The sequence below is a fragment of the Balaenoptera ricei genome, chromosome 19 (genome assembly GCF_028023285.1).
Source record: "Balaenoptera ricei isolate mBalRic1 chromosome 19, mBalRic1.hap2, whole genome shotgun sequence".
Taxonomy (NCBI): domain Eukaryota; kingdom Metazoa; phylum Chordata; class Mammalia; order Artiodactyla; family Balaenopteridae; genus Balaenoptera; species Balaenoptera ricei.
In genome coordinates, this window is record NC_082657.1 from 24990826 (window position 1) to 25062914 (window position 72089).

Consider the following 72089-nt stretch of genomic DNA (forward strand, 5'->3'; position numbering starts at 1 on the left):
ATATGACTGTGGTTTGATTCTGGAAGCCATTGGACTGGGAATATGTCTGATGTTAGACTGTGTAATCCTGTGGCCTGGAAACATGACATCGGTTTGGATTCTGGTACCATGTTGCCTGGGAACATGAAATCGGTTTGATTGTGGAAACCTATGGTCTGGGAATATGACTGAGGTTTGATGGTGGTACCCTATGGCCTGGCAACATGACTGAGGTTTGATTCTGGATCCCTGTGGCCAGGGAACATGACTGAGGCGTGATTTTGGAAACCTGTGGACTGGGAACATGACATCTGTTTAGATTGTGGAATACTGTGCCCTGGGAAGCTGACTGAGGCTTGGTTCTGGAACCCTGTGGACTGGGAACATGACTGAGCTTTTATTCTGGAACCCTGTAGCCTTGGAACATAACTGAGGATTGATTCTGGAACCCTGTGGCCGGGGAACATGACATCAGTGGATTCTGGAACCCTGTGGCCTGGGAATATGAGAACGGTTTGATTCTGGAACCCTGTGCCTTGGGAATATGTCTGAGGTTTGATGGTGGAAACCTGTGGCCTGGCAACATGACTGAGGTTTGTTTCTGGAACCCTGTTCCCTGGGAACATGAGTGAGTTTTGCTTCTGGACACCTTTGTCCTGGGAACATGACTGTGGTTTGATTGTGGAACCATGGGTCCTGCAAAGATGACTGAGGTTTGATTCTGGATCCATGTGTCCTGGGAATATGACTGAGCTTTGATTCTGGAAATCTGTGGCCTGGGCACTTGACTGAGGTTTGATGGCAGAAACCTGTGGACTGGCAACATGACTGAGGTTTGATTGTAGAACCCTGTGCCCTGGAAACATGACTGCGACCTGATACATGAAACCCATGGCCTGGGAACTTGACATTGGTTTGATTCTGGAACCCTGTGGCCTGGAACAAGACTGAGGCGTGATTCTGGAATGCTGTGGCCTGCGAACATGACATCTGTTTAGATTGTGGAATACTGGGCCCTGGGAACCTGACTGAGGCTTGGTTCTGGAACCCTGTGGACTGGGAACATGACTGAGGTTTTATTCTGGAATCCTGTGGCCTGGGAACATGACATCAGTGGATTCTGGAACCCTGTTGCCTGGGAACTTGAGAACGGTTTGATTCTGGAACCCTGTGTCTTGGGAATATATCTGAGGTTTGATGGTGGAAACCTGTGGCCTGGCAACATGACTGAGGTTTGTTTCTGGAACCCTGTTCCCTGGGAATTTGAGTGAGTTTTGCTTCTGGACACCTTTGTCCTGGGAACATGACTGTGGTTTGATCGTGGAATCCTGTGGCCTGCGAACATGCCTGAGGTTTGATTCTGGAACCATGTGTCCTGGGAATATGACTGAGCTTTGATTCTGGAAATCTGTGGCCTGGGCACTTGACTGAGGTTTGATGGCAGAAACCTGTGGACTGGCAACATGACTGAGGTTTGATTGTAGAACCCTGTGCCCTGGAAACATGACTGTGGCCTGGTAGTGGAAACCCATGGCCTAGGAATTTGACATTGGTTTGATTCTGGAAACCTGTGGCCTGGGAACATGACTGAGGCGTGATTCTGGAAAAGTGTGGCCTGGGAATATGACTGAGGTTTGATTCTGGAAATCTGTGGCCTGGGTACTTGACTGAGGTTTGATGGCAGAAATCTGTGGACTGGCAACATGACTGAGGTTTGATTGTAGAACCCTGTGCCCTGGAAACATGACTGCGACCTGATACTTGAAACCCATGGCCTGGGAACTTGACATTGGTTTGATTCTGGAACCCTGTGGCCAGGAACAAGACTGAGGCGTGATTCTGGAATGCTGTGGCCTGCGAACATGACATCTGTTTAGATTGTGGAATACTGGGCCCTGAGAACCTGACTGAGGCTTGGTTCTGGAACCCTGTGGACTGGGAACATGACTGAGGTTTTATTCTGGAATCCTGTGGCCTGGGAACATGACATCAGTGGATTCTGGAACCCTGTTGCCTGGGAACTTGAGAACGGTTTGATTCTGGAACCCTGTGTCTTGGGAATATATCTGAGGTTTGATGGTGGTAACCTGTGGCCTGGCAACATGACTGAGGTTTGTTTCTGGAACCCTGTTCCCTGGGAACATGAGTGAGTTTTGCTTCTGGACACCTTTCTCCTGGGAACATGACTGTGGTTTGATTGTGGAATCCTGTGGCCGGCGAACATGACTGAGGTTTGATTCTGGAACCATGTGTCCAGGGAATATGACTGAGCTTTGATTCTGGAAATCTGTGGCCTGGGAACTTGACTGAGGTTTGATGGCAGAAACCTGTGGACTGGCAACATGACTGAGGTTTGATTGTAGAACCCTGTGCCCTGGAAACATGACTGCGACCTGATACTTGAAACCCATGGCCTGGGAACTTGACATTGGTTTGATTCTGGAAACTTGTGGCCAGGGAACATGACTGAGGCGAGATTCTGGAATCCTGTGCCCTGGAAACATGACTGTGGCTTGGTACTGGAAACCCATGGTTTAGGAATTTGACATTGGTTTGATTCTGGAACCCTGTGGCCTGGGAACATGACTGAGGTTTGATTCTGGAACCATGTGTCCTGGGAATATGACTGAGGTTTGATTCTGGAAATCTGTGGCCTGGGAACTTGACTGAGGTTTGATGGCAGAAACCTGTGGACTGGCAACATGACTGAGGTTTGATTGTAGAACCCTGTGCCATGGAAACATGACTGCGGCCTGGTACTGGAAACCCATGGCCTAGCAACCTGACATTGGTTTGATTCTGGAACCCTGTGGCCTGGGAACATGACTGAGGCGTGATTCTGGAAACCTGCGGCCTGGGAACATGACATCTGTTTAGATTGTGGAATACTGTGCCCTGGGAACCTGACTGAAGGCTTGGTTCTGGAATCCTGTGGACTGGGAACATGACTCAGGATTGATTCTGAGACCATGTCGCCTGGGTATATGACTGTGGTTTGATTCTGGAAGCCATTGGACTGGGAATATGTCTGATGTTAGACTGTGTAATCCTGTGGCCTGGAAACATGACATCGGTTTGGATTCTGGTACCATGTTGCCTGGGAACATGAAATCGGTTTGATTGTGGAAACCTATGGTCTGGGAATATGACTGAGGTTTGATGGTGGTACCCGATGGCCTGGCAACATGACTGAGGTTTGATTCTGGATCCCTGTGGCCAGGGAACATGACTGAGGCGTGATTTTGGAAACCTGTGGACTGGGAACCTGACATCTGTTTAGATTGTGGAATACTGTGCCCTGGGAAGCTGACTGAGGCTTGGTTCTGGAACCCTGTGCACTGGGAACATGACTGAGCTTTTATTCTGGAACCCTGTAGCCTTGGAACATAACTGAGGATTGATTCTGGAACCCTGTGGCCGGGGAACATGACATCAGTGGATTCTGGAACCCTGTGGCCTGGGAATATGAGAACGGTTTGATTCTGGAACCCTGTGCCTTGGGAATATGTCTGAGGTTTGATGGTGGAAACCTGTGGCCTGGCAACATGACTGAGGTTTGTTTCTGGAACCCTGTTCCCTGGGAACATGAGTGAGTTTTGCTTCTGGACACCTTTGTCCTGGGAACATGACTGTGGTTTGATTGTGGAACCATGGGTCCTGCAAAGATGACTGAGGTTTGATTCTGGATCCATGTGTCCTGGGAATATGACTGAGCTTTGATTCTGGAAATCTGTGGCCTGGGCACTTGACTGAGGTTTGATGGCAGAAACCTGTGGACTGGCAACATGACTGAGGTTTGATTGTAGAACCCTGTGCCCTGGAAACATGACTGCGACCTGATACATGAAACCCATGGCCTGGGAACTTGACATTGGTTTGATTCTGGAACCCTGTGGCCTGGAACAAGACTGAGGCGTGATTCTGGAATGCTGTGGCCTGCGAACATGACATCTGTTTAGATTGTGGAATACTGGGCCCTGGGAACCTGACTGAGGCTTGGTTCTGGAACCCTGTGGACTGGGAACATGACTGAGGTTTTATTCTGGAATCCTGTGGCCTGGGAACATGACATCAGTGGATTCTGGAACCCTGTGCCCGGGGAACATGACATCAGTGGATTCTGGAACCCTGTGGCCGGGGAACAGGACATCAGTGGATTCTGGAATCCTGTGGCCTGGGAACATGAGAACGGTTTGATTCTGGAACCCTGTGGCCTGGGAACATGTCTGAGGTTTCATGGTGGAAACCTGTGGCTTGTCAACATGACTGAGGTTTGTTTCTGGAACCCTGTTCCCTGGGAACATGACTGAGGTTTGATTCTGGACACCTTTGTGCTGGGAACATGACTGTGTTTTGATTGTGGAATCATGGGTTCTGCAAACATGACTGAGGTTTGATTCTGGAACCATGTGTCCTGGGAATATGACTGAGGTTTGATTCTGGAAATCTGTGGCCTGGGAACTTGACTGAGGTTTGATGGCAGAAACCTGTGGACTGGCAACATGACTGAGGTTTGATTGTAGAACCCTGTGCCCTTGAAAAATGACTGTGGCCTGGTAGTGGAAACCCATGGCCTAGGAATTTGACATTGGTTTGATTCTGGAAACCTGTGGCCTGGGAACATGACTGAGGCGTGATTCTGGAAAAGTGTGGCCTGGGAATATGACTGAGGTTTGATTCTGGAAATCTGTGGCCTGGGTACTTGACTGAGATTTGATGGCAGAAATCTGTGGACTGGCAACATTACTGAGGTTTGATTGTAGAACCCTGTGCCCTGGAAACATGACTGCGACCTGATACTTGAAACCCATGGCCTGGGAACTTGACATTGGTTTGATTCTGGAACCCTGTGGCCAGGAACAAGACTGAGGCGTGATTCTGGAATGCTGTGGCCTGCGAACATGACATCTGTTTAGATTGTGGAATACTGGGCCCTGGGAACCTGACTGAGGCTTGGTTCTGGAACCCTGTGGACTGGGAACATGACTGAGGTTTTATTCTGGAATCCTGTGGCCTGGGAACATGACATCAGTGGATTCTGGAACCCTGTTGCCTGGGAACTTGAGAACGGTTTGATTCTGGAACCCTGTGTCTTGGGAATATATCTGAGGTTTGATGGTGGAAACCTGTGGCCTGGCAACATGACTGAGGTTTGTTTCTGGAACCCTGTTCCCTGGGAACATGAGTGAGTTTTGCTTCTGCACACCTTTGTCCTGGGAACATGACTGTGGTTTGATTGTGGAATCCTGTGGCCTGCGAACATGACTGAGGTTTGATTCTGGAACCATGTGTCCTGGGAATATGACTGAGCTTTGATTCTGGAAATCTGTGGCCTGGGCACTTGACTGAGGTTTGATGGCAGAAACCTGTGGACTGGCAACATGACTGAGGTTTGATTGTAGAACCCTGTGCCATGGAAACATGACTGCGGCCTGGTACTGGAAACCCATGGCCTGGGAACTTGACATTGGTTTGATTCTGGAACCCTGTGGCCTGGGAACATGACTGAGGCGTGATTCTGGAAACCTGCGGCCTGGGAACATGACATCTGTTTAGATTGTGGAATAGTGTGCCCTGGGAACCTGACTGAAGGCTTGGTTCTGGAATCCTGTGGACTGGGAACATGACTCAGGATTGATTCTGAGACCATGTCGCCTGGGTATATGACTGTGGTTTGATTCTGGAAGCCATTGGACTGGGAATATGTCTGATGTTAGACTGTGTAATCCTGTGGCCTGGAAACATGACATCGGTTTGGATTCTGGTACCATGTTGCCTGGGAACATGAAATCGGTTTGATTGTGGAAACCTATGGTCTGGGAATATGACTGAGGTTTGATGGTGGTACCCTATGGCCTGGCAACATGACTGAGGTTTGATTCTGGATCCCTGTGGCCAGGGAACATGACTGAGGCGTGATTTTGGAAACCTGTGGACTGGGAACATGACATCTGTTTAGATTGTGGAATACTGTGCCCTGGGAACCTGACTGAGGCTTGGTTCTGGAACCCTGTGGACTGGGAACATGACTGAGCTTTTATTCTGGAACCCTGTAGCCTTGGAACATAACTGAGGATTGATTCTGGAACCCTGTGGCCGGGGAACATGACATCAGTGGATTCTGGAACCCTGTGGCCTGGGAATATGAGAACGGTTTGATTCTGGAACCCTGTGCCTTGGGAATATGTCTGAGGTTTGATGGTGGAAACCTGTGGCCTGGCAACATGACTGAGGTTTGTTTCTGGAACCCTGTTCCCTGGGAACATGAGTGAGTTTTGCTTCTGGACACCTTTGTCCTGGGAACATGACTGTGGTTTGATTGTGGAACCATGGGTCCTGCAAAGATGACTGAGGTTTGATTCTGGATCCATGTGTCCTGGGAATATGACTGAGCTTTGATTCTGGAAATCTGTGGCCTGGGCACTTGACTGAGGTTTGATGGCAGAAACCTGTGGACTGGCAACATGACTGAGGTTTGATTGTAGAACCCTGTGCCCTGGAAACATGACTGCGACCTGATACATGAAACCCATGGCCTGGGAACTTGACATTGGTTTGATTCTGGAACCCTGTGGCCTGGAACAAGACTGAGGCGTGATTCTGGAATGCTGTGGCCTGCGAACATGACATCTGTTTAGATTGTGGAATACTGGGCCCTGGGAACCTGACTGAGGCTTGGTTCTGGAACCCTGTGGACTGGGAACATGACTGAGGTTTTATTCTGGAATCCTGTGGCCTGGGAACATGACATCAGTGGATTCTGGAACCCTGTTGCCTGGGAACTTGAGAACGGTTTGATTCTGGAACCCTGTGTCTTGGGAATATATCTGAGGTTTGATGGTGGAAACCTGTGGCCTGGCAACATGACTGAGGTTTGTTTCTGGAACACTGTTCCCTGGGAATTTGAGTGAGTTTTGCTTCTGGACACCTTTGTCCTGGGAACATGACTGTGGTTTGATCGTGGAATCCTGTGGCCTGCGAACATGCCTGAGGTTTGATTCTGGAACCATGTGTCCTGGGAATATGACTGAGCTTTGATTCTGGAAATCTGTGGCCTGGGCACTTGACTGAGGTTTGATGGCAGAAACCTGTGGACTGGCAACATGACTGAGGTTTGATTGTAGAACCCTGTGCCCTGGAAACATGACTGTGGCCTGGTAGTGGAAACCCATGGCCTAGGAATTTGACATTGGTTTGATTCTGGAAACCTGTGGCCTGGGAACATGACTGAGGCGTGATTCTGGAAAAGTGTGGCCTGGGAATATGACTGAGGTTTGATTCTGGAAATCTGTGGCCTGGGTACTTGACTGAGGTTTGATGGCAGAAATCTGTGGACTGGCAACATGACTGAGGTTTGATTGTAGAACCCTGTGCCCTGGAAACATGACTGCGACCTGATACTTGAAACCCATGGCCTGGGAACTTGACATTGGTTTGATTCTGGAACCCTGTGGCCAGGAACAAGACTGAGGCGTGATTCTGGAATGCTGTGGCCTGCGAACATGACATCTGTTTAGATTGTGGAATACTGGGCCCTGAGAACCTGACTGAGGCTTGGTTCTGGAACCCTGTGGACTGGGAACATGACTGAGGTTTTATTCTGGAATCCTGTGGCCTGGGAACATGACATCAGTGGATTCTGGAACCCTGTTGCCTGGGAACTTGAGAACGGTTTGATTCTGGAACCCTGTGTCTTGGGAATATATCTGAGGTTTGATGGTGGTAACCTGTGGCCTGGCAACATGACTGAGGTTTGTTTCTGGAACCCTGTTCCCTGGGAACATGAGTGAGTTTTGCTTCTGGACACCTTTCTCCTGGGAACATGACTGTGGTTTGATTGTGGAATCCTGTGGCCGGCGAACATGACTGAGGTTTGATTCTGGAACCATGTGTCCAGGGAATATGACTGAGCTTTGATTCTGGAAATCTGTGGCCTGGGAACTTGACTGAGGTTTGATGGCAGAAACCTGTGGACTGGCAACATGACTGAGGTTTGATTGTAGAACCCTGTGCCCTGGAAACATGACTGCGACCTGATACTTGAAACCCATGGCCTGGGAACTTGACATTGGTTTGATTCTGGAAACTTGTGGCCAGGGAACATGACTGAGGCGAGATTCTGGAATCCTGTGCCCTGGAAACATGACTGTGGCTTGGTACTGGAAACCCATGGTTTAGGAATTTGACATTGGTTTGATTCTGGAACCCTGTGGCCTGGGAACATGACTGAGGTTTGATTCTGGAACCATGTGTCCTGGGAATATGACTGAGGTTTGATTCTGGAAATCTGTGGCCTGGGAACTTGACTGAGGTTTGATGGCAGAAACCTGTGGACTGGCAACATGACTGAGGTTTGATTGTAGAACCCTGTGCCATGGAAACATGACTGCGGCCTGGTACTGGAAACCCATGGCCTAGCAACCTGACATTGGTTTGATTCTGGAACCCTGTGGCCTGGGAACATGACTGAGGCGTGATTCTGGAAACCTGCGGCCTGGGAACATGACATCTGTTTAGATTGTGGAATACTGTGCCCTGGGAACCTGACTGAAGGCTTGGTTCTGGAATCCTGTGGACTGGGAACATGACTCAGGATTGATTCTGAGACCATGTCGCCTGGGTATATGACTGTGGTTTGATTCTGGAAGCCATTGGACTGGGAATATGTCTGATGTTAGACTGTGTAATCCTGTGGCCTGGAAACATGACATCGGTTTGGATTCTGGTACCATGTTGCCTGGGAACATGAAATCGGTTTGATTGTGGAAACCTATGGTCTGGGAATATGACTGAGGTTTGATGGTGGTACCCTATGGCCTGGCAACATGACTGAGGTTTGATTCTGGATCCCTGTGGCCAGGGAACATGACTGAGGCGTGATTTTGGAAACCTGTGGACTGGGAACATGACATCTGTTTAGATTGTGGAATACTGTGCCCTGGGAAGCTGACTGAGGCTTGGTTCTGGAACCCTGTGGACTGGGAACATGACTGAGCTTTTATTCTGGAACCCTGTAGCCTTGGAACATAACTGAGGATTGATTCTGGAACCCTGTGGCCGGGGAACATGACATCAGTGGATTCTGGAACCCTGTGGCCTGGGAATATGAGAACGGTTTGATTCTGGAACCCTGTGCCTTGGGAATATGTCTGAGGTTTGATGGTGGAAACCTGTGGCCTGGCAACATGACTGAGGTTTGTTTCTGGAACCCTGTTCCCTGGGAACATGAGTGAGTTTTGCTTCTGGACACCTTTGTCCTGGGAACATGACTGTGGTTTGATTGTGGAACCATGGGTCCTGCAAACATGACTGAGGTTTGATTCTGGAACCATGTGTCCTGGGAATATGACTGAGGTTTGATTCTGGAAATCTGTGGGCTGGGAACTTGACTGAGGTTTGATGGCAGAAACCTGTGGACTGGCAACATGACTGAGGTTTGATTGTAGAACCCTGTGCCCTGGAAACATGACTGCGACCTGATACTTGAAACCCATGGCCTGGGAACTTGACATTGGTTTGATTCTGGAACCCTGTGGCCTGGAACAAGACTGAGGCGTGATTCTGGAATGCTGTGGCCTGCGAACATGACATCTGTTTAGATTGTGGAATACTGGGCCCTGGGAACCTGACTGAGGCTTGGTTCTGGAACCCTGTGGACTGGGAACATGACTGAGGTTTTATTCTGGAATCCTGTGGCCTGGGAACATGACATCAGTGGATTCTGGAACCCTGTGCCCGGGGAACATGACATCAGTGGATTCTGGAACCCTGTGGCCGGGGAACAGGACATCAGTGGATTCTGGAATCCTGTGGCCTGGGAACATGAGAACGGTTTGATTCTGGAACCCTGTGGCCTGGGAACATGTCTGAGGTTTCATGGTGGAAACCTGTGGCTTGTCAACATGACTGAGGTTTGTTTCTGGAACCCTGTTCCCTGGGAACATGACTGAGGTTTGATTCTGGACACCTTTGTGCTGGGAACATGACTGTGTTTTGATTGTGGAATCATGGGTTCTGCAAACATGACTGAGGTTTGATTCTGGAACCATGTGTCCTGGGAATATGACTGAGGTTTGATTCTGGAAATCTGTGGCCTGGGAACTTGACTGAGGTTTGATGGCAGAAACCTGTGGACTGGCAACATGACTGAGGTTTGATTGTAGAACCCTGTGCCCTGGAAAAATGACTGTGGCCTGGTAGTGGAAACCCATGGCCTAGGAATTTGACATTGGTTTGATTCTGGAAACCTGTGGCCTGGGAACATGACTGAGGCGTGATTCTGGAAAAGTGTGGCCTGGGAATATGACTGAGGTTTGATTCTGGAAATCTGTGGCCTGGGTACTTGACTGAGATTTGATGGCAGAAATCTGTGGACTGGCAACATTACTGAGGTTTGATTGTAGAACCCTGTGCCCTGGAAACATGACTGCGACCTGATACTTGAAACCCATGGCCTGGGAACTTGACATTGGTTTGATTCTGGAACCCTGTGGCCAGGAACAAGACTGAGGCGTGATTCTGGAATGCTGTGGCCTGCGAACATGACATCTGTTTAGATTGTGGAATACTGGGCCCTGGGAACCTGACTGAGGCTTGGTTCTGGAACCCTGTGGACTGGGAACATGACTGAGGTTTTATTCTGGAATCCTGTGGCCTGGGAACATGACATCAGTGGATTCTGGAACCCTGTTGCCTGGGAACTTGAGAACGGTTTGATTCTGGAACCCTGTGTCTTGGGAATATATCTGAGGTTTGATGGTGGAAACCTGTGGCCTGGCAACATGACTGAGGTTTGTTTCTGGAACCCTGTTCCCTGGGAACATGAGTGAGTTTTGCTTCTGCACACCTTTGTCCTGGGAACATGACTGTGGTTTGATTGTGGAATCCTGTGGCCTGCGAACATGACTGAGGTTTGATTCTGGAACCATGTGTCCTGGGAATATGACTGAGCTTTGATTCTGGAAATCTGTGGCCTGGGCACTTGACTGAGGTTTGATGGCAGAAACCTGTGGACTGGCAACATGACTGAGGTTTGATTGTAGAACCCTGTGCCATGGAAACATGACTGCGGCCTGGTACTGGAAACCCATGGCCTGGGAACTTGACATTGGTTTGATTCTGGAACCCTGTGGCCTGGGAACATGACTGAGGCGTGATTCTGGAAACCTGCGGCCTGGGAACATGACATCTGTTTAGATTGTGGAATAGTGTGCCCTGGGAACCTGACTGAAGGCTTGGTTCTGGAATCCTGTGGACTGGGAACATGACTCAGGATTGATTCTGAGACCATGTCGCCTGGGTATATGACTGTGGTTTGATTCTGGAAGCCATTGGACTGGGAATATGTCTGATGTTAGACTGTGTAATCCTGTGGCCTGGAAACATGACATCGGTTTGGATTCTGGTACCATGTTGCCTGGGAACATGAAATCGGTTTGATTGTGGAAACCTATGGTCTGGGAATATGACTGAGGTTTGATGGTGGTACCCTATGGCCTGGCAACATGACTGAGGTTTGATTCTGGATCCCTGTGGCCAGGGAACATGACTGAGGCGTGATTTTGGAAACCTGTGGACTGGGAACATGACATCTGTTTAGATTGTGGAATACTGTGCCCTGGGAACCTGACTGAGGCTTGGTTCTGGAACCCTGTGGACTGGGAACATGACTGAGCTTTTATTCTGGAACCCTGTAGCCTTGGAACATAACTGAGGATTGATTCTGGAACCCTGTGGCCGGGGAACATGACATCAGTGGATTCTGGAACCCTGTGGCCTGGGAATATGAGAACGGTTTGATTCTGGAACCCTGTGCCTTGGGAATATGTCTGAGGTTTGATGGTGGAAACCTGTGGCCTGGCAACATGACTGAGGTTTGTTTCTGGAACCCTGTTCCCTGGGAACATGAGTGAGTTTTGCTTCTGGACACCTTTGTCCTGGGAACATGACTGTGGTTTGATTGTGGAACCATGGGTCCTGCAAAGATGACTGAGGTTTGATTCTGGATCCATGTGTCCTGGGAATATGACTGAGCTTTGATTCTGGAAATCTGTGGCCTGGGCACTTGACTGAGGTTTGATGGCAGAAACCTGTGGACTGGCAACATGACTGAGGTTTGATTGTAGAACCCTGTGCCCTGGAAACATGACTGTGGCCTGGTAGTGGAAACCCATGGCCTAGGAATTTGACATTGGTTTGATTCTGGAAACCTGTGGCCTGGGAACATGACTGAGGCGTGATTCTGGAAAAGTGTGGCCTGGGAATATGACTGAGGTTTGATTCTGGAAATCTGTGGCCTGGGTACTTGACTGAGGTTTGATGGCAGAAATCTGTGGACTGGCAACATGACTGAGGTTTGATTGTAGAACCCTGTGCCCTGGAAACATGACTGCGACCTGATACTTGAAACCCATGGCCTGGGAACTTGACATTGGTTTGATTCTGGAACCCTGTGGCCAGGAACAAGACTGAGGCGTGATTCTGGAATGCTGTGGCCTGCGAACATGACATCTGTTTAGATTGTGGAATACTGGGCCCTGAGAACCTGACTGAGGCTTGGTTCTGGAACCCTGTGGACTGGGAACATGACTGAGGTTTTATTCTGGAATCCTGTGGCCTGGGAACATGACATCAGTGGATTCTGGAACCCTGTTGCCTGGGAACTTGAGAACGGTTTGATTCTGGAACCCTGTGTCTTGGGAATATATCTGAGGTTTGATGGTGGTAACCTGTGGCCTGGCAACATGACTGAGGTTTGTTTCTGGAACCCTGTTCCCTGGGAACATGAGTGAGTTTTGCTTCTGGACACCTTTCTCCTGGGAACATGACTGTGGTTTGATTGTGGAATCCTGTGGCCGGCGAACATGACTGAGGTTTGATTCTGGAACCATGTGTCCAGGGAATATGACTGAGCTTTGATTCTGGAAATCTGTGGCCTGGGAACTTGACTGAGGTTTGATGGCAGAAACCTGTGGACTGGCAACATGACTGAGGTTTGATTGTAGAACCCTGTGCCCTGGAAACATGACTGCGACCTGATACTTGAAACCCATGGCCTGGGAACTTGACATTGGTTTGATTCTGGAAACTTGTGGCCAGGGAACATGACTGAGGCGAGATTCTGGAATCCTGTGCCCTGGAAACATGACTGTGGCTTGGTACTGGAAACCCATGGTTTAGGAATTTGACATTGGTTTGATTCTGGAACCCTGTGGCCTGGGAACATGACTGAGGTTTGATTCTGGAACCATGTGTCCTGGGAATATGACTGAGGTTTGATTCTGGAAATCTGTGGCCTGGGAACTTGACTGAGGTTTGATGGCAGAAACCTGTGGACTGGCAACATGACTGAGGTTTGATTGTAGAACCCTGTGCCATGGAAACATGACTGCGGCCTGGTACTGGAAACCCATGGCCTAGCAACCTGACATTGGTTTGATTCTGGAACCCTGTGGCCTGGGAACATGACTGAGGCGTGATTCTGGAAACCTGCGGCCTGGGAACATGACATCTGTTTAGATTGTGGAATACTGTGCCCTGGGAACCTGACTGAAGGCTTGGTTCTGGAATCCTGTGGACTGGGAACATGACTCAGGATTGATTCTGAGACCATGTCGCCTGGGTATATGACTGTGGTTTGATTCTGGAAGCCATTGGACTGGGAATATGTCTGATGTTAGACTGTGTAATCCTGTGGCCTGGAAACATGACATCGGTTTGGATTCTGGTACCATGTTGCCTGGGAACATGAAATCGGTTTGATTGTGGAAACCTATGGTCTGGGAATATGACTGAGGTTTGATGGTGGTACCCGATGGCCTGGCAACATGACTGAGGTTTGATTCTGGATCCCTGTGGCCAGGGAACATGACTGAGGCGTGATTTTGGAAACCTGTGGACTGGGAACATGACATCTGTTTAGATTGTGGAATACTGTGCCCTGGGAAGCTGACTGAGGCTTGGTTCTGGAACCCTGTGGACTGGGAACATGACTGAGCTTTTATTCTGGAACCCTGTAGCCTTGGAACATAACTGAGGATTGATTCTGGAACCCTGTGGCCGGGGAACATGACATCAGTGGATTCTGGAACCCTGTGGCCTGGGAATATGAGAACGGTTTGATTCTGGAACCCTGTGCCTTGGGAATATGTCTGAGGTTTGATGGTGGAAACCTGTGGCCTGGCAACATGACTGAGGTTTGTTTCTGGAACCCTGTTCCCTGGGAACATGAGTGAGTTTTGCTTCTGGACACCTTTGTCCTGGGAACATGACTGTGGTTTGATTGTGGAACCATGGGTCCTGCAAACATGACTGAGGTTTGATTCTGGAACCATGTGTCCTGGGAATATGACTGAGCTTTGATTCTGGAAATCTGTGGGCTGGGAACTTGACTGAGGTTTGATGGCAGAAACCTGTGGACTGGCAACATGACTGAGGTTTGATTGTAGAACCCTGTGCCCTGGAAACATGACTGCGACCTGATACTTGAAACCCATGGCCTGGGAACTTGACATTGGTTTGATTCTGGAACCCTGTGGCCTGGAACAAGACTGAGGCGTGATTCTGGAATGCTGTGGCCTGCGAACATGACATCTGTTTAGATTGTGGAATACTGGGCCCTGGGAACCTGACTGAGGCTTGGTTCTGGAACCCTGTGGACTGGGAACATGACTGAGGTTTTATTCTGGAATCCTGTGGCCTGGGAACATGACATCAGTGGATTCTGGAACCCTGTGCCCGGGGAACATGACATCAGTGGATTCTGGAACCCTGTGGCCGGGGAACAGGACATCAGTGGATTCTGGAATCCTGTGGCCTGGGAACATGAGAACGGTTTGATTCTGGAACCCTGTGGCCTGGGAACATGTCTGAGGTTTCATGGTGGAAACCTGTGGCTTGTCAACATGACTGAGGTTTGTTTCTGGAACCCTGTTCCCTGGGAACATGACTGAGGTTTGATTCTGGACACCTTTGTGCTGGGAACATGACTGTGTTTTGATTGTGGAATCATGGGTTCTGCAAACATGACTGAGGTTTGATTCTGGAACCATGTGTCCTGGGAATATGACTGAGGTTTGATTCTGGAAATCTGTGGCCTGGGAACTTGACTGAGGTTTGATGGCAGAAACCTGTGGACTGGCAACATGACTGAGGTTTGATTGTAGAACCCTGTGCCCTGGAAACATGACTGTGGCCTGGTAGTGGAAACCCATGGCCTAGGAATTTGACATTGGTTTGATTCTGGAAACCTGTGGCCTGGGAACATGACTGAGGCGTGATTCTGGAAAAGTGTGGCCTGGGAATATGACTGAGGTTTGATTCTGGAAATCTGTGGCCTGGGTACTTGACTGAGGTTTGACGGCAGAAATCTGTGGACTGGTAACATGACTGAGGTTTGAGTGTAGAACCCTGTGCCCTGGAAACATGACTGCGACCTGATACTTGCAACCCATGGCCTGGGAACTTGACATTGGTTTGATTCTGGAACCCTGTGGCCAGGAAGAAGACTGAGGCGTGATTCTGGAATGCTGTGGCCTGCGAACATGACATCTGTTTAGATTGTGGAATACTGGGCCCTGGGAACCTGACTGAGGCTTGGTTCTGGAACCCTGTGGACTGGGAACATGACTGAGGTTTTATTCTGGAATCCTGTGGCCTGGGAACATGACATCAGTGGATTCTGGAACCCTGTGGCCGGGGAACATGACATCAGTGGATTCTGGAACCCTGTGGCCGGGGCACAGGACATCAGTGGATTCTGGAACCCTGTGGCCTGGGAACATGACTGAGGTGTGATTCTGGAACCCTGTGGCCTGGGAACATGACTGAGGTTTGATTCTGGAACCATGTGTCCTGGGAATATGACTGAGGTTTGATTCTGGAAATCTGTGGCCTGGGCACTTGACTGAGGTTTGATGGCAGAAACCTGTGGACTGGCAACATGACTGAGGTTTGATTGTAGAACCCTGTGCCCTGGAAAAATGACTGTGGCCTGGTAGTGGAAACCCATGGCCTAGGAATTTGACATTGGTTTGATTCTGGAAACCTGTGGCCTGGGAACATGACTGAGGCGTGATTCTGGAAAAGTGTGGCCTGGGAATATGACTGAGGTTTGATTCTGGAAATCTGTGGCCTGGGTACTTGACTGAGATTTGATGGCAGAAATCTGTGGACTGGCAACATTACTGAGGTTTGATTGTAGAACCCTGTGCCCTGGAAACATGACTGCGACCTGATACTTGAAACCCATGGCCTGGGAACTTGACATTGGTTTGATTCTGGAACCCTGTGGCCAGGAACAAGACTGAGGCGTGATTCTGGAATGCTGTGGCCTGCGAACATGACATCTGTTTAGATTGTGGAATACTGGGCCCTGGGAACCTGACTGAGGCTTGGTTCTGGAACCCTGTGGACTGGGAACATGACTGAGGTTTTATTCTGGAATCCTGTGGCCTGGGAACATGACATCAGTGGATTCTGGAACCCTGTTGCCTGGGAACTTGAGAACGGTTTGATTCTGGAACCCTGTGTCTTGGGAATATATCTGAGGTTTGATGGTGGAAACCTGTGGCCTGGCAACATGACTGAGGTTTGTTTCTGGAACCCTGTTCCCTGGGAACATGAGTGAGTTTTGCTTCTGCACACCTTTGTCCTGGGAACATGACTGTGGTTTGATTGTGGAATCCTGTGGCCTGCGAACATGACTGAGGTTTGATTCTGGAACCATGTGTCCTGGGAATATGACTGAGCTTTGATTCTGGAAATCTGTGGCCTGGGCACTTGACTGAGGTTTGATGGCAGAAACCTGTGGACTGGCAACATGACTGAGGTTTGATTGTAGAACCCTGTGCCATGGAAACATGACTGCGGCCTGGTACTGGAAACCCATGGCCTGGGAACTTGACATTGGTTTGATTCTGGAACCCTGTGGCCTGGGAACATGACTGAGGCGTGATTCTGGAAACCTGCGGCCTGGGAACATGACATCTGTTTAGATTGTGGAATAGTGTGCCCTGGGAACCTGACTGAAGGCTTGGTTCTGGAATCCTGTGGACTGGGAACATGACTCAGGATTGATTCTGAGACCATGTCGCCTGGGTATATGACTGTGGTTTGATTCTGGAAGCCATTGGACTGGGAATATGTCTGATGTTAGACTGTGTAATCCTGTGGCCTGGAAACATGACATCGGTTTGGATTCTGGTACCATGTTGCCTGGGAACATGAAATCGGTTTGATTGTGGAAACCTATGGTCTGGGAATATGACTGAGGTTTGATGGTGGTACCCTATGGCCTGGCAACATGACTGAGGTTTGATTCTGGATCCCTGTGGCCAGGGAACATGACTGAGGCGTGATTTTGGAAACCTGTGGACTGGGAACATGACATCTGTTTAGATTGTGGAATACTGTGCCCTGGGAAGCTGACTGAGGCTTGGTTCTGGAACCCTGTGGACTGGGAACATGACTGAGCTTTTATTCTGGAACCCTGTAGCCTTGGAACATAACTGAGGATTGATTCTGGAACCCTGTGGCCGGGGAACATGACATCAGTGGATTCTGGAACCCTGTGGCCTGGGAATATGAGAACGGTTTGATTCTGGAACCCTGTGCCTTGGGAATATGTCTGAGGTTTGATGGTGGAAACCTGTGGCCTGGCAACATGACTGAGGTTTGTTTCTGGAACCCTGTTCCCTGGGAACATGAGTGAGTTTTGCTTCTGGACACCTTTGTCCTGGGAACATGACTGTGGTTTGATTGTGGAACCATGGGTCCTGCAAAGATGACTGAGGTTTGATTCTGGATCCATGTGTCCTGGGAATATGACTGAGCTTTGATTCTGGAAATCTGTGGCCTGGGCACTTGACTGAGGTTTGATGGCAGAAACCTGTGGACTGGCAACATGACTGAGGTTTGATTGTAGAACCCTGTGCCCTGGAAACATGACTGTGGCCTGGTAGTGGAAACCCATGGCCTAGGAATTTGACATTGGTTTGATTCTGGAAACCTGTGGCCTGGGAACATGACTGAGGCGTGATTCTGGAAAAGTGTGGCCTGGGAATATGACTGAGGTTTGATTCTGGAAATCTGTGGCCTGGGTACTTGACTGAGGTTTGATGGCAGAAATCTGTGGACTGGCAACATGACTGAGGTTTGATTGTAGAACCCTGTGCCCTGGAAACATGACTGCGACCTGATACTTGAAACCCATGGCCTGGGAACTTGACATTGGTTTGATTCTGGAACCCTGTGGCCAGGAACAAGACTGAGGCGTGATTCTGGAATGCTGTGGCCTGCGAACATGACATCTGTTTAGATTGTGGAATACTGGGCCCTGAGAACCTGACTGAGGCTTGGTTCTGGAACCCTGTGGACTGGGAACATGACTGAGGTTTTATTCTGGAATCCTGTGGCCTGGGAACATGACATCAGTGGATTCTGGAACCCTGTTGCCTGGGAACTTGAGAACGGTTTGATTCTGGAACCCTGTGTCTTGGGAATATATCTGAGGTTTGATGGTGGTAACCTGTGGCCTGGCAACATGACTGAGGTTTGTTTCTGGAACCCTGTTCCCTGGGAACATGAGTGAGTTTTGCTTCTGGACACCTTTCTCCTGGGAACATGACTGTGGTTTGATTGTGGAATCCTGTGGCCGGCGAACATGACTGAGGTTTGATTCTGGAACCATGTGTCCAGGGAATATGACTGAGCTTTGATTCTGGAAATCTGTGGCCTGGGAACTTGACTGAGGTTTGATGGCAGAAACCTGTGGACTGGCAACATGACTGAGGTTTGATTGTAGAACCCTGTGCCCTGGAAACATGACTGCGACCTGATACTTGAAACCCATGGCCTGGGAACTTGACATTGGTTTGATTCTGGAAACTTGTGGCCAGGGAACATGACTGAGGCGAGATTCTGGAATCCTGTGCCCTGGAAACATGACTGTGGCTTGGTACTGGAAACCCATGGTTTAGGAATTTGACATTGGTTTGATTCTGGAACCCTGTGGCCTGGGAACATGACTGAGGTTTGATTCTGGAACCATGTGTCCTGGGAATATGACTGAGGTTTGATTCTGGAAATCTGTGGCCTGGGAACTTGACTGAGGTTTGATGGCAGAAACCTGTGGACTGGCAACATGACTGAGGTTTGATTGTAGAACCCTGTGCCATGGAAACATGACTGCGGCCTGGTACTGGAAACCCATGGCCTAGCAACCTGACATTGGTTTGATTCTGGAACCCTGTGGCCTGGGAACATGACTGAGGCGTGATTCTGGAAACCTGCGGCCTGGGAACATGACATCTGTTTAGATTGTGGAATACTGTGCCCTGGGAACCTTACTGAAGGCTTGGTTCTGGAATCCTGTGGACTGGGAACATGACTCAGGATTGATTCTGAGACCATGTCGCCTGGGTATATGACTGTGGTTTGATTCTGGAAGCCATTGGACTGGGAATATGTCTGATGTTAGACTGTGTAATCCTGTGGCCTGGAAACATGACATCGGTTTGGATTCTGGTACCATGTTGCCTGGGAACATGAAATCGGTTTGATTGTGGAAACCTATGGTCTGGGAATATGACTGAGGTTTGATGGTGGTACCCGATGGCCTGGCAACATGACTGAGGTTTGATTCTGGATCCCTGTGGCCAGGGAACATGACTGAGGCGTGATTTTGGAAACCTGTGGACTGGGAACATGACATCTGTTTAGATTGTGGAATACTGTGCCCTGGGAACCTGACTGAGGCTTGGTTCTGGAACCCTGTGGACTGGGAACATGACTGAGCTTTTATTCTGGAACCCTGTAGCCTTGGAACATAACTGAGGATTGATTCTGGAACCCTGTGGCCGGGGAACATGACATCAGTGGATTCTGGAACCCTGTGGCCTGGGAATATGAGAACGGTTTGATTCTGGAACCCTGTGCCTTGGGAATATGTCTGAGGTTTGATGGTGGAAACCTGTGGCCTGGCAACATGACTGAGGTTTGTTTCTGGAACCCTGTTCCCTGGGAACATGAGTGAGTTTTGCTTCTGGACACCTTTGTCCTGGGAACATGACTGTGGTTTGATTGTGGAACCATGGGTCCTGCAAACATGACTGAGGTTTGATTCTGGAACCATGTGTCCTGGGAATATGACTGAGCTTTGATTCTGGAAATCTGTGGGCTGGGAACTTGACTGAGGTTTGATGGCAGAAACCTGTGGACTGGCAACATGACTGAGGTTTGATTGTAGAACCCTGTGCCCTGGAAACATGACTGCGACCTGATACTTGAAACCCATGGCCTGGGAACTTGACATTGGTTTGATTCTGGAACCCTGTGGCCTGGAACAAGACTGAGGCGTGATTCTGGAATGCTGTGGCCTGCGAACATGACATCTGTTTAGATTGTGGAATACTGGGCCCTGGGAACCTGACTGAGGCTTGGTTCTGGAACCCTGTGGACTGGGAACATGACTGAGGTTTTATTCTGGAATCCTGTGGCCTGGGAACATGACATCAGTGGATTCTGGAACCCTGTGCCCGGGGAACATGACATCAGTGGATTCTGGAACCCTGTGGCCGGGGAACAGGACATCAGTGGATTCTGGAATCCTGTGGCCTGGGAACATGAGAACGGTTTGATTCTGGAACCCTGTGGCCTGGGAACATGTCTGAGGTTTCATGGTGGAAACCTGTGGCTTGTCAACATGACTGAGGTTTGTTTCTGGAACCCTGTTCCCTGGGAACATGACTGAGGTTTGATTCTGGACACCTTTGTGCTGGGAACATGACTGTGTTTTGATTGTGGAATCATGGGTTCTGCAAACATGACTGAGGTTTGATTCTGGAACCATGTGTCCTGGGAATATGACTGAGGTTTGATTCTGGAAATCTGTGGCCTGGGAACTTGACTGAGGTTTGATGGCAGAAACCTGTGGACTGGCAACATGACTGAGGTTTGATTGTAGAACCCTGTGCCCTGGAAACATGACTGTGGCCTGGTAGTGGAAACCCATGGCCTAGGAATTTGACATTGGTTTGGTTCTGGAAACCTGTGGCCTGGGAACATGACTGAGGCGTGATTCTGGAAAAGTGTGGCCTGGGAATATGACTGAGGTTTGATTCTGGAAATCTGTGGCCTGGGTACTTGACTGAGGTTTGACGGCAGAAATCTGTGGACTGGTAACATGACTGAGGTTTGAGTGTAGAACCCTGTGCCCTGGAAACATGACTGCGACCTGATACTTGCAACCCATGGCCTGGGAACTTGACATTGGTTTGATTCTGGAACCCTGTGGCCAGGAAGAAGACTGAGGCGTGATTCTGGAATGCTGTGGCCTGCGAACATGACATCTGTTTAGATTGTGGAATACTGGGCCCTGGGAACCTGACTGAGGCTTGGTTCTGGAACCCTGTGGACTGGGAACATGACTGAGGTTTTATTCTGGAATCCTGTGGCCTGGGAACATGACATCAGTGGATTCTGGAACCCTGTGGCCGGGGAACATGACATCAGTGGATTCTGGAACCCTGTGGCCGGGGCACAGGACATCAGTGGATTCTGGAACCCTGTGGCCTGGGAACATGACTGAGGTGTGATTCTGGAACCCTGTGGCCTGGGAACATGACTGAGGTTTGATTCTGGAACCATGTGTCCTGGGAATATGACTGAGGTTTGATTCTGGAAATCTGTGGCCTGGGAACTTGACTGAGGTTTGATGGCAGAAACCTGTGGACTGGCAACATGACTGAGGTTTGATTGTAGAACCCTGTGCCATGGAAACATGACTGTGGCCTGGTACTGGAAACCCATGGCCTGGGAACTTGACATTGGTTTGATTCTGGAACCCTGTGGCCTGGGAACATGACTGAGGCGTGATTCTGGAAACCTGCGGCCTGGGAACATGACATCTGTTTAGATTGTGGAATACTGTGCCCTGGGATCCTGACTGAAGGCTTGGTTCTGGAATCCTGTGGACTGGGAACATGACTCAGGATTGATTCTGAGACCATGTCGCCTGGGTATATGACTGTGGTTTGATTCTGGAAGCCATTGGACTGGGAATATGTCTGATGTTAGACTGTGTAATCCTGTGGCCTGGAAACATGACATCGGTTTGGATTCTGGTACCATGTTGCCTGGGAACATGAAATCGGTTTGATTGTGGAAACCTATGGTCTGGGAATATGACTGAGGTTTGATGGTGGTACCCTATGGCCTGGCAACATGACTGAGGTTTGATTCTGGATCCCTGTGGCCAGGGAACATGACTGAGGCGTGATTTTGGAAACCTGTGGACTGGGAACATGACATCTGTTTAGATTGTGGAATACTGTGCCCTGGGAACCTGACTGAGGCTTGGTTCTGGAACCCTGTGGACTGGGAACATGACTGAGCTTTTATTCTGGAACCCTGTAGCCTTGGAACATAACTGAGGATTGATTCTGGAACCCTGTGGCCGGGGAACATGACATCAGTGGATTCTGAATCCCTGTGGCCTGGGAATATGAGAACGGTTTGATTCTGGAACCCTGTGCCTTGGGAATATGTCTGAGGTTTGATGGTGGAAACCTGTGGACTGGCAACATGACTGAGGTTTGTTTCTGGAACCCTGTTCCCTGGGAACATGAGTGAGTTTTGCTTCTGGACACCTTTGTCCTGGGAACATGACTGTGGTTTGATTGTGGAACCATGGGTCCTGCAAACATGACTGAGGTTTGATTCTGGATCCATGTGTCCTGGGAATATGACTGAGGTTTGATTCTGGAAATCTGTGGCCTGGGTACTTGACTGAGGTTTGATGGCAGAAATCTGTGGACTGGCAACATGACTGAGGTTTGATTGTAGAACCCTGTGCCCTGGAAACATGACTGCGACCTGATACTTGAAACCCATGGCCTGGGAACTTGACATTGGTTTGATTCTGGAACCCTGTGGCCAGGAACAAGACTGAGGCGTGATTCTGGAATGCTGTGGCCTGCGAACATGACATCTGTTTAGATTGTGGAATACTGGGCCCTGGGAACCTGACTGAGGCTTGGTTCTGGAACCCTGTGGACTGGGAACATGACTGGGGTTTTATTCTGGAATCCTGTGGCCTGGGAACATGACATCAGTGGATTCTGGAACCCTGTTGCCTGGGAACTTGAGAACGGTTTGATTCTGGAACCCTGTGTCTTGGGAATATATCTGAGGTTTGATGGTGGAAACCTGTGGCCTGGCAACATGACTGAGGTTTGTTTCTGGAACCCTGTTCCCTGGGAACATGAGTGAGTTTTGCTTCTGGACACCTTTGTCCTGGGAACATGACTGTGGTTTGATCGTGGAATCCTGTGGCCTTCGAACATGACTGAGGTTTGATTCTGGAACCATGTGTCCTGGGAATATGACTGAGCTTTGATTCTGGAAATCTGTGGGCTGGGAACTTGACTGAGGTTTGATGGCAGAAACCTGTGGACTGGCAACATGACTGAGGTTTGATTGTAGAACCCTGTGCCCTGGAAACATGACTGCGACCTGATACTTGAAACCCATGGCCTGGGAACTTGACATTGGTTTGATTCTGGAACCCTGTGGCCAGGAACAAGACTGAGGCGTGATTCTGGAATGCTGTGGCCTGCGAACATGACATCTGTTTAGATTGTGGAATCCTGGGCCCTGGGAACCTGACTGAGGATTGGTTCTGGAACCCTGTGGACTGGGAACATGACTGAGGTTTTATTCTGGAATCCTGTGGCCTGGGAACATGACATCAGTGGATTCTGGAACCCTGTGCCCGGGGAACATGACATCAGTGGATTCTGGAACCCTGTGGCCGGGGAACAGGACATCAGTGGATTCTGGAATCCTGTGGCCTGGGAACATGAGAACGGTTTGATTCTGGAACCCTGTGGCCTGGGAACATGTCTGAGGTTTCATGGTGGAAACCTGTGGCTTGTCAACATGACTGAGGTTTGTTTCTGGAACCCTGTTCCCTGGGAACATGACTGAGGTTTGATTCTGGACACCTTTGTGCTGGGAACATGACTGTGTTTTGATTGTGGAATCATGGGTTCTGCAAACATGACTGAGGTTTGATTCTGGAACCATGTGTCCTGGGAATATGACTGAGGTTTGATTCTGGAAATCTGTGGCCTGGGAACTTGACTGAGGTTTGATGGCAGAAACCTGTGGACTGGCAACATGACTGAGGTTTGATTGTAGAACCCTGTGCCCTGGAAAAATGACTGTGGCCTGGTAGTGGAAACCCATGGCCTAGGAATTTGACATTGGTTTGATTCTGGAAACCTGTGGCCTGGGAACATGACTGAGGCGTGATTCTGGAAAAGTGTGGCCTGGGAATATGACTGAGGTTTGATTCTGGAAATCTGTGGCCTGGGTACTTGACTGAGATTTGATGGCAGAAATCTGTGGACTGGCAACATTACTGAGGTTTGATTGTAGAACCCTGTGCCCTGGAAACATGACTGCGACCTGATACTTGAAACCCATGGCCTGGGAACTTGACATTGGTTTGATTCTGGAACCCTGTGGCCAGGAACAAGACTGAGGCGTGATTCTGGAATGCTGTGGCCTGCGAACATGACATCTGTTTAGATTGTGGAATACTGGGCCCTGGGAACCTGACTGAGGCTTGGTTCTGGAACCCTGTGGACTGGGAACATGACTGAGGTTTTATTCTGGAATCCTGTGGCCTGGGAACATGACATCAGTGGATTCTGGAACCCTGTTGCCTGGGAACTTGAGAACGGTTTGATTCTGGAACCCTGTGTCTTGGGAATATATCTGAGGTTTGATGGTGGAAACCTGTGGCCTGGCAACATGACTGAGGTTTGTTTCTGGAACCCTGTTCCCTGGGAACATGAGTGAGTTTTGCTTCTGCACACCTTTGTCCTGGGAACATGACTGTGGTTTGATTGTGGAATCCTGTGGCCTGCGAACATGACTGAGGTTTGATTCTGGAACCATGTGTCCTGGGAATATGACTGAGCTTTGATTCTGGAAATCTGTGGCCTGGGCACTTGACTGAGGTTTGATGGCAGAAACCTGTGGACTGGCAACATGACTGAGGTTTGATTGTAGAACCCTGTGCCATGGAAACATGACTGCGGCCTGGTACTGGAAACCCATGGCCTGGGAACTTGACATTGGTTTGATTCTGGAACCCTGTGGCCTGGGAACATGACTGAGGCGTGATTCTGGAAACCTGCGGCCTGGGAACATGACATCTGTTTAGATTGTGGAATAGTGTGCCCTGGGAACCTGACTGAAGGCTTGGTTCTGGAATCCTGTGGACTGGGAACATGACTCAGGATTGATTCTGAGACCATGTCGCCTGGGTATATGACTGTGGTTTGATTCTGGAAGCCATTGGACTGGGAATATGTCTGATGTTAGACTGTGTAATCCTGTGGCCTGGAAACATGACATCGGTTTGGATTCTGGTACCATGTTGCCTGGGAACATGAAATCGGTTTGATTGTGGAAACCTATGGTCTGGGAATATGACTGAGGTTTGATGGTGGTACCCTATGGCCTGGCAACATGACTGAGGTTTGATTCTGGATCCCTGTGGCCAGGGAACATGACTGAGGCGTGATTTTGGAAACCTGTGGACTGGGAACATGACATCTGTTTAGATTGTGGAATACTGTGCCCTGGGAACCTGACTGAGGCTTGGTTCTGGAACCCTGTGGACTGGGAACATGACTGAGCTTTTATTCTGGAACCCTGTAGCCTTGGAACATAACTGAGGATTGATTCTGGAACCCTGTGGCCGGGGAACATGACATCAGTGGATTCTGGAACCCTGTGGCCTGGGAATATGAGAACGGTTTGATTCTGGAACCCTGTGCCTTGGGAATATGTCTGAGGTTTGATGGTGGAAACCTGTGGCCTGGCAACATGACTGAGGTTTGTTTCTGGAACCCTGTTCCCTGGGAACATGAGTGAGTTTTGCTTCTGGACACCTTTGTCCTGGGAACATGACTGTGGTTTGATTGTGGAATCCTGTGGCCTGCGAACATGACTGAGGTTTGATTCTGGAACCATGTGTCCTGGGAATATGACTGAGCTTTGATTCTGGAAATCTGTGGCCTGGGCACTTGACTGAGGTTTGATGGCAGAAACCTGTGGACTGGCAACATGACTGAGGTTTGATTGTAGAACCCTGTGCCCTGGAAACATGACTGCGACCTGATACATGAAACCCATGGCCTGGGAACTTGACATTGGTTTGATTCTGGAACCCTGTGGCCTGGAACAAGACTGAGGCGTGATTCTGGAATGCTGTGGCCTGCGAACATGACATCTGTTTAGATTGTGGAATACTGGGCCCTGGGAACCTGACTGAGGCTTGGTTCTGGAACCCTGTGGACTGGGAACATGACTGAGGTTTTATTCTGGAATCCTGTGGCCTGGGAACATGACATCAGTGGATTCTGGAACCCTGTTGCCTGGGAACTTGAGAACGGTTTGATTCTGGAACCCTGTGTCTTGGGAATATATCTGAGGTTTGATGGTGGAAACCTGTGGCCTGGCAACATGACTGAGGTTTGTTTCTGGAACCCTGTTCCCTGGGAATTTGAGTGAGTTTTGCTTCTGGACACCTTTGTCCTGGGAACATGACTGTGGTTTGATCGTGGAATCCTGTGGCCTGCGAACATGCCTGAGGTTTGATTCTGGAACCATGTGTCCTGGGAATATGACTGAGCTTTGATTCTGGAAATCTGTGGCCTGGGCACTTGACTGAGGTTTGATGGCAGAAACCTGTGGACTGGCAACATGACTGAGGTTTGATTGTAGAACCCTGTGCCCTGGAAACATGACTGTGGCCTGGTAGTGGAAACCCATGGCCTAGGAATTTGACATTGGTTTGATTCTGGAAACCTGTGGCCTGGGAACATGACTGAGGCGTGATTCTGGAAAAGTGTGGCCTGGGAATATGACTGAGGTTTGATTCTGGAAATCTGTGGCCTGGGTACTTGACTGAGGTTTGATGGCAGAAATCTGTGGACTGGCAACATGACTGAGGTTTGATTGTAGAACCCTGTGCCCTGGAAACATGACTGCGACCTGATACTTGAAACCCATGGCCTGGGAACTTGACATTGGTTTGATTCTGGAACCCTGTGGCCAGGAACAAGACTGAGGCGTGATTCTGGAATGCTGTGGCCTGCGAACATGACATCTGTTTAGATTGTGGAATACTGGGCCCTGAGAACCTGACTGAGGCTTGGTTCTGGAACCCTGTGGACTGGGAACATGACTGAGGTTTTATTCTGGAATCCTGTGGCCTGGGAACATGACATCAGTGGATTCTGGAACCCTGTTGCCTGGGAACTTGAGAACGGTTTGATTCTGGAACCCTGTGTCTTGGGAATATATCTGAGGTTTGATGGTGGTAACCTGTGGCCTGGCAACATGACTGAGGTTTGTTTCTGGAACCCTGTTCCCTGGGAACATGAGTGAGTTTTGCTTCTGGACACCTTTCTCCTGGGAACATGACTGTGGTTTGATTGTGGAATCCTGTGGCCGGCGAACATGACTGAGGTTTGATTCTGGAACCATGTGTCCAGGGAATATGACTGAGCTTTGATTCTGGAAATCTGTGGCCTGGGAACTTGACTGAGGTTTGATGGCAGAAACCTGTGGACTGGCAACATGACTGAGGTTTGATTGTAGAACCCTGTGCCCTGGAAACATGACTGCGACCTGATACTTGAAACCCATGGCCTGGGAACTTGACATTGGTTTGATTCTGGAAACTTGTGGCCAGGGAACATGACTGAGGCGAGATTCTGGAATCCTGTGCCCTGGAAACATGACTGTGGCTTGGTACTGGAAACCCATGGTTTAGGAATTTGACATTGGTTTGATTCTGGAACCCTGTGGCCTGGGAACATGACTGAGGTTTGATTCTGGAACCATGTGTCCTGGGAATATGACTGAGGTTTGATTCTGGAAATCTGTGGCCTGGGAACTTGACTGAGGTTTGATGGCAGAAACCTGTGGACTGGCAACATGACTGAGGTTTGATTGTAGAACCCTGTGCCATGGAAACATGACTGCGGCCTGGTACTGGAAACCCATGGCCTAGCAACCTGACATTGGTTTGATTCTGGAACCCTGTGGCCTGGGAACATGACTGAGGCGTGATTCTGGAAACCTGCGGCCTGGGAACATGACATCTGTTTAGATTGTGGAATACTGTGCCCTGGGAACCTGACTGAAGGCTTGGTTCTGGAATCCTGTGGACTGGGAACATGACTCAGGATTGATTCTGAGACCATGTCGCCTGGGTATATGACTGTGGTTTGATTCTGGAAGCCATTGGACTGGGAATATGTCTGATGTTAGACTGTGTAATCCTGTGGCCTGGAAACATGACATCGGTTTGGATTCTGGTACCATGTTGCCTGGGAACATGAAATCGGTTTGATTGTGGAAACCTATGGTCTGGGAATATGACTGAGGTTTGATGGTGGTACCCGATGGCCTGGCAACATGACTGAGGTTTGATTCTGGATCCCTGTGGCCAGGGAACATGACTGAGGCGTGATTTTGGAAACCTGTGGACTGGGAACATGACATCTGTTTAGATTGTGGAATACTGTGCCCTGGGAAGCTGACTGAGGCTTGGTTCTGGAACCCTGTGGACTGGGAACATGACTGAGCTTTTATTCTGGAACCCTGTAGCCTTGGAACATAACTGAGGATTGATTCTGGAACCCTGTGGCCGGGGAACATGACATCAGTGGATTCTGGAACCCTGTGGCCTGGGAATATGAGAACGGTTTGATTCTGGAACCCTGTGCCTTGGGAATATGTCTGAGGTTTGATGGTGGAAACCTGTGGCCTGGCAACATGACTGAGGTTTGTTTCTGGAACCCTGTTCCCTGGGAACATGAGTGAGTTTTGCTTCTGGACACCTTTGTCCTGGGAACATGACTGTGGTTTGATTGTGGAACCATGGGTCCTGCAAACATGACTGAGGTTTGATTCTGGAACCATGTGTCCTGGGAATATGACTGAGGTTTGATTCTGGAAATCTGTGGGCTGGGAACTTGACTGAGGTTTGATGGCAGAAACCTGTGGACTGGCAACATGACTGAGGTTTGATTGTAGAACCCTGTGCCCTGGAAACATGACTGCGACCTGATACTTGAAACCCATGGCCTGGGAACTTGACATTGGTTTGATTCTGGAACCCTGTGGCCTGGAACAAGACTGAGGCGTGATTCTGGAATGCTGTGGCCTGCGAACATGACATCTGTTTAGATTGTGGAATACTGGGCCCTGGGAACCTGACTGAGGCTTGGTTCTGGAACCCTGTGGACTGGGAACATGACTGAGGTTTTATTCTGGAATCCTGTGGCCTGGGAACATGACATCAGTGGATTCTGGAACCCTGTGCCCGGGGAACATGACATCAGTGGATTCTGGAACCCTGTGGCCGGGGAACAGGACATCAGTGGATTCTGGAATCCTGTGGCCTGGGAACATGAGAACGGTTTGATTCTGGAACCCTGTGGCCTGGGAACATGTCTGAGGTTTCATGGTGGAAACCTGTGGCTTGTCAACATGACTGAGGTTTGTTTCTGGAACCCTGTTCCCTGGGAACATGACTGAGGTTTGATTCTGGACACCTTTGTGCTGGGAACATGACTGTGTTTTGATTGTGGAATCATGGGTTCTGCAAACATGACTGAGGTTTGATTCTGGAACCATGTGTCCTGGGAATATGACTGAGGTTTGATTCTGGAAATCTGTGGCCTGGGAACTTGACTGAGGTTTGATGGCAGAAACCTGTGGACTGGCAACATGACTGAGGTTTGATTGTAGAACCCTGTGCCCTGGAAACATGACTGTGGCCTGGTAGTGGAAACCCATGGCCTAGGAATTTGACATTGGTTTGGTTCTGGAAACCTGTGGCCTGGGAACATGACTGAGGCGTGATTCTGGAAAAGTGTGGCCTGGGAATATGACTGAGGTTTGATTCTGGAAATCTGTGGCCTGGGTACTTGACTGAGGTTTGATGGCAGAAATCTGTGGACTGGCAACATGACTGAGGTTTGATTGTAGAACCCTGTGTCCTGGAAACATGACTGCGACCTGATACTTGAAACCCATGGCCTGGGAACTTGACATTGGTTTGATTCTGGAACCCTGTGGCCAGGAACAAGACTGAGGCGTGATTCTGGAATGCTGTGGCCTGCGAACATGACATCTGTTTAGATTGTGGAATACTGGGCCCTGGGAACCTGACTGAGGCTTGGTTCTGGAACCCTGTGGACTGGGAACATGACTGAGGTTTTATTCTGGAATCCTGTGGCCTGGGAACATGACATCAGTGGATTCTGGAACCCTGTTGCCTGGGAACTTGAGAACGGTTTGATTCTGGAACCCTGTGTCTTGGGAATATATCTGAGGTTTGATGGTGGAAACCTGTGGCCTGGCAACATGACTGAGGTTTGTTTCTGGAACCCTGTTCCCTGGGAACATGAGTGAGTTTTGCTTCTGCACACCTTTGTCCTGGGAACATGACTGTGGTTTGATTGTGGAATCCTGTGGCCTGCGAACATGACTGAGGTTTGATTCTGGAACCATGTGTCCTGGGAATATGACTGAGCTTTGATTCTGGAAATCTGTGGCCTGGGCACTTGACTGAGGTTTGATGGCAGAAACCTGTGGACTGGCAACATGACTGAGGTTTGATTGTAGAACCCTGTGCCATGGAAACATGACTGCGGCCTGGTACTGGAAACCCATGGCCTGGGAACTTGACATTGGTTTGATTCTGGAACCCTGTGGCCAGGAACAAGACTGAGGCGTGATTCTGGAATGCTGTGGCCTGCGAACATGACATCTGTTTAGATTGTGGAATACTGGGCCCTGGGAACCTGACTGAGGCTTGGTTCTGGAACCCTGTGGACTGGGAACATGACTGAGGTTTTATTCTGGAATCCTGTGGCCTGGGAACATGACATCAGTGGATTCTGGAACCCTGTTGCCTGGGAACTTGAGAACGGTTTGATTCTGGAACCCTGTGTCTTGGGAATATATCTGAGGTTTGATGGTGGAAACCTGTGGCCTGGCAACATGACTGAGGTTTGTTTCTGGAACCCTGTTCCCTGGGAACATGAGTGAGTTTTGCTTCTGCACACCTTTGTCCTGGGAACATGACTGTGGTTTGATTGTGGAATCCTGTGGCCTGCGAACATGACTGAGGTTTGATTCTGGAACCATGTGTCCTGGGAATATGACTGAGCTTTGATTCTGGAAATCTGTGGCCTGGGCACTTGACTGAGGTTTGATGGCAGAAACCTGTGGACTGGCAACATGACTGAGGTTTGATTGTAGAACCCTGTGCCATGGAAACATGACTGCGGCCTGGTACTGGAAACCCATGGCCTGGGAACTTGACATTGGTTTGATTCTGGAACCCTGTGGCCTGGGAACATGACTGAGGCGTGATTCTGGAAACCTGCGGCCTGGGAACATGACATCTGTTTAGATTGTGGAATAGTGTGCCCTGGGAACCTGACTGAAGGCTTGGTTCTGGAATCCTGTGGACTGGGAACATGACTCAGGATTGATTCTGAGACCATGTCGCCTGGGTATATGACTGTGGTTTGATTCTGGAAGCCATTGGACTGGGAATATGTCTGATGTTAGACTGTGTAATCCTGTGGCCTGGAAACATGACATCGGTTTGGATTCTGGTACCATGTTGCCTGGGAACATGAAATCGGTTTGATTGTGGAAACCTATGGTCTGGGAATATGACTGAGGTTTGATGGTGGTACCCTATGGCCTGGCAACATGACTGAGGTTTGATTCTGGATCCCTGTGGCCAGGGAACATGACTGAGGCGTGATTTTGGAAACCTGTGGACTGGGAACATGACATCTGTTTAGATTGTGGAATACTGTGCCCTGGGAACCTGACTGAGGCTTGGTTCTGGAACCCTGTGGACTGGGAACATGACTGAGCTTTTATTCTGGAACCCTGTAGCCTTGGAACATAACTGAGGATTGATTCTGGAACCCTGTGGCCGGGGAACATGACATCAGTGGATTCTGGAACCCTGTGGCCTGGGAATATGAGAACGGTTTGATTCTGGAACCCTGTGCCTTGGGAATATGTCTGAGGTTTGATGGTGGAAACCTGTGGCCTGGCAACATGACTGAGGTTTGTTTCTGGAACCCTGTTCCCTGGGAACATGAGTGAGTTTTGCTTCTGGACACCTTTGTCCTGGGAACATGACTGTGGTTTGATTGTGGAACCATGGGTCCTGCAAACATGACTGAGGTTTGATTCTGGAACCATGTGTCCTGGGAATATGACTGAGGTTTGATTCTGGAAATCTGTGGGCTGGGAACTTGACTGAGGTTTGATGGCAGAAACCTGTGGACTGGCAACATGACTGAGGTTTGATTGTAGAACCCTGTGCCCTGGAAACATGACTGCGACCTGATACTTGAAACCCATGGCCTGGGAACTTGACATTGGTTTGATTCTGGAACCCTGTGGCCTGGAACAAGACTGAGGCGTGATTCTGGAATGCTGTGGCCTGCGAACATGACATCTGTTTAGATTGTGGAATACTGGGCCCTGGGAACCTGACTGAGGCTTGGTTCTGGAACCCTGTGGACTGGGAACATGACTGAGGTTTTATTCTGGAATCCTGTGGCCTGGGAACATGACATCAGTGGATTCTGGAACCCTGTGCCCGGGGAACATGACATCAGTGGATTCTGGAACCCTGTGGCCGGGGAACAGGACATCAGTGGATTCTGGAATCCTGTGGCCTGGGAACATGAGAACGGTTTGATTCTGGAACCCTGTGGCCTGGGAACATGTCTGAGGTTTCATGGTGGAAACCTGTGGCTTGTCAACATGACTGAGGTTTGTTTCTGGAACCCTGTTCCCTGGGAACATGACTGAGGTTTGATTCTGGACACCTTTGTGCTGGGAACATGACTGTGTTTTGATTGTGGAATCATGGGTTCTGCAAACATGACTGAGGTTTGATTCTGGAACCATGTGTCCTGGGAATATGACTGAGGTTTGATTCTGGAAATCTGTGGCCTGGGAACTTGACTGAGGTTTGATGGCAGAAACCTGTGGACTGGCAACATGACTGAGGTTTGATTGTAGAACCCTGTGCCCTGGAAACATGACTGTGGCCTGGTAGTGGAAACCCATGGCCTAGGAATTTGACATTGGTTTGGTTCTGGAAACCTGTGGCCTGGGAACATGACTGAGGCGTGATTCTGGAAAAGTGTGGCCTGGGAATATGACTGAGGTTTGATTCTGGAAATCTGTGGCCTGGGTACTTGACTGAGGTTTGATGGCAGAAATCTGTGGACTGGCAACATGACTGAGGTTTGATTGTAGAACCCTGTGTCCTGGAAACATGACTGCGACCTGATACTTGAAACCCATGGCCTGGGAACTTGACATTGGTTTGATTCTGGAACCCTGTGGCCAGGAACAAGACTGAGGCGTGATTCTGGAATGCTGTGGCCTGCGAACATGACATCTGTTTAGATTGTGGAATACTGGGCCCTGGGAACCTGACTGAGGCTTGGTTCTGGAACCCTGTGGACTGGGAACATGACTGAGGTTTTATTCTGGAATCCTGTGGCCTGGGAACATGACATCAGTGGATTCTGGAACCCTGTTGCCTGGGAACTTGAGAACGGTTTGATTCTGGAACCCTGTGTCTTGGGAATATATCTGAGGTTTGATGGTGGAAACCTGTGGCCTGGCAACATGACTGAGGTTTGTTTCTGGAACCCTGTTCCCTGGGAACATGAGTGAGTTTTGCTTCTGCACACCTTTGTCCTGGGAACATGACTGTGGTTTGATTGTGGAATCCTGTGGCCTGCGAACATGACTGAGGTTTGATTCTGGAACCATGTGTCCTGGGAATATGACTGAGCTTTGATTCTGGAAATCTGTGGCCTGGGCACTTGACTGAGGTTTGATGGCAGAAACCTGTGGACTGGCAACATGACTGAGGTTTGATTGTAGAACCCTGTGCCATGGAAACATGACTGCGGCCTGGTACTGGAAACCCATGGCCTGGGAACTTGACATTGGTTTGATTCTGGAACCCTGTGGCCAGGAACAAGACTGAGGCGTGATTCTGGAATGCTGTGGCCTGCGAACATGACATCTGTTTAGATTGTGGAATACTGGGCCCTGGGAACCTGACTGAGGCTTGGTTCTGGAACCCTGTGGACTGGGAACATGACTGAGGTTTTATTCTGGAATCCTGTGGCCTGGGAACATGACATCAGTGGATTCTGGAACCCTGTTGCCTGGGAACTTGAGAACGGTTTGATTCTGGAACCCTGTGTCTTGGGAATATATCTGAGGTTTGATGGTGGAAACCTGTGGCCTGGCAACATGACTGAGGTTTGTTTCTGGAACCCTGTTCCCTGGGAACATGAGTGAGTTTTGCTTCTGCACACCTTTGTCCTGGGAACATGACTGTGGTTTGATTGTGGAATCCTGTGGCCTGCGAACATGACTGAGGTTTGATTCTGGAACCATGTGTCCTGGGAATATGACTGAGCTTTGATTCTGGAAATCTGTGGCCTGGGCACTTGACTGAGGTTTGATGGCAGAAACCTGTGGACTGGCAACATGACTGAGGTTTGATTGTAGAACCCTGTGCCATGGAAACATGACTGCGGCCTGGTACTGGAAACCCATGGCCTGGGAACTTGACATTGGTTTGATTCTGGAACCCTGTGGCCTGGGAACATGACTGAGGCGTGATTCTGGAAACCTGCGGCCTGGGAACATGACATCTGTTTAGATTGTGGAATAGTGTGCCCTGGGAACCTGACTGAAGGCTTGGTTCTGGAATCCTGTGGACTGGGAACATGACTCAGGATTGATTCTGAGACCATGTCGCCTGGGTATATGACTGTGGTTTGATTCTGGAAGCCATTGGACTGGGAATATGTCTGATGTTAGACTGTGTAATCCTGTGGCCTGGAAACATGACATCGGTTTGGATTCTGGTACCATGTTGCCTGGGAACATGAAATCGGTTTGATTGTGGAAACCTATGGTCTGGGAATATGACTGAGGTTTGATGGTGGTACCCTATGGCCTGGCAACATGACTGAGGTTTGATTCTGGATCCCTGTGGCCAGGGAACATGACTGAGGCGTGATTTTGGAAACCTGTGGACTGGGAACATGACATCTGTTTAGATTGTGGAATACTGTGCCCTGGGAACCTGACTGAGGCTTGGTTCTGGAACCCTGTGGACTGGGAACATGACTGAGCTTTTATTCTGGAACCCTGTAGCCTTGGAACATAACTGAGGATTGATTCTGGAACCCTGTGGCCGGGGAACATGACATCAGTGGATTCTGGAACCCTGTGGCCTGGGAATATGAGAACGGTTTGATTCTGGAACCCTGTGCCTTGGGAATATGTCTGAGGTTTGATGGTGGAAACCTGTGGCCTGGCAACATGACTGAGGTTTGTTTCTGGAACCCTGTTCCCTGGGAACATGAGTGAGTTTTGCTTCTGGACACCTTTGTCCTGGGAACATGACTGTGGTTTGATTGTGGAACCATGGGTCCTGCAAACATGACTGAGGTTTGATTCTGGAACCATGTGTCCTGGGAATATGACTGAGGTTTGATTCTGGAAATCTGTGGGCTGGGAACTTGACTGAGGTTTGATGGCAGAAACCTGTGGACTGGCAACATGACTGAGGTTTGATTGTAGAACCCTGTGCCCTGGAAACATGACTGCGACCTGATACTTGAAACCCATGGCCTGGGAACTTGACATTGGTTTGATTCTGGAACCCTGTGGCCTGGAACAAGACTGAGGCGTGATTCTGGAATGCTGTGGCCTGCGAACATGACATCTGTTTAGATTGTGGAATACTGGGCCCTGGGAACCTGACTGAGGCTTGGTTCTGGAACCCTGTGGACTGGGAACATGACTGAGGTTTTATTCTGGAATCCTGTGGCCTGGGAACATGACATCAGTGGATTCTGGAACCCTGTTGCCTGGGAACTTGAGAACGGTTTGATTCTGGAACCCTGTGTCTTGGGAATATATCTGAGGTTTGATGGTGGAAACCTGTGGCCTGGCAACATGACTGAGGTTTGTTTCTGGAACCCTGTTCCCTGGGAACATGAGTGAGTTTTGCTTCTGCACACCTTTGTCCTGGGAACATGACTGTGGTTTGATTGTGGAATCCTGTGGCCTGCGAACATGACTGAGGTTTGATTCTGGAACCATGTGTCCTGGGAATATGACTGAGCTTTGATTCTGGAAATCTGTGGCCTGGGCACTTGACTGAGGTTTGATGGCAGAAACCTGTGGACTGGCAACATGACTGAGGTTTGATTGTAGAACCCTGTGCCATGGAAACATGACTGCGGCCTGGTACTGGAAACCCATGGCCTGGGAACTTGACATTGGTTTGATTCTGGAACCCTGTGGCCAGGAACAAGACTGAGGCGTGATTCTGGAATGCTGTGGCCTGCGAACATGACATCTGTTTAGATTGTGGAATACTGGGCCCTGGGAACCTGACTGAGGCTTGGTTCTGGAACCCTGTGGACTGGGAACATGACTGAGGTTTTATTCTGGAATCCTGTGGCCTGGGAACATGACATCAGTGGATTCTGGAACCCTGTTGCCTGGGAACTTGAGAACGGTTTGATTCTGGAACCCTGTGTCTTGGGAATATATCTGAGGTTTGATGGTGGAAACCTGTGGCCTGGCAACATGACTGAGGTTTGTTTCTGGAACCCTGTTCCCTGGGAACATGAGTGAGTTTTGCTTCTGCACACCTTTGTCCTGGGAACATGACTGTGGTTTGATTGTGGAATCCTGTGGCCTGCGAACATGACTGAGGTTTGATTCTGGAACCATGTGTCCTGGGAATATGACTGAGCTTTGATTCTGGAAATCTGTGGCCTGGGCACTTGACTGAGGTTTGATGGCAGAAACCTGTGGACTGGCAACATGACTGAGGTTTGATTGTAGAACCCTGTGCCATGGAAACATGACTGCGGCCTGGTACTGGAAACCCATGGCCTGGGAACTTGACATTGGTTTGATTCTGGAACCCTGTGGCCTGGGAACATGACTGAGGCGTGATTCTGGAAACCTGCGGCCTGGGAACATGACATCTGTTTAGATTGTGGAATAGTGTGCCCTGGGAACCTGACTGAAGGCTTGGTTCTGGAATCCTGTGGACTGGGAACATGACTCAGGATTGATTCTGAGACCATGTCGCCTGGGTATATGACTGTGGTTTGATTCTGGAAGCCATTGGACTGGGAATATGTCTGATGTTAGACTGTGTAATCCTGTGGCCTGGAAACATGACATCGGTTTGGATTCTGGTACCATGTTGCCTGGGAACATGAAATCGGTTTGATTGTGGAAACCTATGGTCTGGGAATATGACTGAGGTTTGATGGTGGTACCCTATGGCCTGGCAACATGACTGAGGTTTGATTCTGGATCCCTGTGGCCAGGGAACATGACTGAGGCGTGATTTTGGAAACCTGTGGACTGGGAACATGACATCTGTTTAGATTGTGGAATACTGTGCCCTGGGAACCTGACTGAGGCTTGGTTCTGGAACCCTGTGGACTGGGAACATGACTGAGCTTTTATTCTGGAACCCTGTAGCCTTGGAACATAACTGAGGATTGATTCTGGAACCCTGTGGCCGGGGAACATGACATCAGTGGATTCTGGAACCCTGTGGCCTGGGAATATGAGAACGGTTTGATTCTGGAACCCTGTGCCTTGGGAATATGTCTGAGGTTTGATGGTGGAAACCTGTGGCCTGGCAACATGACTGAGGTTTGTTTCTGGAACCCTGTTCCCTGGGAACATGAGTGAGTTTTGCTTCTGGACACCTTTGTCCTGGGAACATGACTGTGGTTTGATTGTGGAACCATGGGTCCTGCAAACATGACTGAGGTTTGATTCTGGAACCATGTGTCCTGGGAATATGACTGAGGTTTGATTCTGGAAATCTGTGGGCTGGGAACTTGACTGAGGTTTGATGGCAGAAACCTGTGGACTGGCAACATGACTGAGGTTTGATTGTAGAACCCTGTGCCCTGGAAACATGACTGCGACCTGATACTTGAAACCCATGGCCTGGGAACTTGACATTGGTTTGATTCTGGAACCCTGTGGCCTGGAACAAGACTGAGGCGTGATTCTGGAATGCTGTGGCCTGCGAACATGACATCTGTTTAGATTGTGGAATACTGGGCCCTGGGAACCTGACTGAGGCTTGGTTCTGGAACCCTGTGGACTGGGAACATGACTGAGGTTTTATTCTGGAATCCTGTGGCCTGGGAACATGACATCAGTGGATTCTGGAACCCTGTGCCCGGGGAACATGACATCAGTGGATTCTGGAACCCTGTGGCCGGGGAACAGGACATCAGTGGATTCTGGAATCCTGTGGCCTGGGAACATGAGAACGGTTTGATTCTGGAACCCTGTGGCCTGGGAACATGTCTGAGGTTTCATGGTGGAAACCTGTGGCTTGTCAACATGACTGAGGTTTGTTTCTGGAACCCTGTTCCCTGGGAACATGACTGAGGTTTGATTCTGGACACCTTTGTGCTGGGAACATGACTGTGTTTTGATTGTGGAATCATGGGTTCTGCAAACATGACTGAGGTTTGATTCTGGAACCATGTGTCCTGGGAATATGACTGAGGTTTGATTCTGGAAATCTGTGGCCTGGGAACTTGACTGAGGTTTGATGGCAGAAACCTGTGGACTGGCAACATGACTGAGGTTTGATTGTAGAACCCTGTGCCCTGGAAACATGACTGTGGCCTGGTAGTGGAAACCCATGGCCTAGGAATTTGACATTGGTTTGGTTCTGGAAACCTGTGGCCTGGGAACATGACTGAGGCGTGATTCTGGAAAAGTGTGGCCTGGGAATATGACTGAGGTTTGATTCTGGAAATCTGTGGCCTGGGTACTTGACTGAGGTTTGATGGCAGAAATCTGTGGACTGGCAACATGACTGAGGTTTGATTGTAGAACCCTGTGTCCTGGAAACATGACTGCGACCTGATACTTGAAACCCATGGCCTGGGAACTTGACATTGGTTTGATTCTGGAACCCTGTGGCCAGGAACAAGACTGAGGCGTGATTCTGGAATGCTGTGGCCTGCGAACATGACATCTGTTTAGATTGTGGAATACTGGGCCCTGGGAACCTGACTGAGGCTTGGTTCTGGAACCCTGTGGACTGGGAACATGACTGAGGTTTTATTCTGGAATCCTGTGGCCTGGGAACATGACATCAGTGGATTCTGGAACCCTGTTGCCTGGGAACTTGAGAACGGTTTGATTCTGGAACCCTGTGTCTTGGGAATATATCTGAGGTTTGATGGTGGAAACCTGTGGCCTGGCAACATGACTGAGGTTTGTTTCTGGAACCCTGTTCCCTGGGAACATGAGTGAGTTTTGCTTCTGCACACCTTTGTCCTGGGAACATGACTGTGGTTTGATTGTGGAATCCTGTGGCCTGCGAACATGACTGAGGTTTGATTCTGGAACCATGTGTCCTGGGAATATGACTGAGCTTTGATTCTGGAAATCTGTGGCCTGGGCACTTGACTGAGGTTTGATGGCAGAAACCTGTGGACTGGCAACATGACTGAGGTTTGATTGTAGAACCCTGTGCCATGGAAACATGACTGCGGCCTGGTACTGGAAACCCATGGCCTGGGAACTTGACATTGGTTTGATTCTGGAACCCTGTGGCCAGGAACAAGACTGAGGCGTGATTCTGGAATGCTGTGGCCTGCGAACATGACATCTGTTTAGATTGTGGAATACTGGGCCCTGGGAACCTGACTGAGGCTTGGTTCTGGAACCCTGTGGACTGGGAACATGACTGAGGTTTTATTCTGGAATCCTGTGGCCTGGGAACATGACATCAGTGGATTCTGGAACCCTGTTGCCTGGGAACTTGAGAACGGTTTGATTCTGGAACCCTGTGTCTTGGGAATATATCTGAGGTTTGATGGTGGAAACCTGTGGCCTGGCAACATGACTGAGGTTTGTTTCTGGAACCCTGTTCCCTGGGAACATGAGTGAGTTTTGCTTCTGCACACCTTTGTCCTGGGAACATGACTGTGGTTTGATTGTGGAATCCTGTGGCCTGCGAACATGACTGAGGTTTGATTCTGGAACCATGTGTCCTGGGAATATGACTGAGCTTTGATTCTGGAAATCTGTGGCCTGGGCACTTGACTGAGGTTTGATGGCAGAAACCTGTGGACTGGCAACATGACTGAGGTTTGATTGTAGAACCCTGTGCCATGGAAACATGACTGCGGCCTGGTACTGGAAACCCATGGCCTGGGAACTTGACATTGGTTTGATTCTGGAACCCTGTGGCCTGGGAACATGACTGAGGCGTGATTCTGGAAACCTGCGGCCTGGGAACATGACATCTGTTTAGATTGTGGAATAGTGTGCCCTGGGAACCTGACTGAAGGCTTGGTTCTGGAATCCTGTGGACTGGGAACATGACTCAGGATTGATTCTGAGACCATGTCGCCTGGGTATATGACTGTGGTTTGATTCTGGAAGCCATTGGACTGGGAATATGTCTGATGTTAGACTGTGTAATCCTGTGGCCTGGAAACATGACATCGGTTTGGATTCTGGTACCATGTTGCCTGGGAACATGAAATCGGTTTGATTGTGGAAACCTATGGTCTGGGAATATGACTGAGGTTTGATGGTGGTACCCTATGGCCTGGCAACATGACTGAGGTTTGATTCTGGATCCCTGTGGCCAGGGAACATGACTGAGGCGTGATTTTGGAAACCTGTGGACTGGGAACATGACATCTGTTTAGATTGTGGAATACTGTGCCCTGGGAACCTGACTGAGGCTTGGTTCTGGAACCCTGTGGACTGGGAACATGACTGAGCTTTTATTCTGGAACCCTGTAGCCTTGGAACATAACTGAGGATTGATTCTGGAACCCTGTGGCCGGGGAACATGACATCAGTGGATTCTGGAACCCTGTGGCCTGGGAATATGAGAACGGTTTGATTCTGGAACCCTGTGCCTTGGGAATATGTCTGAGGTTTGATGGTGGAAACCTGTGGCCTGGCAACATGACTGAGGTTTGTTTCTGGAACCCTGTTCCCTGGGAACATGAGTGAGTTTTGCTTCTGGACACCTTTGTCCTGGGAACATGACTGTGGTTTGATTGTGGAACCATGGGTCCTGCAAACATGACTGAGGTTTGATTCTGGAACCATGTGTCCTGGGAATATGACTGAGGTTTGATTCTGGAAATCTGTGGGCTGGGAACTTGACTGAGGTTTGATGGCAGAAACCTGTGGACTGGCAACATGACTGAGGTTTGATTGTAGAACCCTGTGCCCTGGAAACATGACTGCGACCTGATACTTGAAACCCATGGCCTGGGAACTTGACATTGGTTTGATTCTGGAACCCTGTGGCCTGGAACAAGACTGAGGCGTGATTCTGGAATGCTGTGGCCTGCGAACATGACATCTGTTTAGATTGTGGAATACTGGGCCCTGGGAACCTGACTGAGGCTTGGTTCTGGAACCCTGTGGACTGGGAACATGACTGAGGTTTTATTCTGGAATCCTGTGGCCTGGGAACATGACATCAGTGGATTCTGGAACCCTGTGCCCGGGGAACATGACATCAGTGGATTCTGGAACCCTGTGGCCGGGGAACAGGACATCAGTGGATTCTGGAATCCTGTGGCCTGGGAACATGAGAACGGTTTGATTCTGGAACCCTGTGGCCTGGGAACATGTCTGAGGTTTCATGGTGGAAACCTGTGGCTTGTCAACATGACTGAGGTTTGTTTCTGGAACCCTGTTCCCTGGGAACATGACTGAGGTTTGATTCTGGACACCTTTGTGCTGGGAACATGACTGTGTTTTGATTGTGGAATCATGGGTTCTGCAAACATGACTGAGGTTTGATTCTGGAACCATGTGTCCTGGGAATATGACTGAGGTTTGATTCTGGAAATCTGTGGCCTGGGAACTTGACTGAGGTTTGATGGCAGAAACCTGTGGACTGGCAACATGACTGAGGTTTGATTGTAGAACCCTGTGCCCTGGAAACATGACTGTGGCCTGGTAGTGGAAACCCATGGCCTAGGAATTTGACATTGGTTTGGTTCTGGAAACCTGTGGCCTGGGAACATGACTGAGGCGTGATTCTGGAAAAGTGTGGCCTGGGAATATGACTGAGGTTTGATTCTGGAAATCTGTGGCCTGGGTACTTGACTGAGGTTTGATGGCAGAAATCTGTGGACTGGCAACATGACTGAGGTTTGATTGTAGAACCCTGTGTCCTGGAAACATGACTGCGACCTGATACTTGAAACCCATGGCCTGGGAACTTGACATTGGTTTGATTCTGGAACCCTGTGGCCAGGAACAAGACTGAGGCGTGATTCTGGAATGCTGTGGCCTGCGAACATGACATCTGTTTAGATTGTGGAATACTGGGCCCTGGGAACCTGACTGAGGCTTGGTTCTGGAACCCTGTGGACTGGGAACATGACTGAGGTTTTATTCTGGAATCCTGTGGCCTGGGAACATGACATCAGTGGATTCTGGAACCCTGTTGCCTGGGAACTTGAGAACGGTTTGATTCTGGAACCCTGTGTCTTGGGAATATATCTGAGGTTTGATGGTGGAAACCTGTGGCCTGGCAACATGACTGAGGTTTGTTTCTGGAACCCTGTTCCCTGGGAACATGAGTGAGTTTTGCTTCTGCACACCTTTGTCCTGGGAACATGACTGTGGTTTGATTGTGGAATCCTGTGGCCTGCGAACATGACTGAGGTTTGATTCTGGAACCATGTGTCCTGGGAATATGACTGAGCTTTGATTCTGGAAATCTGTGGCCTGGGCACTTGACTGAGGTTTGATGGCAGAAACCTGTGGACTGGCAACATGACTGAGGTTTGATTGTAGAACCCTGTGCCATGGAAACATGACTGCGGCCTGGTACTGGAAACCCATGGCCTGGGAACTTGACATTGGTTTGATTCTGGAACCCTGTGGCCAGGAACAAGACTGAGGCGTGATTCTGGAATGCTGTGGCCTGCGAACATGACATCTGTTTAGATTGTGGAATACTGGGCCCTGGGAACCTGACTGAGGCTTGGTTCTGGAACCCTGTGGACTGGGAACATGACTGAGGTTTTATTCTGGAATCCTGTGGCCTGGGAACATGACATCAGTGGATTCTGGAACCCTGTTGCCTGGGAACTTGAGAACGGTTTGATTCTGGAACCCTGTGTCTTGGGAATATATCTGAGGTTTGATGGTGGAAACCTGTGGCCTGGCAACATGACTGAGGTTTGTTTCTGGAACCCTGTTCCCTGGGAACATGAGTGAGTTTTGCTTCTGCACACCTTTGTCCTGGGAACATGACTGTGGTTTGATTGTGGAATCCTGTGGCCTGCGAACATGACTGAGGTTTGATTCTGGAACCATGTGTCCTGGGAATATGACTGAGCTTTGATTCTGGAAATCTGTGGCCTGGGCACTTGACTGAGGTTTGATGGCAGAAACCTGTGGACTGGCAACATGACTGAGGTTTGATTGTAGAACCCTGTGCCATGGAAACATGACTGCGGCCTGGTACTGGAAACCCATGGCCTGGGAACTTGACATTGGTTTGATTCTGGAACCCTGTGGCCTGGGAACATGACTGAGGCGTGATTCTGGAAACCTGCGGCCTGGGAACATGACATCTGTTTAGATTGTGGAATAGTGTGCCCTGGGAACCTGACTGAAGGCTTGGTTCTGGAATCCTGTGGACTGGGAACATGACTCAGGATTGATTCTGAGACCATGTCGCCTGGGTATATGACTGTGGTTTGATTCTGGAAGCCATTGGACTGGGAATATGTCTGATGTTAGACTGTGTAATCCTGTGGCCTGGAAACATGACATCGGTTTGGATTCTGGTACCATGTTGCCTGGGAACATGAAATCGGTTTGATTGTGGAAACCTATGGTCTGGGAATATGACTGAGGTTTGATGGTGGTACCCTATGGCCTGGCAACATGACTGAGGTTTGATTCTGGATCCCTGTGGCCAGGGAACATGACTGAGGCGTGATTTTGGAAACCTGTGGACTGGGAACATGACATCTGTTTAGATTGTGGAATACTGTGCCCTGGGAACCTGACTGAGGCTTGGTTCTGGAACCCTGTGGACTGGGAACATGACTGAGCTTTTATTCTGGAACCCTGTAGCCTTGGAACATAACTGAGGATTGATTCTGGAACCCTGTGGCCGGGGAACATGACATCAGTGGATTCTGGAACCCTGTGGCCTGGGAATATGAGAACGGTTTGATTCTGGAACCCTGTGCCTTGGGAATATGTCTGAGGTTTGATGGTGGAAACCTGTGGCCTGGCAACATGACTGAGGTTTGTTTCTGGAACCCTGTTCCCTGGGAACATGAGTGAGTTTTGCTTCTGGACACCTTTGTCCTGGGAACATGACTGTGGTTTGATTGTGGAACCATGGGTCCTGCAAACATGACTGAGGTTTGATTCTGGAACCATGTGTCCTGGGAATATGACTGAGGTTTGATTCTGGAAATCTGTGGGCTGGGAACTTGACTGAGGTTTGATGGCAGAAACCTGTGGACTGGCAACATGACTGAGGTTTGATTGTAGAACCCTGTGCCCTGGAAACATGACTGCGACCTGATACTTGAAACCCATGGCCTGGGAACTTGACATTGGTTTGATTCTGGAACCCTGTGGCCTGGAACAAGACTGAGGCGTGATTCTGGAATGCTGTGGCCTGCGAACATGACATCTGTTTAGATTGTGGAATACTGGGCCCTGGGAACCTGACTGAGGCTTGGTTCTGGAACCCTGTGGACTGGGAACATGACTGAGGTTTTATTCTGGAATCCTGTGGCCTGGGAACATGACATCAGTGGATTCTGGAACCCTGTTGCCTGGGAACTTGAGAACGGTTTGATTCTGGAACCCTGTGTCTTGGGAATATATCTGAGGTTTGATGGTGGAAACCTGTGGCCTGGCAACATGACTGAGGTTTGTTTCTGGAACCCTGTTCCCTGGGAACATGAGTGAGTTTTGCTTCTGCACACCTTTGTCCTGGGAACATGACTGTGGTTTGATTGTGGAATCCTGTGGCCTGCGAACATGACTGAGGTTTGATTCTGGAACCATGTGTCCTGGGAATATGACTGAGCTTTGATTCTGGAAATCTGTGGCCTGGGCACTTGACTGAGGTTTGATGGCAGAAACCTGTGGACTGGCAACATGACTGAGGTTTGATTGTAGAACCCTGTGCCATGGAAACATGACTGCGGCCTGGTACTGGAAACCCATGGCCTGGGAACTTGACATTGGTTTGATTCTGGAACCCTGTGGCCAGGAACAAGACTGAGGCGTGATTCTGGAATGCTGTGGCCTGCGAACATGACATCTGTTTAGATTGTGGAATACTGGGCCCTGGGAACCTGACTGAGGCTTGGTTCTGGAACCCTGTGGACTGGGAAAATGACTGAGGTTTTATTCTGGAATCCTGTGGCCTGGGAACATGACATCAGTGGATTCTGGAACCCTGTTGCCTGGGAACTTGAGAACGGTTTGATTCTGGAACCCTGTGTCTTGGGAATATATCTGAGGTTTGATGGTGGAAACCTGTGGCCTGGCAACATGACTGAGGTTTGTTTCTGGAACCCTGTTCCCTGGGAACATGAGTGAGTTTTGCTTCTGCACACCTTTGTCCTGGGAACATGACTGTGGTTTGATTGTGGAATCCTGTGGCCTGCGAACATGACTGAGGTTTGATTCTGGAACCATGTGTCCTGGGAATATGACTGAGCTTTGATTCTGGAAATCTGTGGCCTGGGCACTTGACTGAGGTTTGATGGCAGAAACCTGTGGACTGGCAACATGACTGAGGTTTGATTGTAGAACCCTGTGCCATGGAAACATGACTGCGGCCTGGTACTGGAAACCCATGGCCTGGGAACTTGACATTGGTTTGATTCTGGAACCCTGTGGCCTGGGAACATGACTGAGGCGTGATTCTGGAAACCTGCGGCCTGGGAACATGACATCTGTTTAGATTGTGGAATAGTGTGCCCTGGGAACCTGACTGAAGGCTTGGTTCTGGAATCCTGTGGACTGGGAACATGACTCAGGATTGATTCTGAGACCATGTCGCCTGGGTATATGACTGTGGTTTGATTCTGGAAGCCATTGGACTGGGAATATGTCTGATGTTAGACTGTGTAATCCTGTGGCCTGGAAACATGACATCGGTTTGGATTCTGGTACCATGTTGCCTGGGAACATGAAATCGGTTTGATTGTGGAAACCTATGGTCTGGGAATATGACTGAGGTTTGATGGTGGTACCCTATGGCCTGGCAACATGACTGAGGTTTGATTCTGGATCCCTGTGGCCAGGGAACATGACTGAGGCGTGATTTTGGAAACCTGTGGACTGGGAACATGACATCTGTTTAGATTGTGGAATACTGTGCCCTGGGAACCTGACTGAGGCTTGGTTCTGGAACCCTGTGGACTGGGAACATGACTGAGCTTTTATTCTGGAACCCTGTAGCCTTGGAACATAACTGAGGATTGATTCTGGAACCCTGTGGCCGGGGAACATGACATCAGTGGATTCTGGAACCCTGTGGCCTGGGAATATGAGAACGGTTTGATTCTGGAACCCTGTGCCTTGGGAATATGTCTGAGGTTTGATGGTGGAAACCTGTGGCCTGGCAACATGACTGAGGTTTGTTTCTGGAACCCTGTTCCCTGGGAACATGAGTGAGTTTTGCTTCTGGACACCTTTGTCCTGGGAACATGACTGTGGTTTGATTGTGGAACCATGGGTCCTGCAAACATGACTGAGGTTTGATTCTGGAACCATGTGTCCTGGGAATATGACTGAGGTTTGATTCTGGAAATCTGTGGGCTGGGAACTTGACTGAGGTTTGATGGCAGAAACCTGTGGACTGGCAACATGACTGAGGTTTGATTGTAGAACCCTGTGCCCTGGAAACATGACTGCGACCTGATACTTGAAACCCATGGCCTGGGAACTTGACATTGGTTTGATTCTGGAACCCTGTGGCCTGGAACAAGACTGAGGCGTGATTCTGGAATGCTGTGGCCTGCGAACATGACATCTGTTTAGATTGTGGAATACTGGGCCCTGGGAACCTGACTGAGGCTTGGTTCTGGAACCCTGTGGACTGGGAACATGACTGAGGTTTTATTCTGGAATCCTGTGGCCTGGGAACATGACATCAGTGGATTCTGGAACCCTGTGCCCGGGGAACATGACATCAGTGGATTCTGGAACCCTGTGGCCGGGGAACAGGACATCAGTGGATTCTGGAATCCTGTGGCCTGGGAACATGAGAACGGTTTGATTCTGGAACCCTGTGGCCTGGGAACATGTCTGAGGTTTCATGGTGGAAACCTGTGGCTTGTCAACATGACTGAGGTTTGTTTCTGGAACCCTGTTCCCTGGGAACATGACTGAGGTTTGATTCTGGACACCTTTGTGCTGGGAACATGACTGTGTTTTGATTGTGGAATCATGGGTTCTGCAAACATGACTGAGGTTTGATTCTGGAACCATGTGTCCTGGGAATATGACTGAGGTTTGATTCTGGAAATCTGTGGCCTGGGAACTTGACTGAGGTTTGATGGCAGAAACCTGTGGACTGGCAACATGACTGAGGTTTGATTGTAGAACCCTGTGCCCTGGAAACATGACTGTGGCCTGGTAGTGGAAACCCATGGCCTAGGAATTTGACATTGGTTTGGTTCTGGAAACCTGTGGCCTGGGAACATGACTGAGGCGTGATTCTGGAAAAGTGTGGCCTGGGAATATGACTGAGGTTTGATTCTGGAAATCTGTGGCCTGGGTACTTGACTGAGGTTTGATGGCAGAAATCTGTGGACTGGCAACATGACTGAGGTTTGATTGTAGAACCCTGTGTCCTGGAAACATGACTGCGACCTGATACTTGAAACCCATGGCCTGGGAACTTGACATTGGTTTGATTCTGGAACCCTGTGGCCAGGAACAAGACTGAGGCGTGATTCTGGAATGCTGTGGCCTGCGAACATGACATCTGTTTAGATTGTGGAATACTGGGCCCTGGGAACCTGACTGAGGCTTGGTTCTGGAACCCTGTGGACTGGGAACATGACTGAGGTTTTATTCTGGAATCCTGTGGCCTGGGAACATGACATCAGTGGATTCTGGAACCCTGTTGCCTGGGAACTTGAGAACGGTTTGATTCTGGAACCCTGTGTCTTGGGAATATATCTGAGGTTTGATGGTGGAAACCTGTGGCCTGGCAACATGACTGAGGTTTGTTTCTGGAACCCTGTTCCCTGGGAACATGAGTGAGTTTTGCTTCTGCACACCTTTGTCCTGGGAACATGACTGTGGTTTGATTGTGGAATCCTGTGGCCTGCGAACATGACTGAGGTTTGATTCTGGAACCATGTGTCCTGGGAATATGACTGAGCTTTGATTCTGGAAATCTGTGGCCTGGGCACTTGACTGAGGTTTGATGGCAGAAACCTGTGGACTGGCAACATGACTGAGGTTTGATTGTAGAACCCTGTGCCATGGAAACATGACTGCGGCCTGGTACTGGAAACCCATGGCCTGGGAACTTGACATTGGTTTGATTCTGGAACCCTGTGGCCAGGAACAAGACTGAGGCGTGATTCTGGAATGCTGTGGCCTGCGAACATGACATCTGTTTAGATTGTGGAATACTGGGCCCTGGGAACCTGACTGAGGCTTGGTTCTGGAACCCTGTGGACTGGGAACATGACTGAGGTTTTATTCTGGAATCCTGTGGCCTGGGAACATGACATCAGTGGATTCTGGAACCCTGTTGCCTGGGAACTTGAGAACGGTTTGATTCTGGAACCCTGTGTCTTGGGAATATATCTGAGGTTTGATGGTGGAAACCTGTGGCCTGGCAACATGACTGAGGTTTGTTTCTGGAACCCTGTTCCCTGGGAACATGAGTGAGTTTTGCTTCTGCACACCTTTGTCCTGGGAACATGACTGTGGTTTGATTGTGGAATCCTGTGGCCTGCGAACATGACTGAGGTTTGATTCTGGAACCATGTGTCCTGGGAATATGACTGAGCTTTGATTCTGGAAATCTGTGGCCTGGGCACTTGACTGAGGTTTGATGGCAGAAACCTGTGGACTGGCAACATGACTGAGGTTTGATTGTAGAACCCTGTGCCATGGAAACATGACTGCGGCCTGGTACTGGAAACCCATGGCCTGGGAACTTGACATTGGTTTGATTCTGGAACCCTGTGGCCTGGGAACATGACTGAGGCGTGATTCTGGAAACCTGCGGCCTGGGAACATGACATCTGTTTAGATTGTGGAATAGTGTGCCCTGGGAACCTGACTGAAGGCTTGGTTCTGGAATCCTGTGGACTGGGAACATGACTCAGGATTGATTCTGAGACCATGTCGCCTGGGTATATGACTGTGGTTTGATTCTGGAAGCCATTGGACTGGGAATATGTCTGATGTTAGACTGTGTAATCCTGTGGCCTGGAAACATGACATCGGTTTGGATTCTGGTACCATGTTGCCTGGGAACATGAAATCGGTTTGATTGTGGAAACCTATGGTCTGGGAATATGACTGAGGTTTGATGGTGGTACCCTATGGCCTGGCAACATGACTGAGGTTTGATTCTGGATCCCTGTGGCCAGGGAACATGACTGAGGCGTGATTTTGGAAACCTGTGGACTGGGAACATGACATCTGTTTAGATTGTGGAATACTGTGCCCTGGGAACCTGACTGAGGCTTGGTTCTGGAACCCTGTGGACTGGGAACATGACTGAGCTTTTATTCTGGAACCCTGTAGCCTTGGAACATAACTGAGGATTGATTCTGGAACCCTGTGGCCGGGGAACATGACATCAGTGGATTCTGGAACCCTGTGGCCTGGGAATATGAGAACGGTTTGATTCTGGAACCCTGTGCCTTGGGAATATGTCTGAGGTTTGATGGTGGAAACCTGTGGCCTGGCAACATGACTGAGGTTTGTTTCTGGAACCCTGTTCCCTGGGAACATGAGTGAGTTTTGCTTCTGGACACCTTTGTCCTGGGAACATGACTGTGGTTTGATTGTGGAACCATGGGTCCTGCAAACATGACTGAGGTTTGATTCTGGAACCATGTGTCCTGGGAATATGACTGAGGTTTGATTCTGGAAATCTGTGGGCTGGGAACTTGACTGAGGTTTGATGGCAGAAACCTGTGGACTGGCAACATGACTGAGGTTTGATTGTAGAACCCTGTGCCCTGGAAACATGACTGCGACCTGATACTTGAAACCCATGGCCTGGGAACTTGACATTGGTTTGATTCTGGAACCCTGTGGCCTGGAACAAGACTGAGGCGTGATTCTGGAATGCTGTGGCCTGCGAACATGACATCTGTTTAGATTGTGGAATACTGGGCCCTGGGAACCTGACTGAGGCTTGGTTCTGGAACCCTGTGGACTGGGAACATGACTGAGGTTTTATTCTGGAATCCTGTGGCCTGGGAACATGACATCAGTGGATTCTGGAACCCTGTGCCCGGGGAACATGACATCAGTGGATTCTGGAACCCTGTGGCCGGGGAACAGGACATCAGTGGATTCTGGAATCCTGTGGCCTGGGAACATGAGAACGGTTTGATTCTGGAACCCTGTGGCCTGGGAACATGTCTGAGGTTTCATGGTGGAAACCTGTGGCTTGTCAACATGACTGAGGTTTGTTTCTGGAACCCTGTTCCCTGGGAACATGACTGAGGTTTGATTCTGGACACCTTTGTGCTGGGAACATGACTGTGTTTTGATTGTGGAATCATGGGTTCTGCAAACATGACTGAGGTTTGATTCTGGAACCATGTGTCCTGGGAATATGACTGAGGTTTGATTCTGGAAATCTGTGGCCTGGGAACTTGACTGAGGTTTGATGGCAGAAACCTGTGGACTGGCAACATGACTGAGGTTTGATTGTAGAACCCTGTGCCCTGGAAACATGACTGTGGCCTGGTAGTGGAAACCCATGGCCTAGGAATTTGACATTGGTTTGGTTCTGGAAACCTGTGGCCTGGGAACATGACTGAGGCGTGATTCTGGAAAAGTGTGGCCTGGGAATATGACTGAGGTTTGATTCTGGAAATCTGTGGCCTGGGTACTTGACTGAGGTTTGATGGCAGAAATCTGTGGACTGGCAACATGACTGAGGTTTGATTGTAGAACCCTGTGTCCTGGAAACATGACTGCGACCTGATACTTGAAACCCATGGCCTGGGAACTTGACATTGGTTTGATTCTGGAACCCTGTGGCCAGGAACAAGACTGAGGCGTGATTCTGGAATGCTGTGGCCTGCGAACATGACATCTGTTTAGATTGTGGAATACTGGGCCCTGGGAACCTGACTGAGGCTTGGTTCTGGAACCCTGTGGACTGGGAACATGACTGAGGTTTTATTCTGGAATCCTGTGGCCTGGGAACATGACATCAGTGGATTCTGGAACCCTGTTGCCTGGGAACTTGAGAACGGTTTGATTCTGGAACCCTGTGTCTTGGGAATATATCTGAGGTTTGATGGTGGAAACCTGTGGCCTGGCAACATGACTGAGGTTTGTTTCTGGAACCCTGTTCCCTGGGAACATGAGTGAGTTTTGCTTCTGCACACCTTTGTCCTGGGAACATGACTGTGGTTTGATTGTGGAATCCTGTGGCCTGCGAACATGACTGAGGTTTGATTCTGGAACCATGTGTCCTGGGAATATGACTGAGCTTTGATTCTGGAAATCTGTGGCCTGGGCACTTGACTGAGGTTTGATGGCAGAAACCTGTGGACTGGCAACATGACTGAGGTTTGATTGTAGAACCCTGTGCCATGGAAACATGACTGCGGCCTGGTACTGGAAACCCATGGCCTGGGAACTTGACATTGGTTTGATTCTGGAACCCTGTGGCCAGGAACAAGACTGAGGCGTGATTCTGGAATGCTGTGGCCTGCGAACATGACATCTGTTTAGATTGTGGAATACTGGGCCCTGGGAACCTGACTGAGGCTTGGTTCTGGAACCCTGTGGACTGGGAACATGACTGAGGTTTTATTCTGGAATCCTGTGGCCTGGGAACATGACATCAGTGGATTCTGGAACCCTGTTGCCTGGGAACTTGAGAACGGTTTGATTCTGGAACCCTGTGTCTTGGGAATATATCTGAGGTTTGATGGTGGAAACCTGTGGCCTGGCAACATGACTGAGGTTTGTTTCTGGAACCCTGTTCCCTGGGAACATGAGTGAGTTTTGCTTCTGCACACCTTTGTCCTGGGAACATGACTGTGGTTTGATTGTGGAATCCTGTGGCCTGCGAACATGACTGAGGTTTGATTCTGGAACCATGTGTCCTGGGAATATGACTGAGCTTTGATTCTGGAAATCTGTGGCCTGGGCACTTGACTGAGGTTTGATGGCAGAAACCTGTGGACTGGCAACATGACTGAGGTTTGATTGTAGAACCCTGTGCCATGGAAACATGACTGCGGCCTGGTACTGGAAACCCATGGCCTGGGAACTTGACATTGGTTTGATTCTGGAACCCTGTGGCCTGGGAACATGACTGAGGCGTGATTCTGGAAACCTGCGGCCTGGGAACATGACATCTGTTTAGATTGTGGAATAGTGTGCCCTGGGAACCTGACTGAAGGCTTGGTTCTGGAATCCTGTGGACTGGGAACATGACTCAGGATTGATTCTGAGACCATGTCGCCTGGGTATATGACTGTGGTTTGATTCTGGAAGCCATTGGACTGGGAATATGTCTGATGTTAGACTGTGTAATCCTGTGGCCTGGAAACATGACATCGGTTTGGATTCTGGTACCATGTTGCCTGGGAACATGAAATCGGTTTGATTGTGGAAACCTATGGTCTGGGAATATGACTGAGGTTTGATGGTGGTACCCTATGGCCTGGCAACATGACTGAGGTTTGATTCTGGATCCCTGTGGCCAGGGAACATGACTGAGGCGTGATTTTGGAAACCTGTGGACTGGGAACATGACATCTGTTTAGATTGTGGAATACTGTGCCCTGGGAACCTGACTGAGGCTTGGTTCTGGAACCCTGTGGACTGGGAACATGACTGAGCTTTTATTCTGGAACCCTGTAGCCTTGGAACATAACTGAGGATTGATTCTGGAACCCTGTGGCCGGGGAACATGACATCAGTGGATTCTGGAACCCTGTGGCCTGGGAATATGAGAACGGTTTGATTCTGGAACCCTGTGCCTTGGGAATATGTCTGAGGTTTGATGGTGGAAACCTGTGGCCTGGCAACATGACTGAGGTTTGTTTCTGGAACCCTGTTCCCTGGGAACATGAGTGAGTTTTGCTTCTGGACACCTTTGTCCTGGGAACATGACTGTGGTTTGATTGTGGAACCATGGGTCCTGCAAAGATGACTGAGGTTTGATTCTGGATCCATGTGTCCTGGGAATATGACTGAGCTTTGATTCTGGAAATCTGTGGCCTGGGCACTTGACTGAGGTTTGATGGCAGAAACCTGTGGACTGGCAACATGACTGAGGTTTGATTGTAGAACCCTGTGCCCTGGAAACATGACTGCGACCTGATACATGAAACCCATGGCCTGGGAACTTGACATTGGTTTGATTCTGGAACCCTGTGGCCTGGAACAAGACTGAGGCGTGATTCTGGAATGCTGTGGCCTGCGAACATGACATCTGTTTAGATTGTGGAATACTGGGCCCTGGGAACCTGACTGAGGCTTGGTTCTGGAACCCTGTGGACTGGGAACATGACTGAGGTTTTATTCTGGAATCCTGTGGCCTGGGAACATGACATCAGTGGATTCTGGAACCCTGTTGCCTGGGAACTTGAGAACGGTTTGATTCTGGAACCCTGTGTCTTGGGAATATATCTGAGGTTTGATGGTGGAAACCTGTGGCCTGGCAACATGACTGAGGTTTGTTTCTGGAACCCTGTTCCCTGGGAATTTGAGTGAGTTTTGCTTCTGGACACCTTTGTCCTGGGAACATGACTGTGGTTTGATCGTGGAATCCTGTGGCCTGCGAACATGCCTGAGGTTTGATTCTGGATCCATGTGTCCTGGGAATATGACTGAGCTTTGATTCTGGAAATCTGTGGCCTGGGCACTTGACTGAGGTTTGTTGGCAGAAACCTGTGGACTGGCAACATGACTGAGGTTTGATTGTAGAACCCTGTGCCCTGGAAACATGACTGTGGCCTGGTAGTGGAAACCCATGGCCTAGGAATTTGACATTGGTTTGATTCTGGAAACCTGTGGCCTGGGAACATGACTGAGGCGTGATTCTGGAAAAGTGTGGCCTGGGAATATGACTGAGGTTTGATTCTGGAAATCTGTGGCCTGGGTACTTGACTGAGGTTTGATGGCAGAAATCTGTGGACTGGCAACATGACTGAGGTTTGATTGTAGAACCCTGTGCCCTGGAAACATGACTGCGACCTGATACTTGAAACCCATGGCCTGGGAACTTGACATTGGTTTGATTCTGGAACCCTGTGGCCAGGAACAAGACTGAGGCGTGATTCTGGAATGCTGTGGCCTGCGAACATGACATCTGTTTAGATTGTGGAATACTGGGCCCTGAGAACCTGACTGAGGCTTGGTTCTGGAACCCTGTGGACTGGGAACATGACTGAGGTTTTATTCTGGAATCCTGTGGCCTGGGAACATGACATCAGTGGATTCTGGAACCCTGTTGCCTGGGAACTTGAGAACGGTTTGATTCTGGAACCCTGTGTCTTGGGAATATATCTGAGGTTTGATGGTGGTAACCTGTGGCCTGGCAACATGACTGAGGTTTGTTTCTGGAACCCTGTTCCCTGGGAACATGAGTGAGTTTTGCTTCTGGACACCTTTCTCCTGGGAACATGACTGTGGTTTGATTGTGGAATCCTGTGGCCGGCGAACATGACTGAGGTTTGATTCTGGAACCATGTGTCCAGGGAATATGACTGAGCTTTGATTCTGGAAATCTGTGGCCTGGGAACTTGACTGAGGTTTGATGGCAGAAACCTGTGGACTGGCAACATGACTGAGGTTTGATTGTAGAACCCTGTGCCCTGGAAACATGACTGCGACCTGATACTTGAAACCCATGGCCTGGGAACTTGACATTGGTTTGATTCTGGAAACTTGTGGCCAGGGAACATGACTGAGGCGAGATTCTGGAATCCTGTGCCCTGGAAACATGACTGTGGCTTGGTACTGGAAACCCATGGCCTAGGAATTTGACATTGGTTTGATTCTGGAACCCTGTGGCCTGGGAACATGACTGAGGTTTGATTCTGGAACCATGTGTCCTGGGAATATGACTGAGGTTTGATTCTGGAAATCTGTGGCCTGGGAACTTGACTGAGGTTTGATGGCAGAAACCTGTGGACTGGCAACATGACTGAGGTTTGATTGTAGAACCCTGTGCCATGGAAACATGACTGCGGCCTGGTACTGGAAACCCATGGCCTAGCAACCTGACATTGGTTTGATTCTGGAACCCTGTGGCCTGGGAACATGACTGAGGCGTGATTCTGGAAACCTGCGGCCTGGGAACATGACATCTGTTTAGATTGTGGAATACTGTGCCCTGGGAACCTGACTGAAGGCTTGGTTCTGGAATCCTGTGGACTGGGAACATGACTCAGGATTGATTCTGAGACCATGTCGCCTGGGTATATGACTGTGGTTTGATTCTGGAAGCCATTGGACTGGGAATATGTCTGATGTTAGACTGTGTAATCCTGTGGCCTGGAAACATGACATCGGTTTGGATTCTGGTACCATGTTGCCTGGGAACATGAAATCGGTTTGATTGTGGAAACCTATGGTCTGGGAATATGACTGAGGTTTGATGGTGGTACCCGATGGCCTGGCAACATGACTGAGGTTTGATTCTGGATCCCTGTGGCCAGGGAACATGACTGAGGCGTGATTTTGGAAACCTGTGGACTGGGAACATGACATCTGTTTAGATTGTGGAATACTGTGCCCTGGGAAGCTGACTGAGGCTTGGTTCTGGAACCCTGTGGACTGGGAACATGACTGAGCTTTTATTCTGGAACCCTGTAGCCTTGGAACATAACTGAGGATTGATTCTGGAACCCTGTGGCCGGGGAACATGACATCAGTGGATTCTGGAACCCTGTGGCCTGGGAATATGAGAACGGTTTGATTCTGGAACCCTGTGCCTTGGGAATATGTCTGAGGTTTGATGGTGGAAACCTGTGGCCTGGCAACATGACTGAGGTTTGTTTCTGGAACCCTGTTCCCTGGGAACATGAGTGAGTTTTGCTTCTGGACACCTTTGTCCTGGGAACATGACTGTGGTTTGATTGTGGAACCATGGGTCCTGCAAACATGACTGAGGTTTGATTCTGGAACCATGTGTCCTGGGAATATGACTGAGGTTTGATTCTGGAAATCTGTGGGCTGGGAACTTGACTGAGGTTTGATGGCAGAAACCTGTGGACTGGCAACATGACTGAGGTTTGATTGTAGAACCCTGTGCCCTGGAAACATGACTGCGACCTGATACTTGAAACCCATGGCCTGGGAACTTGACATTGGTTTGATTCTGGAACCCTGTGGCCTGGAACAAGACTGAGGCGTGATTCTGGAATGCTGTGGCCTGCGAACATGACATCTGTTTAGATTGTGGAATACTGGGCCCTGGGAACCTGACTGAGGCTTGGTTCTGGAACCCTGTGGACTGGGAACATGACTGAGGTTTTATTCTGGAATCCTGTGGCCTGGGAACATGACATCAGTGGATTCTGGAACCCTGTGCCCGGGGAACATGACATCAGTGGATTCTGGAACCCTGTGGCCGGGGAACAGGACATCAGTGGATTCTGGAATCCTGTGGCCTGGGAACATGAGAACGGTTTGATTCTGGAACCCTGTGGCCTGGGAACATGTCTGAGGTTTCATGGTGGAAACCTGTGGCTTGTCAACATGACTGAGGTTTGTTTCTGGAACCCTGTTCCCTGGGAACATGACTGAGGTTTGATTCTGGACACCTTTGTGCTGGGAACATGACTGTGTTTTGATTGTGGAATCATGGGTTCTGCAAACATGACTGAGGTTTGATTCTGGAACCATGTGTCCTGGGAATATGACTGAGGTTTGATTCTGGAAATCTGTGGCCTGGGAACTTGACTGAGGTTTGATGGCAGAAACCTGTGGACTGGCAACATGACTGAGGTTTGATTGTAGAACCCTGTGCCCTGGAAACATGACTGTGGCCTGGTAGTGGAAACCCATGGCCTAGGAATTTGACATTGGTTTGGTTCTGGAAACCTGTGGCCTGGGAACATGACTGAGGCGTGATTCTGGAAAAGTGTGGCCTGGGAATATGACTGAGGTTTGATTCTGGAAATCTGTGGCCTGGGTACTTGACTGAGGTTTGATGGCAGAAATCTGTGGACTGGCAACATGACTGAGGTTTGATTGTAGAACCCTGTGTCCTGGAAACATGACTGCGACCTGATACTTGAAACCCATGGCCTGGGAACTTGACATTGGTTTGATTCTGGAACCCTGTGGCCAGGAACAAGACTGAGGCGTGATTCTGGAATGCTGTGGCCTGCGAACATGACATCTGTTTAGATTGTGGAATACTGGGCCCTGGGAACCTGACTGAGGCTTGGTTCTGGAACCCTGTGGACTGGGAACATGACTGAGGTTTTATTCTGGAATCCTGTGGCCTGGGAACATGACATCAGTGGATTCTGGAACCCTGTTGCCTGGGAACTTGAGAACGGTTTGATTCTGGAACCCTGTGTCTTGGGAATATATCTGAGGTTTGATGGTGGAAACCTGTGGCCTGGCAACATGACTGAGGTTTGTTTCTGGAACCCTGTTCCCTGGGAACATGAGTGAGTTTTGCTTCTGCACACCTTTGTCCTGGGAACATGACTGTGGTTTGATTGTGGAATCCTGTGGCCTGCGAACATGACTGAGGTTTGATTCTGGAACCATGTGTCCTGGGAATATGACTGAGCTTTGATTCTGGAAATCTGTGGCCTGGGCACTTGACTGAGGTTTGATGGCAGAAACCTGTGGACTGGCAACATGACTGAGGTTTGATTGTAGAACCCTGTGCCATGGAAACATGACTGCGGCCTGGTACTGGAAACCCATGGCCTGGGAACTTGACATTGGTTTGATTCTGGAACCCTGTGGCCTGGGAACATGACTGAGGCGTGATTCTGGAAACCTGCGGCCTGGGAACATGACATCTGTTTAGATTGTGGAATAGTGTGCCCTGGGAACCTGACTGAAGGCTTGGTTCTGGAATCCTGTGGACTGGGAACATGACTCAGGATTGATTCTGAGACCATGTCGCCTGGGTATATGACTGTGGTTTGATTCTGGAAGCCATTGGACTGGGAATATGTCTGATGTTAGACTGTGTAATCCTGTGGCCTGGAAACATGACATCGGTTTGGATTCTGGTACCATGTTGCCTGGGAACATGAAATCGGTTTGATTGTGGAAACCTATGGTCTGGGAATATGACTGAGGTTTGATGGTGGTACCCTATGGCCTGGCAACATGACTGAGGTTTGATTCTGGATCCCTGTGGCCAGGGAACATGACTGAGGCGTGATTTTGGAAACCTGTGGACTGGGAACATGACATCTGTTTAGATTGTGGAATACTGTGCCCTGGGAACCTGACTGAGGCTTGGTTCTGGAACCCTGTGGACTGGGAACATGACTGAGCTTTTATTCTGGAACCCTGTAGCCTTGGAACATAACTGAGGATTGATTCTGGAACCCTGTGGCCGGGGAACATGACATCAGTGGATTCTGGAACCCTGTGGCCTGGGAATATGAGAACGGTTTGATTCTGGAACCCTGTGCCTTGGGAATATGTCTGAGGTTTGATGGTGGAAACCTGTGGCCTGGCAACATGACTGAGGTTTGTTTCTGGAACCCTGTTCCCTGGGAACATGAGTGAGTTTTGCTTCTGGACACCTTTGTCCTGGGAACATGACTGTGGTTTGATTGTGGAACCATGGGTCCTGCAAAGATGACTGAGGTTTGATTCTGGATCCATGTGTCCTGGGAATATGACTGAGCTTTGATTCTGGAAATCTGTGGCCTGGGCACTTGACTGAGGTTTGATGGCAGAAACCTGTGGACTGGCAACATGACTGAGGTTTGATTGTAGAACCCTGTGCCCTGGAAACATGACTGCGACCTGATACATGAAACCCATGGCCTGGGAACTTGACATTGGTTTGATTCTGGAACCCTGTGGCCTGGAACAAGACTGAGGCGTGATTCTGGAATGCTGTGGCCTGCGAACATGACATCTGTTTAGATTGTGGAATACTGGGCCCTGGGAACCTGACTGAGGCTTGGTTCTGGAACCCTGTGGACTGGGAACATGACTGAGGTTTTATTCTGGAATCCTGTGGCCTGGGAACATGACATCAGTGGATTCTGGAACCCTGTTGCCTGGGAACTTGAGAACGGTTTGATTCTGGAACCCTGTGTCTTGGGAATATATCTGAGGTTTGATGGTGGAAACCTGTGGCCTGGCAACATGACTGAGGTTTGTTTCTGGAACCCTGTTCCCTGGGAATTTGAGTGAGTTTTGCTTCTGGACACCTTTGTCCTGGGAACATGACTGTGGTTTGATCGTGGAATCCTGTGGCCTGCGAACATGCCTGAGGTTTGATTCTGGAACCATGTGTCCTGGGAATATGACTGAGCTTTGATTCTGGAAATCTGTGGCCTGGGCACTTGACTGAGGTTTGATGGCAGAAACCTGTGGACTGGCAACATGACTGAGGTTTGATTGTAGAACCCTGTGCCCTGGAAACATGACTGTGGCCTGGTAGTGGAAACCCATGGCCTAGGAATTTGACATTGGTTTGATTCTGGAAACCTGTGGCCTGGGAACATGACTGAGGCGTGATTCTGGAAAAGTGTGGCCTGGGAATATGACTGAGGTTTGATTCTGGAAATCTGTGGCCTGGGTACTTGACTGAGGTTTGATGGCAGAAATCTGTGGACTGGCAACATGACTGAGGTTTGATTGTAGAACCCTGTGCCCTGGAAACATGACTGCGACCTGATACTTGAAACCCATGGCCTGGGAACTTGACATTGGTTTGATTCTGGAACCCTGTGGCCAGGAACAAGACTGAGGCGTGATTCTGGAATGCTGTGGCCTGCGAACATGACATCTGTTTAGATTTTGGAATACTGGGCCCTGAGAACCTGACTGAGGCTTGGTTCTGGAACCCTGTGGACTGGGAACATGACTGAGGTTTTATTCTGGAATCCTGTGGCCTGGGAACATGACATCAGTGGATTCTGGAACCCTGTTGCCTGGGAACTTGAGAACGGTTTGATTCTGGAACCCTGTGTCTTGGGAATATATCTGAGGTTTGATGGTGGTAACCTGTGGCCTGGCAACATGACTGAGGTTTGTTTCTGGAACCCTGTTCCCTGGGAACATGAGTGAGTTTTGCTTCTGGACACCTTTCTCCTGGGAACATGACTGTGGTTTGATTGTGGAATCCTGTGGCCGGCGAACATGACTGAGGTTTGATTCTGGAACCATGTGTCCAGGGAATATGACTGAGCTTTGATTCTGGAAATCTGTGGCCTGGGAACTTGACTGAGGTTTGATGGCAGAAACCTGTGGACTGGCAACATGACTGAGGTTTGATTGTAGAACCCTGTGCCCTGGAAACATGACTGCGACCTGATACTTGAAACCCATGGCCTGGGAACTTGACATTGGTTTGATTCTGGAAACTTGTGGCCAGGGAACATGACTGAGGCGAGATTCTGGAATCCTGTGCCCTGGAAACATGACTGTGGCTTGGTACTGGAAACCCATGGTTTAGGAATTTGACATTGGTTTGATTCTGGAAACCTGTGGCCTGGGAACATGACTGAGGCGTGATTCTGGAAAAGTGTGGCCTGGGAATATGACTGAGGTTTGATTCTGGAAATCTGTGGCCTGGGTACTTGACTGAGGTTTGACGGCAGAAATCTGTGGAATGGTAACATGACTGAGGTTTGAGTGTAGAACCCTGTGCCCTGGAAACATGACTGCGACCTGATACTTGAAACCCATGGCCTGGGAACTTGACATTGGTTTGATTCTGGAACCCTGTGGCCAGGAAGAAGACTGAGGCATGATTCTGGAATGCTGTGGCCTGCGAACATGACATCTGTTTAGATTGTGGAATACTGGGCCCTGGGAACCTGACTGAGGCTTGGTTCTGGAACCCTGTGGACTGGGAACATGACTGAGCATTTATTCTGGAACCCTGTAGCCTTGGAACATAACTGAGGATTGATTCTGGAACCCTGTGGCCGGGGAACATGACATCAGTGGATTCTGGAACCCTGTGCCTTGGGAATATGTCTGAGGTTTGATGGTGGAAACCTGTGGCCTGGCAACATGACTGAGGTTTGTTTCTGGAACCCTGTTCCCTGGGAACATGAGTGAGGTTTGCTTCTGGACACCTTTGTCCTGGGAACATGACTGTGGTTTGATTGTGGAACCATGGGTCCTGCAAACATGACTGAGGTTTGATTGTGGATCCATGTGTCCTGGGAATATGACTGAGGTTTGATTCTGGAAATCTGTTGCCTGGGAACTTGACTGAGGTTTGATGGCAGAAACCTGTGGACTGGCAACATGACTGAGGTTTGATTGTAGAACCCTGTGCCCTGGAAACATGACTGCGACCTGATACTTGAAACCCATGGCCTGGGAACTTGACATTGGTTTGATTCTGGAACCCTGTGGCCTGGGAACATGACTGAGGCGAGATTCTGGAATCCTGTGCCCTGGAAACATGACTGTGGCTTGGTACTGGAAACCCATGGCCTAGGAATTTGACATTGGTTTGATTCTGGAACCCTGTGGCCTGGGAACATGACTGAGGTTTGATTCTGGAACCATGTGTCCTGGGAATATGACTGAGCTTTGATTCTGGAAATCTGTGGCCTGGGAACTTGACTGAGGTTTGATGGCAGAAACCTGTGGACTGGCAACATGACTGAGGTTTGATTGTAGAACCCTGTGCCCTGGAAACATGACTGTGGCCTGGTAGTGGAAACCCATGGCCTAGGAATTTGACATTGGTTTGATTCTGGAAACCTGTGGCCTGGGAACATGACTGAGGCGTGATTCTGGAAAAGTGTGGCCTGGGAATATGACTGAGGTTTGATTCTGGAAATCTGTGGCCTGGGTGCTTTACTGAGGTTTGACGGCAGAAATCTGTGGACTGGTAACATGACTGAGGTTTGAGTGTAGAACCCTGTGCCCTGGAAACATGACTGCGACCTGATACTTGCAACCCATGGCCTGGGAACTTGACATTGGTTTGATTCTGGAACCCTGTGGCCAGGAAGAAGACTGAGGCGTGATTCTGGAATGCTGTGGCCTGCGAACATGACATCTGTTTAGATTGTGGAATACTGGGCCCTGGGAACCTGACTGAGGCTTGGTTCTGGAACCCTGTGGACTGGGAACATGACTGAGGTTTTATTCTGGAATCCTGTGGCCTGGGAACATGACATCAGTGGATTCTGGAACCCTGTGTCCGGGGAACATGACATCAGTGGATTCTGGAACCCTGTGGCCGGGGCACAGGACATCAGTGGATTCTGGAACCCTGTGGCGTGGGAACATGACTGAGGTGTGATTCTGGAACCCTGTGGCCTGGGAACATGACTGAGGTTTGATTCTGGAACCATGTGTCCTGGGAATATGACTGAGGTTTGATTCTGGAAATCTGTGGCCTGGGAACTTGACTGAGGTTTGATGGCAGAAACCTGTGGACTGGCAACATGACTGAGGTTTGATTGTAGAACCCTGTGCCATGGAAACATGACTGTGGCCTGGTACTGGAAACCCATGGCCTGGGAACTTGACATTGGTTTGATTCTGGAACCCTGTGGCCTGGGAACATGACTGAGGCGTGATTCTGGAAACCTGCGGCCTGGGAACATGACATCTGTTTAGATTGTGGAATACTGTGCCCTGGGATCCTGACTGAAGGCTTGGTTCTGGAATCCTGTGGACTGGGAACATGACTCAGGATTGATTCTGAGACCATGTCGCCTGGGTATATGACTGTGGTTTGATTCTGGAAGCCATTGGACTGGGAATATGTCTGATGTTAGACTGTGTAATCCTGTGGCCTGGAAACATGACATCGGTTTGGATTCTGGTACCATGTTGCCTGGGAACATGAAATCGCTTTGATTGTGGAAACCTATGGTCTGGGAATATGACTGAGGTTTGATGGTGGTACCCTATGGCCTGGCAACATGACTGAGGTTTGATTCTGGATCCCTGTGGCCAGGGAACATGACTGAGGCGTGATTTTGGAAACCTGTGGACTGGGAACATGACATCTGTTTAGATTGTGGAATACTGTGCCCTGGGAACCTGACTGAGGCTTGGTTCTGGAACCCTGTGGACTGGGAACATGACTGAGCTTTTATTCTGGAACCCTGTAGCCTTGGAACATAACTGAGGATTGATTCTGGAACCCTGTTGCCGGGGAACATGACATCAGTGGATTCTGAATCCCTGTGGCCTGGGAATATGAGAACGGTTTGATTCTGGAACCCTGTGCCTTGGGAATATGTCTGAGGTTTGATGGTGGAAACCTGTGGACTGGCAACATGACTGAGGTTTGTTTCTGGAACCCTGTTCCCTGGGAACATGAGTGAGTTTTGCTTCTGGACACCTTTGTCCTGGGAACATGACTGTGGTTTGATTGTGGAACCATGGGTCCTGCAAACATGACTGAGGTTTGATTCTGGATCCATGTGTCCTGGGAATATGACTGAGGTTTGATTCTGGAAATCTGTGGCCTGGGTACTTGACTGAGGTTTGATGGCAGAAATCTGTGGACTGGCAACATGACTGAGGTTTGATTGTAGAACCCTGTGCCCTGGAAACATGACTGCGACCTGATACTTGAAACCCATGGCCTGGGAACTTGACATTGGTTTGATTCTGGAACCCTGTGGCCTGGAACAAGACTGAGGCGTGATTCTGGAATGCTGTGGCCTGCGAACATGACATCTGTTTAGATTGTGGAATACTGGGCCCTGGGAACCTGACTGAGGCTTGGTTCTGGAACCCTGTGGACTGGGAACATGACTGAGGTTTTATTCTGGAATCCTGTGGCCTGGGAACATGACATCAGTGGATTCTGGAACCCTGTGCCCGGGGAACATGACATCAGTGGATTCTGGAACCCTGTGGCCGGGGAACAGGACATCAGTGGATTCTGGAATCCTGTGGCCTGGGAACATGAGAACGGTTTGATTCTGGAACCCTGTGGCCTGGGAACATGTCTGAGGTTTCATGGTGGAAACCTGTGGCTTGTCAACATGACTGAGGTTTGTTTCTGGAACCCTGTTCCCTGGGAACATGACTGAGGTTTGATTCTGGACACCTTTGTGCTGGGAACATGACTGTGTTTTGATTGTGGAATCATGGGTTCTGCAAACATGACTGAGGTTTGATTCTGGAACCATGTGTCCTGGGAATATGACTGAGGTTTGATTCTGGAAATCTGTGGCCTGGGAACTTGACTGAGGTTTGATGGCAGAAACCTGTGGACTGGCAACATGACTGAGGTTTGATTGTAGAACCCTGTGCCCTGGAAAAATGACTGTGGCCTGGTAGTGGAAACCCATGGCCTAGGAATTTGACATTGGTTTGATTCTGGAAACCTGTGGCCTGGGAACATGACTGAGGCGTGATTCTGGAAAAGTGTGGCCTGGGAATATGACTGAGGTTTGATTCTGGAAATCTGTGGCCTGGGTACTTGACTGAGATTTGATGGCAGAAATCTGTGGACTGGCAACATGACTGAGGTTTGATTGTAGAACCCTGTGCCCTGGAAACATGACTGCGACCTGATACTTGAAACCCATGGCCTGGGAACTTGACATTGGTTTGATTCTGGAACCCTGTGGCCAGGAACAAGACTGAGGCGTGATTCTGGAATGCTGTGGCCTGCGAACATGACATCTGTTTAGATTGTGGAATACTGGGCCCTGGGAACCTGACTGAGGCTTGGTTCTGGAACCCTGTGGACTGGGAACATGACTGGGGTTTTATTCTGGAATCCTGTGGCCTGGGAACATGACATCAGTGGATTCTGGAACCCTGTTGCCTGGGAACTTGAGAACGGTTTGATTCTGGAACCCTGTGTCTTGGGAATATATCTGAGGTTTGATGGTGGAAACCTGTGGCCTGGCAACATGACTGAGGTTTGTTTCTGGAACCCTGTTCCCTGGGAACATGAGTGAGTTTTGCTTCTGGACACCTTTGTCCTGGGAACATGACTGTGGTTTGATCGTGGAATCCTGTGGCCTGCGAACATGACTGAGGTTTGATTCTGGAACCATGTGTCCTGGGAATATGACTGAGCTTTGATTCTGGAAATCTGTGGGCTGGGAACTTGACTGAGGTTTGATGGCAGAAACCTGTGGACTGGCAACATGACTGAGGTTTGATTGTAGAACCCTGTGCCCTGGAAACATGACTGCGACCTGATACTTGAAACCCATGGCCTGGGAACTTGACATTGGTTTGATTCTGGAACCCTGTGGCCAGGAACAAGACTGAGGCGTGATTCTGGAATGCTGTGGCCTGCGAACATGACATCTGTTTAGATTGTGGAATACTGGGCCCTGGGAACCTGACTGAGGCTTGGTTCTGGAACCCTGTGGACTGGGAACATGACTGAGGTTTTATTCTGGAATCCTGTGGCCTGGGAACATGACATCAGTGGATTCTGGAACCCTGTGCCCGGGGAACATGACATCAGTGGATTCTGGAACCCTGTGGCCGGGGAACAGGACATCAGTGGATTCTGGAATCCTGTGGCCTGGGAACATGAGAACGGTTTGATTCTGGAACCCTGTGGCCTGGGAACATGTCTGAGGTTTCATGGTGGAAACCTGTGGCTTGTCAACATGACTGAGGTTTGTTTCTGGAACCCTGTTCCCTGGGAACATGACTGAGGTTTGATTCTGGACACCTTTGTGCTGGGAACATGACTGTGTTTTGATTGTGGAATCATGGGTTCTGCAAACATGACTGAGGTTTGATTCTGGAACCATGTGTCCTGGGAATATGACTGAGGTTTGATTCTGGAAATCTGTGGCCTGGGAACTTGACTGAGGTTTGATGGCAGAAACCTGTGGACTGGCAACATGACTGAGGTTTGATTGTAGAACCCTGTGCCCTGGAAAAATGACTGTGGCCTGGTAGTGGAAACCCATGGCCTAGGAATTTGACATTGGTTTGATTCTGGAAACCTGTGGCCTGGGAACATGACTGAGGCGTGATTCTGGAAAAGTGTGGCCTGGGAATATGACTGAGGTTTGATTCTGGAAATCTGTGGCCTGGGTACTTGACTGAGATTTGATGGCAGAAATCTGTGGACTGGCAACATTACTGAGGTTTGATTGTAGAACCCTGTGCCCTGGAAACATGACTGCGACCTGATACTTGAAACCCATGGCCTGGGAACTTGACATTGGTTTGATTCTGGAACCCTGTGGCCAGGAACAAGACTGAGGCGTGATTCTGGAATGCTGTGGCCTGCGAACATGACATCTGTTTAGATTGTGGAATACTGGGCCCTGGGAACCTGACTGAGGCTTGGTTCTGGAACCCTGTGGACTGGGAACATGACTGAGGTTTTTTCTGGAATCCTGTGGACTGGGAACATGACTCAGGATTGATTCTGAGACCATGTCGCCTGGGTATATGACTGTGGTTTGATTCTGGAAGCCATTGGACTGGGAATATGTCTGATGTTAGACTGTGTAATCCTGTGGCCTGGAAACATGACATCGGTTTGGATTCTGGTACCATGTTGCCTGGGAACATGAAATCGGTTTGATTGTGGAAACCTATGGTCTGGGAATATGACTGAGGTTTGATGGTGGTACCCTATGGCCTGGCAACATGACTGAGGTTTGATTCTGGATCCCTGTGGCCAGGGAACATGACTGAGGCGTGATTTTGGAAACCTGTGGACTGGGAACATGACATCTGTTTAGATTGTGGAATACTGTGCCCTGGGAAGCTGACTGAGGCTTGGTTCTGGAACCCTGTGGACTGGGAACATGACTGAGCTTTTATTCTGGAACCCTGTAGCCTTGGAACATAACTGAGGATTGATTCTGGAACCCTGTGGCCGGGGAACATGACATCAGTGGATTCTGGAACCCTGTGGCCTGGGAATATGAGAACGGTTTGATTCTGGAACCCTGTGCCTTGGGAATATGTCTGAGGTTTGATGGTGGAAACCTGTGGCCTGGCAACATGACTGAGGTTTGTTTCTGGAACCCTGTTCCCTGGGAACATGAGTGAGTTTTGCTTCTGGACACCTTTGTCCTGGGAACATGACTGTGGTTTGATTGTGGAACCATGGGTCCTGCAAACATGACTGAGGTTTGATTCTGGAACCATGTGTCCTGGGAATATGACTGAGGTTTGATTCTGGAAATCTGTGGGCTGGGAACTTGACTGAGGTTTGATGGCAGAAACCTGTGGACTGGCAACATGACTGAGGTTTGATTGTAGAACCCTGTGCCCTGGAAACATGACTGCGACCTGATACTTGAAACCCATGGCCTGGGAACTTGACATTGGTTTGATTCTGGAACCCTGTGGCCAGGAACAAGACTGAGGCGTGATTCTGGAATGCTGTGGCCTGCGAACATGACATCTGTTTAGATTGTGGAATCCTGGGCCCTGGGAACCTGACTGAGGATTGGTTCTGGAACCCTGTGGACTGGGAACATGACTGAGGTTTTATTCTGGAATCCTGTGGCCTGGGAACATGACATCAGTGGATTCTGGAACCCTGTGCCCGGGGAACATGACATCAGTGGATTCTGGAACCCTGTGGCCGGGGAACAGGACATCAGTGGATTCTGGAATCCTGTGGCCTGGGAACATGAGAACGGTTTGATTCTGGAACCCTGTGGCCTGGGAACATGTCTGAGGTTTCATGGTGGAAACCTGTGGCTTGTCAACATGACTGAGGTTTGTTTCTGGAACCCTGTTCCCTGGGAACATGACTGAGGTTTGATTCTGGACACCTTTGTGCTGGGAACATGACTGTGTTTTGATTGTGGAATCATGGGTTCTGCAAACATGACTGAGGTTTGATTCTGGAACCATGTGTCCTGGGAATATGACTGAGGTTTGATTCTGGAAATCTGTGGCCTGGGAACTTGACTGAGGTTTGATGGCAGAAACCTGTGGACTGGCAACATGACTGAGGTTTGATTGTAGAACCCTGTGCCCTGGAAAAATGACTGTGGCCTGGTAGTGGAAACCCATGGCCTAGGAATTTGACATTGGTTTGATTCTGGAAACCTGTGGCCTGGGAACATGACTGAGGCGTGATTCTGGAAAAGTGTGGCCTGGGAATATGACTGAGGTTTGATTCTGGAAATCTGTGGCCTGGGTACTTGACTGAGATTTGATGGCAGAAATCTGTGGACTGGCAACATTACTGAGGTTTGATTGTAGAACCCTGTGCCCTGGAAACATGACTGCGACCTGATACTTGAAACCCATGGCCTGGGAACTTGACATTGGTTTGATTCTGGAACCCTGTGGCCAGGAACAAGACTGAGGCGTGATTCTGGAATGCTGTGGCCTGCGAACATGACATCTGTTTAGATTGTGGAATACTGGGCCCTGGGAACCTGACTGAGGCTTGGTTCTGGAACCCTGTGGACTGGGAACATGACTGAGGTTTTATTCTGGAATCCTGTGGCCTGGGAACATGACATCAGTGGATTCTGGAACCCTGTTGCCTGGGAACTTGAGAACGGTTTGATTCTGGAACCCTGTGTCTTGGGAATATATCTGAGGTTTGATGGTGGAAACCTGTGGCCTGGCAACATGACTGAGGTTTGTTTCTGGAACCCTGTTCCCTGGGAACATGAGTGAGTTTTGCTTCTGCACACCTTTGTCCTGGGAACATGACTGTGGTTTGATTGTGGAATCCTGTGGCCTGCGAACATGACTGAGGTTTGATTCTGGAACCATGTGTCCTGGGAATATGACTGAGCTTTGATTCTGGAAATCTGTGGCCTGGGCACTTGACTGAGGTTTGATGGCAGAAACCTGTGGACTGGCAACATGACTGAGGTTTGATTGTAGAACCCTGTGCCATGGAAACATGACTGCGGCCTGGTACTGGAAACCCATGGCCTGGGAACTTGACATTGGTTTGATTCTGGAACCCTGTGGCCTGGGAACATGACTGAGGCGTGATTCTGGAAACCTGCGGCCTGGGAACATGACATCTGTTTAGATTGTGGAATAGTGTGCCCTGGGAACCTGACTGAAGGCTTGGTTCTGGAATCCTGTGGACTGGGAACATGACTCAGGATTGATTCTGAGACCATGTCGCCTGGGTATATGACTGTGGTTTGATTCTGGAAGCCATTGGACTGGGAATATGTCTGATGTTAGACTGTGTAATCCTGTGGCCTGGAAACATGACATCGGTTTGGATTCTGGTACCATGTTGCCTGGGAACATGAAATCGGTTTGATTGTGGAAACCTATGGTCTGGGAATATGACTGAGGTTTGATGGTGGTACCCTATGGCCTGGCAACATGACTGAGGTTTGATTCTGGATAACTGTGGCCAGGGAACATGACTGAGGCGTGATTTTGGAAACCTGTGGACTGGGAACATGACATCTGTTTAGATTGTGGAATACTGTGCCCTGGGAACCTGACTGAGGCTTGGTTCTGGAACCCTGTGGACTGGGAACATGACTGAGCTTTTATTCTGGAACCCTGTAGCCTTGGAACATAACTGAGGATTGATTCTGGAACCCTGTGGCCGGGGAACATGACATCAGTGGATTCTGGAACCCTGTGGCCTGGGAATATGAGAACGGTTTGATTCTGGAACCCTGTGCCTTGGGAATATGTCTGAGGTTTGATGGTGGAAACCTGTGGCCTGGCAACATGACTGAGGTTTGTTTCTGGAACCCTGTTCCCTGGGAACATGAGTGAGTTTTGCTTCTGGACACCTTTGTCCTGGGAACATGACTGTGGTTTGATTGTGGAACCATGGGTCCTGCAAAGATGACTGAGGTTTGATTCTGGATCCATGTGTCCTGGGAATATGACTGAGCTTTGATTCTGGAAATCTGTGGCCTGGGCACTTGACTGAGGTTTGATGGCAGAAACCTGTGGACTGGCAACATGACTGAGGTTTGATTGTAGAACCCTGTGCCCTGGAAACATGACTGCGACCTGATACATGAAACCCATGGCCTGGGAACTTGACATTGGTTTGATTCTGGAACCCTGTGGCCTGGAACAAGACTGAGGCGTGATTCTGGAATGCTGTGGCCTGCGAACATGACATCTGTTTAGATTGTGGAATACTGGGCCCTGGGAACCTGACTGAGGCTTGGTTCTGGAACCCTGTGGACTGGGAACATGACTGAGGTTTTATTCTGGAATCCTGTGGCCTGGGAACATGACATCAGTGGATTCTGGAACCCTGTTGCCTGGGAACTTGAGAACGGTTTGATTCTGGAACCCTGTGTCTTGGGAATATATCTGAGGTTTGATGGTGGAAACCTGTGGCCTGGCAACATGACTGAGGTTTGTTTCTGGAACCCTGTTCCCTGGGAATTTGAGTGAGTTTTGCTTCTGGACACCTTTGTCCTGGGAACATGACTGTGGTTTGATCGTGGAATCCTGTGGCCTGCGAACATGCCTGAGGTTTGATTCTGGAACCATGTGTCCTGGGAATATGACTGAGCTTTGATTCTGGAAATCTGTGGCCTGGGCACTTGACTGAGGTTTGATGGCAGAAACCTGTGGACTGGCAACATGACTGAGGTTTGATTGTAGAACCCTGTGCCCTGGAAACATGACTGTGGCCTGGTAGTGGAAACCCATGGCCTAGGAATTTGACATTGGTTTGATTCTGGAAACCTGTGGCCTGGGAACATGACTGAGGCGTGATTCTGGAAAAGTGTGGCCTGGGAATATGACTGAGGTTTGATTCTGGAAATCTGTGGCCTGGGTACTTGACTGAGGTTTGATGGCAGAAATCTGTGGACTGGCAACATGACTGAGGTTTGATTGTAGAACCCTGTGCCCTGGAAACATGACTGCGACCTGATACTTGAAACCCATGGCCTGGGAACTTGACATTGGTTTGATTCTGGAACGCTGTGGCCAGGAACAAGACTGAGGCGTGATTCTGGAATGCTGTGGCCTGCGAACATGACATCTGTTTAGATTGTGGAATACTGGGCCCTGAGAACCTGACTGAGGCTTGGTTCTGGAACCCTGTGGACTGGGAACATGACTGAGGTTTTATTCTGGAATCCTGTGGCCTGGGAACATGACATCAGTGGATTCTGGAACCCTGTTGCCTGGGAACTTGAGAACGGTTTGATTCTGGAACCCTGTGTCTTGGGAATATATCTGAGGTTTGATGGTGGTAACCTGTGGCCTGGCAACATGACTGAGGTTTGTTTCTGGAACCCTGTTCCCTGGGAACATGAGTGAGTTTTGCTTCTGGACACCTTTCTCCTGGGAACATGACTGTGGTTTGATTGTGGAATCCTGTGGCCGGCGAACATGACTGAGGTTTGATTCTGGAACCATGTGTCCAGGGAATATGACTGAGCTTTGATTCTGGAAATCTGTGGCCTGGGAACTTGACTGAGGTTTGATGGCAGAAACCTGTGGACTGGCAACATGACTGAGGTTTGATTGTAGAACCCTGTGCCCTGGAAACATGACTGCGACCTGATACTTGAAACCCATGGCCTGGGAACTTGACATTGGTTTGATTCTGGAAACTTGTGGCC